The sequence below is a fragment of the Mercenaria mercenaria genome, chromosome 19, assembly GCF_021730395.1.
Source record: "Mercenaria mercenaria strain notata chromosome 19, MADL_Memer_1, whole genome shotgun sequence".
Classification (NCBI taxonomy): Eukaryota; Metazoa; Mollusca; class Bivalvia; order Venerida; family Veneridae; genus Mercenaria; species Mercenaria mercenaria.
In genome coordinates, this window is record NC_069379.1 from 4,171,655 (window position 1) to 4,237,935 (window position 66,281).

At 33.6% G+C, this 66,281-nt stretch overlaps 1 protein-coding gene across 1 annotated transcript; it reads right to left on the bottom strand.

Moving 5' to 3' along the window:
- Window positions 1-31,448: 31,448 nt before the first annotated feature.
- LOC128551188 (scavenger receptor cysteine-rich domain superfamily protein-like) lies at window positions 31,449-60,219 on the bottom strand. The gene is made up of 16 exons (XM_053531763.1): window positions 60,102-60,219; window positions 59,622-59,649; window positions 58,321-58,492; window positions 56,811-56,983; window positions 56,372-56,436; window positions 55,920-56,002; window positions 54,525-54,691; window positions 54,053-54,203; window positions 52,028-52,227; window positions 51,661-51,808; window positions 50,887-51,062; window positions 47,349-47,499; window positions 37,772-37,959; window positions 36,401-36,551; window positions 34,794-34,960; window positions 31,449-31,550 (listed from the first exon to the last, which is right to left on the bottom strand). Exons 1-16 carry the CDS (start codon window positions 60,132-60,134, stop codon window positions 31,516-31,518), a joined length of 2,088 nt encoding a protein of 695 aa, XP_053387738.1. The 5' UTR covers window positions 60,135-60,219; the 3' UTR covers window positions 31,449-31,515.
- Window positions 60,220-66,281: the final 6,062 nt, after the last annotated feature.

Genomic DNA, 66,281 nt, shown 5'->3' on the forward strand with positions numbered 1-66,281 from the left:
GAGTGTGACCCGACCTTGCAAAATCCACGAGAGCCGAATACAAAGTCCCAGATCTAGCTACTGTTATAATGACCCTTTTATTATATACCTTTACCATTTTGATTCTTGCTTTGTTCTTGAACGAAATCTTCAATGTTTATCGATATTAAATGGAACATAGTGAAGTTTTTATGTGCGCTTGTTATAGAAATGTGTGGGGTAATGCATATTAATGAAACTAGTCCGGCAGCATACAATACGGAAGGTACAATACGGAATTTAAAAGGTACAATACGGAATTTTTGTCTGTCTGTTCATATTTAATTGTGAAATACAAGCAAATTTTTTACAGAATTTATATAGGTATATAATAAATTGAATTATTAAAAACTGTATCCAGAAAGCACTTGCACTCAATATCATTTCGAAATAAAAAAGTGGAAACTCCACAGGTCAAAACTCCACAACAAAACTGAAAATGTTGCAGGCTCGGTTTGATTGAGCCTGTTCATGGACGTTAGTGGAAATGCATGCTACCGTCCACGCCTCTAGCAGCCCCGGGGTTGAACAAAATTCATGCCACACCACGAGTACCAAAACAATTTAGAGACATCTGCAGATGTGTTCATACGGCGGTGCACATGGGAAATTCAATGATCAACAGTGTGTAATTCCATGAAATGCGGCTTACGGCCCCCAGGTAAAGTAATGGGCTTGTCTATATCGAGTAATAAAACAGGCAGAACTACTAAGAAATCGCTTTAAAGAGACAAACGTTTAAAAGGTAATAATGTTTGGCGCATGAGACATTCAGAATGAAACAGAATATACAGACAGAAAAGATTAAGATATGCATATACAACCACATTATTCATTTGCAATTTTTGCAACTAAGCAGAAAATTGAAATAATAAATAGTATATGACTGAATCGTGAATTATAAGTTTAATTTGCACGGTGTTTGCATAGTCATTTTAGATTTTTCAGCTGACCTACTGCCCTCCATTGGTGATGTTATTGTTTTCGTCTGCACTGACTTGGCCAAGGCTTCAGTGGAGAACGGCCCCTCCCATCAAATTGTCAAATTATGTAGAGAATAACACAGTTTCCTGAAATAGTAACAAAGAATTGTTTAATTTTCTGCTTTATTTTTACGAGGAACATGAATTTTGCCGTGTTTTTGAAACCGCGTGCATTCCGAAACCTGGTACACTTACTCTACAGTTACAATAAGTCGCCAGTAATTTATCTGTCAGGGAGGTACGCAACGGGTGAAAAAGTTGGCTTTCGATTTCTCTTGCGTTGTTAAATTACTAAACACATTAAAATTAGAATAAATCATTTTAGTCTTTGGTGTATCTTGCATTTAATGTGTGCCTTCTGATATTCGATGTCATTTAAGACTTCTCAGCGCGCACCTGTTCCCCATCCCGCTTACTACAGAATCTAGGTAAAAATCCATGTGATACCGCTAACACGGAAACAAACTGGAATTAGAAAGCAAATCGAAGGTTGGGAACCTGCTTATCACAGAAACTGCCAAAGACACATTTAAAAAGCAGGGTATCTGATGCAAGGGGTTGATACTACATACCCAAAGCAATATAAGACGGAGTATTGCCACCCAAGCCGGAAAGTTAAAGCTGAAAAACTAAACAATAACACAAAATAAAAATCGTACTGACTGATCTGAAAACAATCGAAATCTCGAAATAAAATGAATTTGCAATAGCGTGCGAGCAGTGAAATTTCGCCTAATAAGGTGGAACACAGTTTTCAGCAATTGTTTATCTTTATTTCTTTACAAATGGTTTTCATTTTCAAAGGGAGACAACTCTTTTCGAATATTTTAAGTACAAATGGCATTCATTTATAAAAGGAGACAACTTCTTCCGAATATTTTAAGAATTCGTCGAGAAAAAGTTTTGTCCCTTTGAAAATGAATGTCATTTGGAAAGAAATAAAGATAAACAATTACTGAAAACTGTGTTCCATCTTGTTATGTGAAATTTCACCACTCGCACGCTATTGCAAATGTATCAAAACGAACATGTGTAACAGCTGTTTGAAAATGGTGAGTTTTTGAAGGCGTTTGACTGTCCGGAAGTGGTGCCCCTTTAGGTAGTCCTTTTCCGGAATTCAGTGTTTATATCAGTATACTGAACATGCTGTTCAACTGACGTGTTAAACAAATCTTTCTTTCTATGATTTGGTGTTGTTTGATTTTCGTTTCTAAAAGCGTATTTGTAAGCCTTAAACAAAAGATAAAATATTGATAAAACAAAGACAATCGCAATCCTTGCACAGATCTGACACAACAACAACTTTACCAATACAATTTCCCGCCACTACGTCACTGATAACATCATTCAATATGCTAGATATCATGTGAAAATACATGAAAGTGTGATATACATTTTACATTAAATTTAATGTGTACATTCTGAAATTCAGGACACGAGCCACAAACTGTTCAGAGCATTTTCAAATATCCATTTTACGTTTTTTTTTTTATATTTATCGGTTGATTAAAAGGAAAGTGGCAGGTAAAATATTATTTGTTTTCGAATCATGACCACATTAATGATATAAGATTGATTTTTCTATGATTATAACTCATACAAGTATTAAAACACTCCAGTTTTATTTAAAACTAGTGAAAATAACAGCCATTACATAATGTTCACACTTCTGATATTATACTTTTATTGACTCTTGAGCCATTGGATATGATGTGATATTCACCGGAAGATGTCAATATTGCCCTCTTCCAGTAAAGATCACATCATATTCAATAGCTCAAGAGTCAATAACTGTTTTGTTATATGGATTCAGGTTTATTAACACTTGAAAAATATTCCAAATTTCACAGAAAACATTATGAAACTTACATTCTGCTTTTAGAAAGTTATGTTAAATGGAGAAAACCCACTTACCATTAAACATGAAAGTTATTTTGAAAGATGATGAGCGGTTTCGGCCAATGAAATTTAGTTTACTTTTAGGACATATAGTAATCAGTATTATCTTTGAAATGAACGAACACCATTCATGACAACGTCGATGGACATATTCATTACCTACGGGTTGTGCAAAATTCATTGCTCTTGGCAGTTTTGATAGACTTTTGCTATTTTATTTATGAGAGTGAAACAGGAATTTGCTCATTCCTCGCAAAAATGTCGTATACTCGTAAACATACCGATAAAATATGTTCCATGGGCAGGTGTCAGACTTGAAATATTTAACGATTGACTTTCGAAATACTTCATTTCTCTATTCAGATACGTTTAATATTCTAATCTAATGTTTAAATGATACTGAAGTCACTGTTCACTGGATTTAAGATCTTTCCAAAAAGGATTAGAATAATATCTTTAAGGTAGCTCTGCACGTTCAGATCTTCCTGCTATATTTTTAGAAAGAAATGTTTGACAATACCATTTATCTTTCCAAGGGATGCTAACTAAAAATTTACTGACTGAATAGTGAACAATGCAGATCATGATAAGCCTGCACAGCTGGCACGGTTATTATGGTCTGCACTGGTGGAAAGGCAGAATCACTTGCCCCCAGCAGGTTAAAGGTTTAACCGGGATCTTTATACAAAAACATGAAATGTAATTCAAGTATCTATAGATCCTTTTTTACAAAATCGGTTGCTAAGCTATTTCCCGGGTGGTTTAATTTCAACGCGCATGCGATCTTTACGTGTTGCAAAAGAACGCTCAACAATTAGAAATCCTACACAAACTTATCATCATATTGCGATTTTTTGCCAGTATAAGGGTGATTTCAATCAAGTTACTAGTATTTAACTTACTGTAGGCTTTGATGTAAGGCATGTGTGTTATTAATCATATCTTACCTGAAAAGCCGGCTTTTTTACTTATACTTATACTAAGATAATGACATATACTACAAAAATGACATGTATTTAGTTAATGGCATATACAACAATAATGACATATACTTAGATTTTGAACGATACTGAGGTAATAGCATATACTTAGATAACAAAATGTACAAAGATAATGAAGAAGTAAGGTATTAACATATACTAAGGCGATGGCGTATAGAAAGATAATGACTAATACTAAAGTAATATACAGTGTCGTTTTGCTTCAGGAAATTTTGAAATCGAAACATATTTTTCCAATATAATCACTACGGAGTTCCATTAGGGCCAACATCTGATCCCTGTGAACGCAAAGCAAAAAAGTACAACAGTACGAGGCGAGGCGAAGCCTTAAGGTGGTGAAACTACGATGGTGAAGCGTAACAGTATGATGGTGAAGCGCTGGAGCTCAACGGCGAAGAGTGACAGTACGACGGACTGTCATTATCAAACTGTCGCTCTTTCGCCATCGTACTGCCGTACCTTCGCGTTTAACGTTCATGTCGAGTAGGTGTTGGCTCTAACAGAACACAGTAAATCCCACAATCAACTCAAATACCAATAATGTTGAAAAAGACTCTTTTCTTATGGTGCGATTATTGACAGGTGTAATTCAATCATAATAACTCATTGAGATCGAGTACTATAAACGTGTATTGCGACTAAAGTAAAACCAAAAGTTCGTAGCTCTAAACTAGCTTAAAGTTAATACATACATATGCGCATTCATTATCAAAATTTAAACAAAATTCCTCTACTTGTAAAACTGTTGTACTCGAAATACGGACAATTTTCCGGTATAAACTCTATCTTACGTTTTATGTAAGTCTGACGTTTTAATATGTCATAATTTTAACGTAGATCTTAGATCATTCACGAAATTTATATTGCTGGAAAAGAAATCTTTAATCTTTTAAAAATATATTAATTTCTCACGTGCCCGCTTCAAACTCAAACAGGTATATGCTGAAAACCTTGGAGATACAGTGAAAATGACGCCGACAAATGACGTCCAAATGTGCCGCTTCTGGCCAAGTTTGGCAGCGGACCAAACAAATGTGGATTGGATTAGAGCCAATCTGAAAACGGGAATAAATGAAAAATATTCTTAATCTTCCTCCCTTTTTATAGAAACATTTAAATCTATTTCAAAGGTCGCACTTCTCCTTAATTCAGTTTTTTTTTAAATTTTTTTCAATACTCTTTAACAAGCATAAAGAATGTCGTGTAATAGATTAAAACTATATATGTACTACCTTTTCAGTCTTTATATCAGATTTTGCGATAAAGATGCAGTCGCCATTACTAAGGTTCCCCCCGTGTCTTGTCGTAAATAGATCACAACTTTGCAACTTTCTCCTATAGCACAAAGCTTCACAATGCGATCGTAACCCACACCCAGTCACACAGTTGGATAGTCCTGCTCCTAAAATCCGACGAAACATATCTTTTTCCGTCCGATATGTTGACATACGCGTTACGTTAAATGAATGATTAACGTCTCTTTCTTAAGTATTAATAGCAAAATAACTTTTTTTGAAACGTTATATAAACTATCCAAAGTAAAGTCTCTTTCATTTTACCGCTGATGCAGTTCCAAGCACAGCTGGAAAAACAATCAGTTGTTTAGAAACCTGCCGTTGTATTATAGGCTTAACGACGTATCGATATTCACTACTGTTGCGCATGTCAGAAGAAAAAGAATATGGATATGACATACTCAATAACAATTTGTATGCATTTCTGTTCTGAAATAAACTTCTGTCAGTTTATAGTAGTAGTACCATTTTCAGTTATTTTTTATATATTCATTTTCTTCCTACGAAGCCAACTCAATATGGCCAACCAACGTAAAGATTGATTCGTTAAAAACACTGGAGGGGAATTTTTGTTTTAAACACATTCTCTTTCTATTGGAGCGAAATACCTATTGCATGAATAATATTGCGTACGTTTAAACCTTTGTAAAGTGGTAATAACTGCTTGTAGAAGAACATTATCACAGTTATTAATGGCCAATAACTTGATGTAAATAATCTCTCCTGGTTTGATAACGTTTCGGAGATGGGTTAATAGCAGCAAATATTTTATTTGTACAAACTATGACTATTGGGTTAGCCTGTGGATATAGAGATGTTACACAATCAAGTATAAAATGAACATTCATTTGTTATTCTCTGAAGGAAACGTTTCAAAAATCAATCATGTGACTTATGAAATTTAGGTGCAATGATTTTTTTAAACACAAAAGTTAAATCGTCGACTAGTAATTCAACCGTGATATTTTTGCAGAAATATGTCAATTTCATTATCAGTTCATGTTTTTGTTCATATCGTTCCTTATTTAGAGACCGACAATACTTTAACAGTATTATAAAGGAGAGGAAGCACTGAGCACAGAAAAGTATGGTCAGAGCAATGCATAGCAGAGTAGGCCCGCATTTAATAGAAAAGGATGATTTATCTTATATGAAGCAAAAGCCGTTATATATACCGTCTGTTTGTAATTTGCCTGCACAGACTAAATTTTTAATATGACAATTTGTAAGAAATATGCGTGTTACAGTTGGTTGCCGAACTTATGACACGGTTGAATTAACGAACATTTTCCGATTATAAATTTTCTTGAAGTTTCTTGGAAGCGCAATTGACAATTACGTTTGCAATATATTTTTGTTTCTTTTTTTTTTAATTATGAAATGATGTAAATGAAAACCAGTTTTAACGTTAATGATGCATGAAAATAGGCTATAAGTCGACGGAATCATCTCAAGAGGGCATAGTGAATTATTCTTGTGACGTATAACCGATTTGAGTGTATCAAAACTCCATTTTTCTATACGTTTTGCTTCAGGTTTTGCTATACGCTTTATTCAGTTATTTCACCCTAGCATATACTTGACCTGTCAGGTAGTGGGAGAAACTTGCCGGTCAGTTTTTTACCCCCAGCCAGTACTTGACCTGTCAGGTAGGAGGAGAAATTGACCGGTCAGTACTTTCCCCCCTAGCATATACTTGACCTATCAAGTTGGGGAAGAAATTGGCTAGTCAGTTCTTTCCCAACAGCCATTCTTGACCTGTCGGGTGGGGAGAAAAAATTGACCAGTCAGATCTTTCCTCCCTAGCCAGTAGTTGATCTGTCGGATGGGGAAATGAAATTGACCGGTCGATTTTTCCCTATGACTAGTGTCAGACGTTGTCTGTGTGGGTTCACTACTTAAGGTGACTATGTCTTAATAACTTGGAAAGGGACTTGCTACATTCGGTGGACTTGCTACGTTTCTCGGCCTTGCTGCGCTTCCTTGACTTGCTGCGCTTCTTGGACTTGCTGCGCTTCCTGGACTTGCTGCGCTTCCTAGACGTGCTGCGCTTCTTGGACTTGCTGCCGATCCTAGACTTGCTGCGCTTCCTGCACTTGCTACGATTCCTGGACTTGCTGCACTCCCTGGACTTGTTATGCTCCTTGGACTTGCTGCACTGCCTGGACTTGCTACTCGATGTGAAGACTTGCCCCACACTAGGAGACTTACTTTGCAAATAATGCAAAGCTTCTGACAATACTGAGGAGATATCTTTTTCGGGAACAACTTTGTTTTGTTTTCCCGATATTCTGTCATTGAACATCAGGTTTCTTTATTTCTCTTAAAATATATATAGCAACGGCACGAACCGGATAGAAAACAATTGACGTTACGTCACAATATAAACGACGTCAAAGTAAATTAAAACAAAAGTGTGCTTCTTTTAATGCCCAAAAATACTTATAACTTGAGTTTGGAAAATCATATCGACATGAAATAACCTGCAAATAAAAGCTGAGCCAAATTTCTATTAATTGACAAAATATAGTTTTATCTGGTTCGTGCTGCCGAAACAAAATTACAAGAAAAATACAATAAAAAAATGAGGTGAAAGTAATCTTGACACTAGTAATGCAAACACTACAATTTAAGCTATTTATAGTAACAACAAAGGGAAGTAATTCAGTAATTCGACAGAAGGGAACTGCGCATGACACTTATTCTCATGATGGTGTACAATTGTGACAAGTTACATCAAAATCACTCCATGCATATGGAAGAAATGCTTCGGACAAAGTCATTTTTTGTATCTGACATTTGGCCTCGAAGTGTGACCTTGACCATTGACCTAGGGACATGGTTCTTGTGCATGACTCTCCGTTTTGTAGTGGAGAACATTGAGCCAAGTTATATCAAATCCCTCCATTCATGAAGAAGAAATGCTCCGGAAAAAGTTTTCATTCTTGTATCCTTTGACCACTAAGTGTGAACTTGACCTTAGACCTAGGACCTGGTTCTTGCGTATGACAGTCTTTCTCATAATGTTGAACATTTGTGCCAAGTTACATCAAAATCCCTCCATGCCAGAAGAAGATATGCTCCGGATATAGTCATTCCTGAATTTGACATTTGATCTCTTAGTCTGACCTTGACCTTAGACCTAGGGACCTGGTTCTTGCGCTTGACACTCCGTCCTATAATGGTAAACAATTGTGTTAAGTTTCATTAAAATACCTCCATGTATGAAGAAGATATGCTCGGGACAAAGTCATTATTGAATTTGACCTTTGATATCTAAGTGTGACCTTGACCTTAGACCTAGGGACCCGGTTCTTGCGCATGACACTCTGTTTTATGATGGTAAAAAACTGCGCCAAGTTCAACAAATCCTTCTAGGCATGAAGAAGATATGCTCCAGAGAAAATCTGTGGATGTCGCCCACCCGCCCGCTCGACCGTATATCCGGCCGCAAGGGGCGTTCCAATAATACGTCCCGTTTTCCAAACGGGCGTATAAAATGGCCATCAATTAAAATAAAAAGAAAACAGAAATTAAAATGAGTTCATTTAAAAACATTTCTTTAATTTACACAAAATATGAAACATATTTCTTATTTTATATGGAATTTATATGAAAACCGACTATTGGAAAGAAATAAAAAGAACAGGCTATTTAAGAATAACCAGTTCAATTCATTTACAGGGAAAATAATTGAATAGCCAGGACAATTGACGAGGGGAGAAAGAATCGACTAGTAAGCTAACCCCCAACCCCCACTCCTAATAAGAATGATCAATAATAAGAAGTTGCAATTGGCAGGAAAAAAATTACTAGGATTGAAGGAGGGGGGGGGGGGGGAGAAGAACTGTCCAGTCAGTTCCTTTCCTGGGATAGTCTAGGTCAGTTTTTTTCCCGGGGAAAAACTGACTGGGAAAAAAACTGACCGTTATACCGGTTTCACCAGGTTATCAAATCGGATCCGATTAAGTCAACCACCTCGACACTGGTAGCTAATGCCTTGACCATAAATTAATTAAGAAATTAATCATACATATTGCCGAAAAACATTCTTTGTGTATGGCTGTATTGACAGGTTCAAATGCCAAAGCTTTTGTAACCAATAAAAGTTCTGTCTAACAATTATGAATATTTTAATAGTATGCCAAAACAGACATAATACAGAAATTGAATGGTCTGACATGAACTATTGTTTTATTAAACCACCTTGCCTTTGTCTATAAGCTTTGTTAATGATTTTGCAAAGAAATTATTTACCAATATGTATTATGTGACAACTGCGCAATAATGGAATTAAACACATAAAAATATATGGACTAATTACGAGTGCTAAGTCAATAATAGACTCATTTAATCCATATCACACTTACACTAATGTTTATTTTAATGCTAAAAATGTATTGTATTCATTTATGTGAAATGGTTTGATAAAATAAAAAGCTTAGTAAAACTTTCCAATCATTGATTTAAAATTGTATATCAAGACGGCGTCTTGTTCATTATATGCTTTAATTGTTACTATGTTTTAGAACTTATAGACTGTTATGTTTCTATTAGGAATGTTATCATTTTTGTTTTATGAATTTGGATATAATTATACTTAAATTCAATCATTGTATGTAATAGTTATAGTATGTGTGAGAGTGTGTTACCAGGATATATCAGAGCTAGGGGTACATCGAGGGTATTTTTCTCTGCACATATCGTCGAGGCCGGTAGGCCGAGACAGATATGTGAAGAGAAAAATAACGAGATGTACCCCTAGCTCTGATATATCCTGGTAACACACGAGCACTACATATTATAACTGTTTTATCGCATAGTTTATCATTAAAATTTATATATTATTTTCATTTAAATTTGTTTATTATTATTTTTACTATTTTGATTCCCTTTCTGCGCCTCGCTGACTGAAACACTAAAACTTCTGTTTTAGAAAATGTGTTCCCCAGATAAAAGTACCCAACAAATTTCTGCATTGGTTTTAAATCTTTGCATTTCATTGGCCAGACATATTGTAAAACTTGTTGGTTTGTTTGTAAAAAAATCAAAGAAAAAGAAACATTTGAGAAATCTCAGAATTTCATATATTTCATGTATTTTTGAATTTGGCAATAACTATCAAGTTTTTGAAATATTCTAGTTTATTTATTCTTTTACTTTATAAATGTAGGTGTTTGTGACAATTCTTTCTCTGTGAACTGTAAATTGGAGCTAAAATCATCTTTTCTTTGAAAGGAAAAAATTATACTCCCTTGATAGGACCTCAATAGAGAAAAAGTGTTCCGATATATATCGGAACAGTTTTACTGTGCTGATATATATCGGAACACTTTTTTTCTTATAAGACTCCATAGAGATTTCCGTGTTGATATATATCGCAACAGTTTTGTAAGATATCAGCACAGTTTTGTAGTAATAATGTGTGTTACTATGTATAACATGCTGCAAAGATCAAAGGAAAATTGCCGCACTATGCGATAATGTAATGTATTGCATTTTAATGTATTGTAATGCGTTACCTTTTTTCTTGGAATGTCTTCCGTAGATGTCAGTTCTAAAAAAAGTGGCATTATGTGCATCTTACTGCACATAGTGTGTTTCTGGAGAATGTTTTATACAATTTTAAAGCAATTTTCTATTACCAGACATTTAAATGCGTTAATTTAACGATAATGCCGCTTAATAAGTTAAGTTTCTGCTTTAGAAATAAGGAAATCGGACTGATAAAATAGTAGTTCTTTTCTTCAGTCTTCTAGGGACTGATTTCCCTTTTAGTTAGAGATTTCTAAAAGTGAAGGGAAAAAACTCCTACGTGCAGTCTGACTTATCTTAAAGAGATTGCCCTAATCCAGATAAGAAATGCCATATTTCGAAAGTTATTGTTTCGTACTGGTAACAGTAAGAGTCTGGTATATTGGGTTAAAAGCCATAATTTCTTCCACTGTTTCTACACACCATCTATTTAAGCTGGTTTTACTGGGGGCATAATGCCATTTTAATAGATATATGTTCTCATATCATTATATGTTAAAAATCCATCTTATTAATATTCTATGATTCGATCGCGTAGCCTAATAGCAGAACGCCGGCATCCGGTCATGGAGGCTGTTAATTCACTCCGTGGCTAGCACCAAAGACGTGGAAATGGTACTATTAATTGCATCCTGTTTAGATGCTCAGCATTGAGAGGATAAGGACAAATCATACACTTTCAATGACTCTGTTGAAGTTTTTCTACATACTTTTGGGACTAACATCATGTAAAATGTATCAGTATACACAGATCAGTTTCTTTACCTTTTAGAATGCTTTTTAATAGTTTACGTAAAAAAGCAAAATGAAATTCCAGTCTAAATATTTATTTTTTATAACGTAGCATACAACACGTTCTCACACTGGTGCCAGACCAGAAAGAAAATTCCTCTGTTACAGTACATGTTATACCCTACCCCTAGGTATTCTATAAGAACCATAGACATGAAGAGGAAAATATACTTACCCGTTTCAATCGCGCATTTCATATCTAAAACACATAGTTCGGTAAATGTGTATTATGGATATCAAACAAGTGGCAATTTATTTTCCATTGTCTACAAGTCACATTTCTTCGATACATCTTATCTTAGAAAAACAACGCGTAGTTTATAGTTATTTCAACGTTACACAAACACTTGCTTGAACATCCCTGGTGAAGTTCCGTTCTAGATAACAAAACCATTCTGATTGGCTGTTGTAAAAATGTATGTCAATCGTCATTTTACTACACGTGTTTACTAAAATGTCAAAATGCAACATAAATGTGCAAAATGAATAAATTAAACAGAACAGATGTAGACCAATGTACGATTTCAAATTAAAGATCATATACAAGATGACTTTCATTAATCATTTCGAGTTTTAGTGTAGAATTGTGATTATTGTTATTTTTTTTTTTTAATTCTGTTTTTGTTTGTTAACATTTCTAACATGTGCACACTGCCGTGACCTCTAGACCGGACGTTCATTAGGGAAGGTCAAGCAAGTTTTTTCTGTAAAGTTGTCGAAAACATGAAATATGTTGATGATCTCAGCAATATGGAATCTTGAGACAATGTGACTTGACTGGTGCACGATGGAAGATGAATAATCACCTGTTCAATATATTAGATACCCATTCACCGAACTGCGCTTTTAAGTTAAGAAATGTACGATGGAAACGGGTGAGTATATGTTTCCCTTCATGACCATGGTTCTTATAGAATTCCTAGGGGGTTGGTATATTAACATGTACAGAGGCATTTTCTTTCTGTTCTGGTGCCAGTGCGTTCACACTGCATTAAATACTGTATGAAATAATTTCGATAGCAATTTAAGCAGTCTTCATTTCTAAGTTTAAAAATCAATACTAGTAATTTACAAATACAATAGTAACGGGAAGGGCTCGTTTCAGTTTTTAAACAGTCAGTAATTTTATCTATCGATGAGTTTTTTAATTTTAGCTGTCGTTTACGATTTTACAATAGTTTCAATAAATAAAATAGTTTAAAAAATGTTTTAAACTGATAAACATTTCTAATTGCTTCTGAATAATTTATTCATTTTCTTGATCAGATATTTTTGCACGAAAGCAAATATAAAGTCCTTTCGTTTTAAATGAATACCCTGTGATGAGAATTTACTGGAAGAAAATATTGGTCATGTGACCACATTCAACATTCCTTTTCTTAATCTTATGAAACCACTCGGTCAGCTCAGGCCTAAAAATTGTTTGTTTCTGGCAACCCGACCCTACCTTGTTAAACCAGCCGACCCTAAAATGTTTTGTTTCATTTTATTCACGGCTCATTGGGTATGATTACGAACATATTTGATTAGTTAAGTGTCTTAGCTTCAAAATGATACCAAAATTATTCAAACTTACTATAACTAGCAGGTGCTCCAATTTAAGCACGTGTCGCGCTGTTGTTAGCCCCCGCCATTTTGAAAATTTTCAAGCCCAAATTCAACCCCAGTTCCAAATTCAACTTTGTGAAATAAATCCGAATTTCGATCTTCGAGCTGGCTCGAAATTCAACCCAAGCTCGAAATTCAATTTTGTGAAAAAATCTGAATTTCGATTTTCCAGCTCGAAATTCAACTTTGTGAGAGTAAAAAATGAATTTCGAATTTAGAACTGGCTCGAAATTCAACGCCAGCTCGAAATTCAACTTTGTCAAAAAAATGAATTTTGATCTTCGAGCTGGCTCAAAATTCAACCCCAGCTCGATATTTAACTTTGTGAAATAAATTTGAATTTCGAGCTTCAAACTGGCTCGAAATTCAATGCCAGCTCGAAATTCAACTTTGTAAAATAAAATCCGAATTTCGATCTTCGAGCTGGCTCGTAGATCAACCCCAGCTCGAAATTCAACTTTGTAAAACAAAATCCGAATTACGATCTTAGAGCTGGTCCGAAATTCAACCCCAGCTCGAAATCCAACTTTGTAAACCAAAATCCAAATTTCGATCTTCGAACTGGCTCGAAATTTAACGCAAGCTCGAAATTCAATTTTGTGAAATAGATCCGAATTTCTATCTTCGAGCTGGCTCGAAATTCAACCCTAGATCGAAATTCAACTTTGTGAAAAAAATTGAATTGCGATCGATCTTCGAGCTGGCTCGAAATTAAACCCCAGCTCGAAATTCAACTTTGTGAAAAAAAATGAATTTCGAACTTCGAGCTGGCTCAAAATTCAAGCAAGCTCGAAATTCAACATTGTGAAAAGATCTGAACTTCGATCTTCGAGCTGGCTCGAAATTCAATTCCAGCTCGGAATTCAACTTCATGAAAAGAAAATTATTTCGATGTCAGAACTGGTTCGAAATTCAACGCCAGCTTGAAACTCAACGCCAGCTCGAAATTCAACTTTGTGAGAAAAAAAAATGAATTTCGATCTTCGAGCTGGCTCGAAATTCAACGCCAGCTCGAAATTCAACTTTGTGAAAAATATCAAAATTTCAATCTTCGAGGCGGCTCGAAATTCAACCTCAGCTCGAAATTCAACTTTGTAAAACAAAATAAAAAGTTTTAGAATAAGGTTTACTAATTAAATATGGAACTTCTAGAAAAACTGGTAAACTTAAAATTGATGATTATACATTTAAAATATATTTTCCACGGTTTTTAATAAATCTTCTGAAATAACTATATTGCCGACGATATGCAAATTAACATCAATAGCAGAGATAGACCTTTTAATGATATAGAAGTAAGTAAAATCATATATTCTCTGCCTAGAAATAAAGAGCTAGGATGTGATTTAGAAATATATTTTTTCATAGGTGCTAGTCAATTTATAACATTATTTTTGGTTAGAAATTTCAAAAACAAAATCTACCAACTAGAAGACGGAACATATCTCAAGTCATGGACAAAGGGGATTATCAATCCAATTCACGGAAAGGGAGACAAATGTGACCCTTCAAATTATAAAAAGATATCTATCAGCTATACTACAACATGAAAGCAGGATAAGGCGATTCCTAAATTAGAATGTTTTCACTGTTTAATAAACCTTACGTTCAGATTAACACGTATTTTCATAGAATGTCTAACGTACAATAGACCTTACCTTCAAATTATCACTTATTTTCTTGGAATGTCAAATGTTCAATAAACCTTATCTTCAGATTAACACGTATTTCTTGCCACAGTGCCTTTACGGCCGCCATCAAAGACAAAGTTACGGTCTTGGTCAACTGAAATGTATCGTTTACAAGCAAAACTACCATAACTGCTACAAATTACAAATTTTATTAGTATATGACTGCTTATTTTTTGTTGTTGTAGTCTTCTTTTATGTTTGTTCTTGGTTTACACTTTGTTATGTATATGTTTTTTCCCCTGAGGCAAAACATTGTTTACTGACCTTGTTTTTAGACATCATTCTATATTTGCTATAACATTCTACTTTAATCCAGAATATTGTATTAAGTTCTGTATTAATTATTGATAAACAGTGTATGACAGTTATTTTTAGAAAAGACTGTCCTTGATTTTTCCAGAATGTTCTTTTAATTCTTGTTGTTACATAAAATTTCATGATACAATAAATAGGTTGATGTCTGACATTAGAACTTAGAACCTAAGAAGCGAGACTGTAGATATTGATAAATCTTTCCTGTATTTCTTAATAGCAAATTATTACAAGTTTGGATATTAAATATTTTGAAGGATTATTTGAAGGATTAATATTAAAAGATTCTGGATATAAGAAGTTATCTTTGAAGAGAGGAATTATAAAAAAATTTTTGAACTGTGTGAAACATCGAGGAATTTATTCTGACTGGATTTGAATTTGTACTGCACAAAATTTGCACTATTTTTATATACGATTTAAATTTACTGCGCTTTGTCAATTTTAAAGTTATTTGTAATTTTTACTTAAATTCGTAAATAAAATTTTGCTATTGTTAATAGTTGCTGGTTTGTCTTTCTGTTATTTGTTTTACCGTAACAAGAAATTGTTTCCCTCTGACGTAATAACTTCCATACATGTTACTACTAGCCATTTTACACACCTACGTGCTCCGTTAGATTCTTCTATATATGGTTCTTATTGCTCTATTAGCACTTCGTTCAATGTTAACATTTGCTGTTAAATACTTCCATACATGTTTCTTCTTGTTCTATTAAAACTTCCATACATGATAACGTTTGCTCTGTTATACATGTTAACGTTTGCTCTGTTACACAATTATCAGCCCGCTCAGCTCAGTAGGTAGAGCGTCGGTCTACAGATCGCTGGGTCGCAAGTTCGATCCTCGGGCGGGGCGTTTGTTCTCCGTGACTTTTTGATAAACGACATTGTGTCTGGAATCATTAGTACCCCACCTCTGATTCATGTGGGGGAGTTGGCAGTTATTGCGGAGAAAACGTTTGTACAGAAACCAGGCTCACTGGTTAGGTTAACTGTCCGCCTTTACATGACTGAAATACTGTGGAAAAACGGCGTTTAACCCAAAACAAACAAACAAACAAACTGTTACACACTTCTATACATGTTTCTTCTTGCCCTATTAACACTTACGTCACGAGTTGGACCATACAGTCATTTTGATATCTGTCCGATAAACATTTCTACACATAAATAATAATAAAAAAGAAATAATAACTTTGAGATACATAAAACAACTGCAATTATTTCCCGTTCAGCCTTGTTTATAAAATCGGTTTGTATGTCAAAAAGATAAATAAATGTATCCACTTTGCATGACTGTATAAGATAAAAGTAGAGAAAAAAACATGGAGTATACCCATGCGCGCTCTTGATGACCTGTAAATAGATTATTTTAAATATTTGTTCATGTGTCTCAGTGATGTACGTGGTAAGGATGCATACTAAAGATTTAAGAAAGACCGTTTCTTTAAATAATAATCAAGTTTATTTTTCATGATTGCTATTTCTTTTTTCCAGACAAATTCTGATATTTAAATAGGATAAAAAATGGTTAAATACGGGAACCTTTTGTCAAATATTTCATCAAAAAAAATCAAGAAATTTATGAAATTGCTTTTTAACCCCTGTTTGCACAATGCCAAAACTTATACATTCTAGACTGAACAGGCACAATATTCCCTTTTCTGCAAGAAAGTTACTTAGTCTATTCCACAAAATTTGAACATGATTACATTCCCAAAATAGATGTTCTATACTTTCCACCTGCATGTTACACAAATCACATAAGTTTGTTCTAGACAATTTCATTTTGTACAAGTACTTATTTGTTGGAACCATTCGCATTAAAAATTTATACTGGAGGTTTCTAATTTTTGTGTCTATCGTTGCTTTAAAATTGTGTCCATAAATTTTGTTCCATTTTATGTTATTGTTTTTAACAGCAGATCCCCATTTCTTTTCTGATTTTATTTCTGGTTTAAAATTTACGTTTAATTGTTTGGTGTATAGGAATTTGTTTGGTGCTTTTGCTGCCTGAGTTCTATTAGGCAGGTTGTCTGTACTAGTGTATATAATGCTTTTTTTTAAGTGATTCTTTTAGGTCCGACTTAATGCTGGTGATAATTTGATATTTTAGGAATTCATTATCTTCCAGACTGTATAAATATTTGAATTGTTCAAAAGAATGAAAATCTTTTTTCCTGTAATCAAATAAGTGTTCTAAATATTTTATCGCTTTTTCATACCATTCTTTGCAATAAAACGCTTTATCCTACTCCTTATGTCAGAGTTGTTCCAGATTACCTGTTTTCCACTTATGTCATTTAATTCAACCTTCTTAATGGTATGCCATGCAATAAGAACATCTTTAAGAATTGCGTTGTTTTTACATATTTTTTCAATGTCTTTATCATTTAAATTACATTCAAATACTAACTTCCCCCTGCTGTTTTGAGAATTGCTTTATAGAAAGTAGCCCAAATCACACTTTCACTGTTACACATAAATCGTTTTATTCAACATACAGATACTTAGATAATGACTTATACTAAAATAAGGACAAATACTTAGATAATGATATATATTAAGACAATGACAAATGCTACAATTTTTACTTATACTTAGATAATGACCTATACTGTGATAATTGCATATGCTAAGATTATGACTAATTAATAATACGTAACTGGTAAACTATACTGAGATTGAGACCTATACTAAAATAATGACGTTTACTAAGATAAATAACGTAAACTGGGAAAATGGTGTATACAAAGGTGATAACGTATACCAATGTGAAGGCGTATACTAATACAAATGTACAATGTCGTATACTAGGGTAATGGTGTATACTAAGATATTGGCATAAACTAAGATAATGACGTTTACTAAGACAATCGCTTTTTTATTCAAAACTCTGTAACAAGCATAAAGAGTATCATGTAATAAATAAGACTATGTAAGCACTACCTTTTCCACACTTATCACAGATTTTGCAATAAAGATGCAGTCGCCATTACTAAGGTTTCCTCCGTCTTTTGTGGTAAATAAATCACAACCTTGCAGCTTTCTCCTACAGCACATGGCTTTACAGTGCGAACGTAAGCCACATTCTTTCACACAGTCGGGTAGTCCTACTCCTAAAATTCGACGATACATATCTTTTTCCGTCCGACATGTTGACATACGCGTGACGTTAAATGAAACATTGACCCCTCCTTCTTGAGTATTAAAAGCAAAATAGCTTTTTTGAAATGTTATAAAAACTATCAAAAATACAATCTCCTTCATTTTCTCGCTGAGTCAGTGCCTAGTGCGTCTTAGTCAACAGTCAACTTTCTAGGCGCTTGCTGTTATATAAGGATTATGCCTTACGACGAAATGATAACTCACTTTTCTTGTTGCGCATGTCAACAGAAAAGAACATGGTTATGAAATGATCAATTACAATATCAAACATTTTTGTTTAAAAAGAAAAAGAACAAAGAAAACATTCTGCCAATAAATAATACTTTGTCTTCAATACGACTTCCATGTATTTCTATGAAAATTTCTTTTTTTTTCTCGCTCAGTCGACTCAATATAGACAACCAACGTATAAAGTGATTGAGATCGATAATTGTTTTAAATATATTCTACTGGAGCGAACTATTGCATAAACATTACTGCGTACGTTTAAGTCATAGGTCGGCGATAGTAATTCAACCGTAATTTTTTACTGAAAATATTTCAATTCTGCTACCAGCAAGTTCGTGCGTTTTGTTAATATCGTTCCCTATACGGAGATCGACATTAACTTTACAATACAATATAAAAACGAAAGGAGGGGAACACATTTCCCCAGTTCATATTTTCTTGAAATTACTTGGTAGCGCAATTGACAAGTTGACAATTACATTTGTAATTTATATTTAGCTTTAAGGAAATATTGTAAAAAAACCCGTGTTTTAACGTTAGCACGAAAATAGGCTATATGACCGCGAAATAATTTCACGAGAGCATACCCTAAGTGAATTATTCTTGGGAAGTATAAACGATTTGAGTGTATTAATTTAAGAAAACACAATTTGATATACATTATTTCGGTTCTAATATGCACTTAATATAAAACAGCTGAGAAAAAATGTAGCAGAACTTTTTCTTTGTAGCAACAAAAGTTTGACGTCATCGCACGTTAACGTTACGTGATTTTAGCATTAGCGTATTTTAACAGAAACAGGCATATAAGAATGCTTTTTAGTCGACATTTTCTGACTTAAATGGTTTATTGACATTGATGAATTTCGACTACTATAGTACATGTATTCCTTTTAATAAACGAACCATAAAAAAGGTATAATAAGTGTGGCGATAAGTTTGAGGTAAAGTATAAAAAAATGTTATAGCCAAACACAGGACTAAACTCCACAACCGTGAGACTGGTAGCTAATGCCTGGAACATAAATTTTATTAAGAAATTAACTATTCATAAATGATATTGCTTAAAGATAATCTTTTTTGTATGGCTGAATGGTCTGGTTTACATGTTAAAGCTTTTGAAACCAATACAATTTCTGTCTTACAAATTATGAATTTTCAAATATCAGTTAATGCTGAAACAGACATAATAGAAATTGAATGGTCTGGCTAAAATTTTTGTTATGTAACACCCTGGTTTTGTTTATAAGATTTGTTATTAATTTTGCTAGGAAATTACCTACCAAAATATATTTTCTGAGACAACCTCGCAATGATGGAATGAAACATACATATATAGCCACCAGTTCTGCAATGCCCTTCTCATACAAACAAAAAACAGTAGCCGACCCCTATTTACATAGCTCCCTATTCCAGTTCAGGAAGTATTGCTACATAATTTATATTTGTTTCACCATACAGGGGCTGTGTATTTTATAAAGCATCTTAAGTATAAGTTTTGACTTAAGTTGAAGATTTTACTTAAGTTTGTAGTGATTTTAACTTAAGTCTAAACAAAAAAACTTAAGTCCTATTCATAAAACAGCTTAAACTTAAGATACGTAAGAAATGACTTAAGTCAGAAAACAAAATGGCGTCGTGTGTACAATTAAAGTCTTGTATTTCAGATAAAAGCACTTTAAACATTATTGTGCATGTTGTATTTGTCTGAAATTAATGCTGTATTTTAAATGTTTTCGTCCGCAATAAAAGCCAAAAATTACTTATTAAGTTGTTTTATGAATAACATATACTTAAGTAAAATAATTTTTTTACCTAAGTAATACTTAAGTAAATAATCAGTTTCTTACTTATACTTAAGATGCTTTATGAATACGGCCTCAGGTCTATGTACCGAAAATTAGTTAGCTGTGTGAAATCGAATGTTTTTTGTTGCGTACTTAACGACATTCAATTTTTTTAATAAAACTTCATCTTATGACAAATTAGGATCTTTTTATTATTCTATCGTTCTTAATTGAAATTGCAATTATGTTATTTTATGTGTATAATGCTATTCTGTGATGCATTTTATACTTAGTCATGAGACTATCTTGATAGATTTGATATCCGATCAATTCATTAGTAATATTGATCTCTCACTATACATGACTTTCTGTGCCATGCCTTGAAAATATCAGGGACTACTATGAAAATAATAGGATAACTACTACCCCTGGTATTAGTTTGCATTACATGACTCAATTTGCATGTTATTGTGTTTGTAATTTGATTTTAGCACATGCATGTTATTGATAATGCGTACACTTTTACCGAAATAAATCTGTCTGGCCATCTATCTATCTATCTTTTATAACGGAGCATACTTCATATTCATTTTACCGTATTGTTACGTAATGTAATTAGTCTATAGTATTCTTCGCGTTGTGTCTCAGTGGGTAAACAAAGCTCATATGTGATTCAAGAAGAAATCAATCAATAAACACACAGTCAGATTTTATAATATATTAAATGTTCCTTTACTTAAATGTATAGAAATAAATCAGTGCGAGCCTCTTACTTTTATGTATGCACAAATTGAATAGGTTAAACAATTTGATAGAATAACGAAAAGTTCCATTCAATTTCAAACACACCCTGACGCGAATTGGTGGCTTGAAAATAAACGTATTAACTTTAAAAGTGTCAAACAAACAGTGCACAACACAATACTGTGCCAGGGGTTTTCTCAATCTGACTAAAGTACATATCCTATTACGCTACGCATAGGATCTGAGAACGACCTATTCATAGCCTCGTTCTGACGACCCTTTCGCTAGCCAATCAGAGCTTAACTTACAACAGTTTGCAAATAACCTGCAGCCTTAACTTTTGACATTTACAATTCTTATGTCGCAATGTGTCAGATTCCCGGTTAGCTCGGTCGGTAAGCCACTTGCTTTGTAAAATAAAACTGTAAGTATCATTTTTCTAAGGTGCTTCAAATAAACAGATTTATTCCGACAGAATTCTAACTCCAACATTGAAAAATTAAGGTCGAATCCTGTGGGTCTGTTTTAAACTTTGCTCACTTCATTCAAAAATAACCTTGGGGCAGAAGTAAAACCTACCTGCATTTCTTCTATAATATGTAATCTAAAGAATGAAGGCAAAATAGAGAACTTTTACCGCATGTAATTTAGTATTTTTAAAGATGTCTAACTCTGCCCCTCCTTATTCAGAGGTAAATTCAATTTGAACAGCAAGAAATCACTTACAAAATGAAAAGTTACCACTTTTGTACAATACATCCATAATAAGTCTTGAAAGAAGTAAAAACTTACTAGAAAAAAAAAAGAAAAATATGGAAAAATAATTGGTCCCAGCAGGGCTTGAACCTACGCCCCAATAAACACTGCAGTCAACGTAGGTTTATGGTAGGAATTGGATACTCTTCAAAAAGAAAGTACTCTATTACAGGTCCAATACCTTAAAATAAAAATAGCAATACTGGAAATCCAAAATATACGGAAGACGTGTGTGAATGGGTCGTTCTCAGATCTTCGTTCAAGTACTTTAGTCAGATTGGGGATTTCCTATAAGATCTAACTGCCTTTAACTGTCTAGACATAAGAAAATAGTTATTATTAGCCTTAGTATATGTTTAACCCACCCGACTATATATCTCACGATGCTGAGTGTTTACATTTTGACCGGTTAAGGTATTTTATACATAAGCTAAATTTTACAATTACACGTGAAAAATGGAATTCTTATTACATTATTACAGTATAACATACACACAATATGAAATTTGTCATAAAGTTATTTCAATAACAGGGAGACTCGCAGTGCATTAGCTTAGTGTGTTCAGCTTTTATTTCATCTCATAAAAATATGACCTGCAGTCCCCCTGCTCCTACGCCTATAAATATTGTCTTACAGAATTAACGCAATGCAATATCATATTTTTCTTTCGCTTTTACTTTCTCTTGTCAGGATCTACGTCACAACGATACATTTATAGTTACATGGTGACTTACCAGCAAATGATGGTACTGAAAGTTTCCCGGTCATTACAAGCACGGGCGGGCACATGACTATAAATAAAGTAGCAGTAATAAGAAAACATTTATTCGCATTCTGAAAAAAAAATGCAGACGCAGTTGACAATCATGATAAGAGAAAAAAATTTTCACTTGTTTAAATAACACTCGCTTGAAAGTCACAAAAACACGTTGTTTAGTGCCTCGGACATATATATGAAATATAGAATAAGACAATACATGCTAACGTACTTGTGAAACTCAGATATTTTGAGGATGTATTTAAACCATAAACGTTAAACAGTTAACAAACACGTGGGGAAAATTATTTAAACTATTTAATAACCTGTCAGTGTATTGTTAAAATGACCCTGTTATGATATCCCTCTAGAACGCAATGAAGTCATATCTCAAGAAAACGTTAAAATCTCAGAACGTAAAGTCATATCTCAAAAGAACGTTAAGTCTCTGAAAGTAGTCATATCTCAGGAGAACGTTAAGTCTCAGAAACTTAGGTCATATCTCAAGAGAACGTTAAGATATATATATCTCAAGAGAACCTAAGTCATATCTCATGAGACTGTTAAGTCATATCTCATAAAAACGTTGTCATATCTTAAGAGAATGTTAATCTTAAGTCATATACTAGTATATCTAAAGAGAACATTATGTCATATCTAAAAAGAACGTTAAGTCATATCTCAAGAGATGAATAAGTTATATTTCAAGAGAACTATAAGTCACATGTCAACCTATATTTCTCTACACTACTCAAGAGAACTTTAATTCAAATCTCAATAGATATATCTTAAGTGAACATTCATATCTCAATTTATTTCTTTCAAGGTCAAAACCCCATATTTGGAATTCACTTGTCAGTTTTAAAAGTCAATTGTTTCTTAACTGCGTGCGGAATTTAGTTAAAGTCATACCAAATAATTTATTTCATCAACCAAATTTGTTAAGACTCAGGCTATATTATAGACATTGTTCGGATAACAGGGTCATTGCTTCATCCAGTCTCTATTGACCTTTCTGCACTACCAGGTCTATGATAATTCTATTAAACTTTTTAAAAGCTATAGCCACAGATTTAGAAGTGTCGTTTTGGACTTACTTGGATGGTTGTGAATAGTAATTTAGAAACAAAAATATATTACAAAAGAGACGAGTCTCAGTTCAGATTTGAACTAGTCAGTTTCCCGAACCTGGACAGGGATGTTCCTCGAAACGACATCATGCGGTGTATATTTATTCAGCGTGGATCCTGACCGGACTGCGCAGGCTGGACTAGATCCATGCTGGTCACAAATGCACTATGTTGGTTTTTATCATAGTGCGACTCAAGATCGACGCTGTTTGCTAACGATTTCTCTGTTTGCAATCGGCTTCGAAAGAGAACAGCATGGATCCTAACCAGACTGCGCGGATGCGCAGGGTGGTCTTGTTCCATGCTGGTCGCAAATTCACTATGTTGGTTTTCTCATGGTGCGGCTACGTGTAGCGATGACTAATAAAGCGCAGGACTCCATGAAGTTTTTTCTCCTTTCTCTTGCCTTTGGTGTTTTTGCCTTAAACAAATTTGTTAGTGCTTATACCACAGACTGACCCTATAATAGATTTTTTACTTTATACAATCTGGACTTTTGTTACTAATGATTGAGTATCTCCAAACTGCGAATCAGTATATTTACACTGTCTTGTCTAACCTGTTGAAAACAAGTGCAAGGTATGCATGTCCTAAGCGCGTTTAAACCTTACATTCCTTAATATGGGTTACTGACAGGTCCTAGGCGGTATCCCTATCTGCATCAATTTTTGTTCGTTTCGTTTTATATGTTAAGTATTTCTTGCTCGTTGCTAATGTAATTTTTCCTACCCCACTTCGCGCCCCTTAAACCTTCAGCTATGAGTGAGGAAAGTTACCCACTACATACTGACTTTAGCTCCAAACTGACGCCTTGCCCAAATGTTTTGGTTTGTCCTACTTGTCTGTGTTTTACCAAGTCTATGAAATTGCGCGCGTTTGTGCACCATTTTTGCATGTTAAATATAATCAAAATCCATTCCTTATTCGTTTCACAAAAGTAATCTGATATGTAGGATGTATTGTATTTAGTAATGAAATGACGCCGCGCGTTACTTCAACTTACTTCGGCCTCTGTCAACAATTACAATCCGATTTTTAGCTCACCTGTCACAAAATCACAAGGTAAGATTTTGTGATCGCGCAGCGTCCGTCGTCCTTCCGTTCATCCGTCCGTGCGTCCGTGCGTAAACTTTTGCTTGTGACCACTCTAGAGGTCACATTTTTCATGGGGTCTTTGTGAAAATTGGTCAGAATGTTCACATTGATGATATTTAGGTCAAGTTTGAAACTGGGTTACATGCGGTTAAAAATTAGGTCAGTAGATCTAAAAATAGAAAAACCTTGTGACCTCTCTAGAGGCCATAAATTTCACAAGATCTTCATGGAAATTATTCAGAATGTTCATCTAGATGATATCTAGATCAATCTCGAAACTGGGTCATGTGTTTGCAAAAACTAGGTCAGTAGGTCAAATAATAGAAAAACCTTGTGACCTCTCTAAAGGCCATATTTTACATGGAATCTGTATAAATGTTAGTGTGAATATTCATCTAGATGATATCTATGTCAAGTTCGAAACTGGGTCACGTGCGGTCAAAAACTAGGTCAGTAGGTCTAAAAATAGAAAAACCTCGTGACCTCTCTAGAGGCCATACTTGTAAATTGATCTTCATAAAAATTGGCCAAAGTGTTCATCTTGATGGTATCTAGGTAATGTTTGAAAGTGGGTCACATGTCTTAAAAAGTAGGTCAGTAGGTCAAACTATGTAAAACCCTTGTGACCTCTCTAGAAGTTATATTTTTCATTGGATCTATATGAAAGTTGGTCAGAATGTTTATCTTAATAATATTTAGGTCAAGTTGAAACTGGGTCAACTGCGCTAAAAAACTAGGTCAGTAGGTCTTAAAATAGAGAAAACCTTGTGACCTCTCTAGAGGTCATACCCTTGAATGGATCTTCATGAAAATTGGTCAGAATGTTCACCTTGATGATATCTCGGTCACGTGCCATCAAAAACTAGGTCAGTAGGTCAAATAATAAAAAAAAAACATTGTGACCTCTCTAGAGGCAATACATTTCATGGGATCCGTATTAAAGTTGTTCTGAATATTCATCTTGTTGATATCTAGGATAAATTTGAAACTGGGTCAACTGCAGTCAAAAACTAGGTCAGTAGGTCTAAAATTACACCAATGTTTGACCTTTCTAGAGGTCATATGTTTCACTTAATCTTCGTGAAAATTGGTCAGAATTTTTATCTTGATGACATCTAGGTCAAAATCAAAACTAAGTCAAATGAGCTCAAAAACTAAGTCACTATGTTAAATAATAGAAAAAAACCGACTTCATACTCAAAACTGGGTCATGTGGGAACAAGTGAGCGATTCAGGACCATCATGGTACTCCTGTTTTTCTGACCAAACATATCGTGCTTGCAAGGTTTAGTTAATATTGGCAGTAAACAAAAAATAATATGACTCAGAATGCCGAGTTATGTTATTACTGCCTCGGACAGTACTGTGATCCAAAAAGAACTTAGACCTAAGTTTGCAAATGATATACATCCAGAAAAGAAACGGCGGAAGACTCTTTAGTATAAAGAATATCCTTGTCACAATTGTAAAACCTCCGCAATATATTTGAGCTTTTTAAAAATCATAGAATAAATGACGAAAAAAAATCAGTCCGGTTGAACTAGACCAATGTACTGTTAATGGGAAGCAAGAAGAATTTTGCTTCACTGATGGTGACGTCTAGTTCTTTTGACATGATCAAATAAATTCAGCGATACTACTAGAATTTTAGATACTGCAGGAAAACAGAGAGAACAAATGGAAATTATAGCTCTAAAATGAGAAAACTAAAGATTGCCTTACCTCTAGCACATTCTGTAATTCAGAACTTATGTATTTACAATGTACTGTTTATGATGTTGCCGCTATTACCCAAAGTTTGTTATAAAAATAAATGCTGCCACTTACCTGAGCCATTGTCCAATAACATAAGTCATCGAGATATGGGTGGTCAGATTTTTTATGTAACGATTTGTCATATATTTTCTCGATTTCGCATACCAGTATTGAAAGTGTAGCATGCACGGTCTAGCTCGGTATATGAAATATAGTATAAAGTTTCCTATGGGCTTCCTTGCCGACTGATTGAAACAAATGATTTTAAAAATGATTGATAAAATATAAAATAATTGCCTATAATAATATAACAATAATCAACCTATCTCAATTTAACTGATGATGAGCACTCAAAATTCGCGGATGGGATCTTGTAGTATGGCGATTCACAACAAACAATGCGTGAGGTGAATACCATACATAAGATTTTACCTGAATACCACTAGATGTCAAGTTCCTATCCTCGTGAAACTTAAACAAAACGCAATGTTTTGAGTAAGAACTCAGACTATAATAGGAGGTCAAGAACCTAATAGTATTTGGTAATTTATCTTATTTTTTATTTCTCAGCGATGTTATTCAGTCGGTAGCTTGGCGGATTTTGATCTCTTCATGGCGCTGCTCTGATATTTATAAACTTTTACTCAACTGTAATTATTGAGAGTGCAATGATTATGACAAAAGCATGCTCCTTAGTACAATGATCAATATTTACTACTAATGTTGTCTGTATTCATTATTACAGCTTTAAATTATCGGAAAACTTAACAGATAGATAAACCTTTCTTTTCTATGACTAAATGAAAGATTAGTGCTGATTTGATTTAGTCTATCATCTAAAATATTGGATTATGACGGATCACCGGCGGTTCGGATATGATTGGGTCTAACTAGGTACGAATCATAAGGTATGCGGGAACTAAATTATATCAAACATCCTGATAGAGTCATCTCGCCACAAAAGATAAGAAAGTAGGTGTTAGGACGCATGTGTTTGATGTAGGATCCGAGTTTTCCTTTTTGAAATCTATTTAATAATGTGATGCATATATGCTTCTGATCTTTTTCTTAGCAAAAATATTTGTATGTGTCTTTACAAAAACAGGTAACAATATATGCTTGATAACTCCATTTCTTTTAAGGAGTGGAAATCTTCTAAAGAACATCTTCAAATGTTCACCTCTTTATTTTCCTCTATGATAGCAGTTGTGTAGTACCACATATATCACCATCGGCATGAACAGAACCAACTTATATGTAATATGCAATAAAACTGTTACAATAGCAGCAATGTCATAGAACTGGAGAAAGTTATTTTGGAAATTTTGACCATACAATTTTACAATTCATTACAGGTGGCTTTGTGGAAAAATGATTTGACCACTATATGTGTTGTTTCTTATTTTACATACACCAAACGATTTAGTTAATTTTCACGCTGCAAAACACTTACGTACTTAAAGCTGACGTAATTATCAATGTTAGCCTGATATTACCACACGTTGAGCTCTAGATCTCAGCTTGGAAAACACTCTTTCGGTGACTGTCATGTGTCTTAACGAAATGACGGTGTTTGTGCTTGTTACCTAAATATCTTTAATTTCTGTATATTCACGATTCTAAATTGGTACGATATTAACAACAGAAAGATATCACTCTTCAAGTATCTAAGCAGAAACTATCAATTTAGACAGGATTTAATGAATACGCATTACTGAAAATATTTTGTCAGGATGAAATATTTGCAGTATAGGGATGTCCAGATTTAATTATGTTCATTGTTAATTTTAAGTATGTCCTACAAATCTGGCCAATGTCCAAAGTGTGTCTAATTTCAAAGCAATAAAAATGCAATCAAAAATGCGCATAAGTCTTGCGTAACATCGTATTTTGCGTTAAAAGGTTATTTTGAAAATCATAACAGGGTTTTTAAATTCAATTTCAGTTTTAGGTTTAATTTAATCAAGACATGATGCATTTAGATAGTTGTGTTCGTGGGCAAATATGGCAATGATATCTGGACAAATCTCAATTTTGCCCACATTTTCTTAAACGTCACAAACGCTTAAATAGTATTCCCTATATATTACATATAACACAAATTAAAGAGCTCCCAAACATAGCTAGACTCATATCAGAGAACAAATCCTAACCTCATTTTAAAGAGTTATGATAAACTTACAAAAAATGAAGAGACAAGTAGGGGTCATGTATCTTCTAACTTAACTTACGAGTGGCATATCAACTGAACCATCCATGATTGCTGCAGTGTTATTTGATGGGGGTGCAATTTCGAACAGACTGAAAACAGATCACTTAAGCAATAATGAGTATTCATCGAGGAACCTCAGCAATATTGTAAAGGAACTTTCCAAAATTCACAACTGGGGTAACAGCATATGGTACATCTACTTGCAGGAAATTATCAAACCTAGTTGTGACCATATTCTTCTGCTGTTCAAAAGGGAAGAAACCGCCACTTGGCTTGAAATCAGTATCGGAGCATCAAGAGCGTACGGCATATTTGATTTCCCAGGATAAAGTAATTGCCATTCAATAAGCAGTTAAGATGTCTGTTGTCCTTTTCACATCCATCCTACACTGAGAGTGTTACAGCGACATACCAAGAGGCGGACATTTAGCATAGCCATGTGTCCATTTCCTCGTTTACAACATTATTTAAACTAAAAGGGGAGGTTTAATTTAGGGCCTATCAATGACAGTACAAGATAAACTAACATAAGCAACAAGGGCTGTACATGGATAACTAATCAAGTGGAATCTACTATGACCTTTTGTAGAAATAGTGATTGGGTGTGCAATTTCCTAATAAATTCTTACTTTCAGATTTTATAGTTGCTATCTTCAAACGTTTGGTCATATTCATGAATTTATTCACCAATGTTAGTGTTAAACTTGTTGTTTTTAATATATCTTATAAATGTGAGTATGGAAAATATTTCTTGGTAGCCATCTTGAATTTTGCTGGCCATTTTGAATTTATTTATCCGTTGTCAGTTTTCAGTTTTTTGAGGAGCGTGTTTTACAAATATATTAACTAACATGAAACGTTTCACAATTTTCACCAAATATGCTCAGGTGATGCACAATTTTCATGGAAATATTGTATATTTTATGGCAGTGATCTTGATTTTGGTTGGCCATATTGAATGTTTTAAGAGTAAGAGTGTTCGAAGAGCATGCGTCACAAATATATGTACCACCATGTAGTGTGACATAATTTTCGCTTTATAAACCCATTTGGAGAGCACTACGTGTGGAAACATAATTTTATGGCGGCCATTTTGGGTTTATTCCGCCAAATTGGACTTGTTTCTCGTTGCATATATGATTGATTTGTAGCTTTATATTACGTTACACTAAAATGCTATGTGTATTATTTTCTCGCTATATATACCATGTAAGGGCATTTCTTTAGCTTGTAAAGCAGGTTGTAAGTATTTAAAATGGCAGCCGAAATTCAAGCTGGCTTACATGTAAATGAAGTTTAATACATCAATCTACAAACATGTTATAAATAAGTTTCATACTTTTCTTGCGCCTTCTCACTATTTCGGTACAGTCTAATGCTACTGTGAAAACATATACAATATTAAAATCTGTGAAAAGATCCTTTAGAAGCATAGAATGCAGACAAGAAACGTAATAGCAGCAGACTCGGTTTGACTGAGTCTGTTCATGAGAGGAATTGAAACGTAAAACACCCCTCGTTACCCTAGCACCAGCTTACCTGAGTGGATTTTTAAGCTGATTATCGGCATTGCGTTGGTGTAATTCCAACTAAAGGCCATCAGAAAATATTGGAGAGTGACTCATATCACCAAATTTTATATATGTAAAACTTTTAGATTGTTCTTACTTTACTTTGTTTAAAATGAACATACGCATTTAAATTTCTGACTAGAAAATCCTTTTAAGGTATATAAGACCGACATTTCGTACCCGAAAACGTGAACAATTACCACATGTATTCATGTAAATATAAATTTAACAAGTTATTTAAATTAACAGAACTATGCAAAAAAGTTAAAACAGTACGCACTGTGTACATGTATAGCTGGACTATATATATATATACAGTCAAACCTGTATTAAATACCACCTCTGAACAGGGACTACCTGGCACTAAAGACCACATGTTTTGTTTCCTTTTTTAAAATATATTGTATGTTTAAAATTGTGAATAAAGACCACTTATCGGCTCTCTCAAGGGTGGTCTTTGTAGTCAAGTTTGACTTATGTGTACAGCTGCTATAAACAAGATTGTTTTCGACTGTCACTACATGAGATTAAGATATAAATGTAGCTTTACAAACAAAATATTTTCAAATATTTAGTAAAGTCACATACATTTTATGAAGATATTCTACGTTGAATCTAATACCTAAAGATAAAGCATTTTAGTGAACGATGACCATTGGATATCTTTAAGAGGTATAATACTCTGACAATATACCTGAACTAGGGGTCTATTAGAAGAAAATAATAATTATATAATATAATAGAGGTAATTAGAATGGTATCGAGAAATGCAGTATGCAGCGGAAATAGTGAATGACTTTAGAAGAGCAATATTATTCCGAGGAAAGAATGGAGTGCATATTTCTCGATGCAAATGTAATAATTTCTTTATTATATAGGTACCTACACTTAAAATCATTAAATGAATGATTCAAAATTAAATTTCGTCGTTAAAAACTTGAAAGATCGAGGGCATACATGAAATTCACGTCACACACCTGATATGAAATTGAACGTCAATGATAAAAAATCATTGACGTTTCAGATTACATTATATCTAAACGGAGCTTTTAAGTAAGTATGTCAAAAGACATAATAAACGGAGCTGAAAAGTATGTAAGAGTTGAATAATTTTGATAGTTTATTCACTAATTCATTCCATATTAAAGCAATCCCTCTGCAGAAGTCCTCATACCTATCCGACCAGCTGTCCTGAAATCTCGCAGTGTGCTTGAAAAAGATTAAAACAGAATTACAGATAAACGTGTTTTGTCATGTTTCAGAATTATTTTTTTCGTCAAAATTTCTAAAAACGACGAGTTAGCTTCTGTTTAACACACCTTTTCCTTTTAGTTTTTTTAGACGTGAGCAATATCAATTATATTATTCATAATTCTAAAGGACATCACTAGTAGGAATATTATAGTACTTCATGGTACAGTGACCTACTTAATTTACTTAATGAGACTGTTAGCTTAACTTTAATTTTTATTATAAGGATGCAGGCTATTTTAAGTAATTATTTATCAAGTTGGATATTGAAACATTTTATTTAGACCAGCCTCATCTACTTTATAAATTTATATAAGCTTTAGTTCTTGTTAAATCACTAGAAACAGCTGACTCCTGGTTTTGTAGACATGCTGTTGATGTTGTTGTACTTGCAATACATTGTGGGTAGTTGCCCAGCAACTACTGCCTAATCTTTGTTTACATTGTTGTAGAAATGTCATTTAACTTTAAAGCAAATATGCTTTAAAGAAACTCCCTTCCCTTAAAAGGAAAATCGATGTTATAATCATTTATATTTTTCATTTTTCTTTCTTTTCATACTAATATTTATTATGATCTTTTATGTTTAAAAAAAATTGGCTTTTGTTTCCTTCACAGCCTCCACAACTCCACAGTATTTTGTGTGAAGCTGGGTTCACATTTATTTGTGTGAAGTTCACATACTCACACTTTTGAGTGTGCGCCTCTACGCTTATTTTTGTGAAGACTAGGAGGTATAAAACCTCCACTTTGCCTGTTTCAAGGCTCACAATTTTAAATCTCTGGCCTTGAGCGGCTGTTATACTTTGATAAATATTACACAAGGATTGTCTCACTTTGCGTGTTTTTATATCTGCTGCATTTTAACTTTTATTAAACATTTTAAACTCTTGAAACACTTTACCTCTTGTATTTATTTAAATTCTCTAAATCATTTACATTACTATGACATACAAAGAAAACAATGCTCACTTTGTTAAATTTAATGTGACAAATGGGACGGGCCAACCTCTAATGTTGGCAAAACTTGTGGCCCAACCCTTTTGCTTTTATGTAAGTTGAATTCTAATCATACTGTTATAATTGATTTGTTAAAATAAACAATCCTTTTTCATTGTATGATTTGTGTATTTGTATTTGTATTTATATCAGAAGCAATAAAATACGATTAAATCAAACTCTTAGCTGAATTTAACTGCAATTTTTTATTGGATCTATCTCAATTTTAACTGTTGCTCATTTGTGTATAAGAAGCTTACTGACAGTTTTCAAAATTTTAAAGAGTCTTGGTTTTAATTATTATCATTAATGAATGATAGTCCTGATATGAAATAATGCCATATTATCACACTATTCTTGAGAATTGAGAAATGTTTACAGATTTATTGTGTGAATTTCTGAATGATGTTTGTTGCTAAACATGAACTGTTTCTGTAGATACTTTTTATTTTATTAAACTATAATTTAACTGCTAAAGCAGTTGATAATTTCTGTAGTTGAGTAATTACACTATAATTTAACTGCTAAAGCAGTTGATAATTTCTGTAGTTGAGTACAAGATAACCTGCCAGACTTATTTACCTCCTGTTTGTTTAATATATTTATAGAAGAATAGATGTAACCCCAAGGGCTTAGTTCAGCTATAGTGTAAAACTATCAAAAGCTGCCGTTATCAGCCAGCCGTTATTAGCAAATTGCTTCCTACAGAGTTGACTTAAATATAGAAATGATTTAAGTTCGATTAAAGTTTCTCTAAAAACTACATCGACCATAGCGTAACAATAAATAGTTTTAATTGTTTAAAATGTCTTAATTAGTTTTGAATGATTATAAATAGGGTACATGTCATTATTATCAGGTGGGCCGGTGGTTAGGTGGTAACACGTGTGCCTGTCAATCCAGATATCCGGGGTTCGAATCCCGGTCCATGCACTGAAAATTTCTGGGATGCTCTTGAGTATCTCACACCTAACTAGAGGCCTGTACTGGTTCTTCCCAGGAAAGACGTCTTCGCGTGTACCCGTGATTTACATAGGGCACGTTAAAGAATCAGACTGTCTATTCACAAAGAGCTAGGCTAAGTTATCCGGACACGTCTGTATCTAAACAGATCTCTTTGTCTGTTCTGGGGGCTTTATCTGACTCTGTCGCTCTGGTCAGATTGCTCTGTTTCGGTACTAGTAGAGGATGAATTTCGCGCCCTGTGTGGCTGCGTTTGCTATATGTAAAGCGCATTTGAACGTGTTTATCATGAAAAAGGGCGCTATATAAATCTGGTATAATAATAATAATTATAACTTTTAGTCATTATGGCCAATTAATCAATTTTTAACTTTGACTTGTCGAAGGATTGTTATAAAACTTCAGAATAAATTTAATTTGTATAAAAACAATTCATTCAGAAATTTTGATACATTTGTCTATTTCATTATGGGTCAGAGTTTTAAACGAGGAAATATGTTGTTGGAAATTTAAATTGTCATTGAAATTCTATTACCACCCAAAAACGTTAAAAATATTGAATAACTTAAGTCGAAGTTTGCAAAATCCATTTGCAATTAATGAAATGCCCTGTTACGGGTGTGGTGGATCAAAGAGACGACTGCGACAATTTGAAGCCCAATAATGTACGTTGCTAGAAACTGTACAGAGTTGTTTCAAATAAAAAGTATTAACAGAACGCAGCACTTGTTTTTCATTCATCGATACCCGGTCACTTTGAAATTTACAGTCATCTATAACTAATTTTAAATGCTTCCTCTGAACAAATTGACTTAATTTTGAAAAATTATATGCAAATTTGAAATTCGGACTATAGAAACTGCCATTCTTAGAGTTCATAATTTTTATATCTAATTTGTCAACTTGAATGAGGAAATTTTATAGTCTATTTTCTAATCTGGCCTCCAAAATATATAATGTCTGTTGTCGTTGAATTTTATACATGTAAATGATTAAATTTTAATGAAATAATTGGTACGTATATGGAAGCGTTAAGAGTGCCAAATAAGTTAAACTATTCTACAATGTAAGACAACCACTTTACGAAGTCATCATTAAATTGTACAATAAAACAATGCACCGCGGATACTAAACATCGATTTCAGCAAACGCTGGTCTAGGAACATATGAAATATCAAATTCTTAAATTTATGATATCAAATAAAAAATTCAGACTTCTTCATAAAAGTGGTCACGTACGACAACAGTCGACTCCCGCATCTTTTGAATGTTGACAGCCACGTGTATCCATCTCAGGGTTACATTGCCCAATGCTTGTCTCAACACCATTGCATTTCAAGTCCTTCATATGGATAGGACCATTAACATGGCCACGGTGAGCGTCAGTGTAGGTGATTGCCCGTTCGCTTCAATATCAAAATTAACCGTAATTGATGTTGGCATAGAAACATTTATGAAGAATAATGAAACCGCGACCAAAGCGTAAATTGGCAACATAATCCATCACCCTGTCAATGTACTAATACTGTACTGGTACAATATAATTGACTTTGTAACTTTACTTTTTGATACATACATAGTACTTATCCGATTCACATTTACAGAAGATATTTTGCAATAATTGTCTTAAAAGCTAGATATTGCGGCCAATAATCAAGTTATATGTAGATATTGTAAACTAGTCAACAGGTTGTATTTTTTTCTGGCAATTGTCAGCAATCGCCAAAATCAATCTCTGTAAGTCATAAAATGAAACCAATTATCGTCAAGGGTACATGCCATGTAAGGTTAAAATAGCGGGTTTAATGGAGTTTGAAATGTTTACTTAAATATGTTTTGCATTTTACTTTGAGTAAGGTTTCGTGGCGTCCCTTTGTTTTGGCTACCGAACCCTAAGACTGTACACAATTTTTTTTTCATACATACTTGTGTGGATTCGTTTGTATGCTTGTGAGTCTAATACGCGGTGCCCTTCTCTTTTCTAGTATATTACTTGTTCGTTTTTCTATGCTTTTAGTTCGGTGTGGCTGTGTGTTTATCTTCGGTACATGAGAGTCTGCGCTATTATGGTTTACATTGTAGTGTGACTGTTATTAAGGAACGTAGCATTCCTTCTGTATATTCATCCTTGCCCTACTTTCCCTTTCAATTTCCTCACCCACCCCCATTTTACCCCTTACCATTTCCTAGCTCTTTATCAGTATTTAGCATAAATTAAAATGCACTTGTTAGATGTTAGAAGCAACCCGTCTATAATATTTTCCATTACAACTTCTTTTTGTTGTGGGTCTACTTTGTAAATGCGTGGCTCTGTGGCTGTGTTTGTGGTGCTCTATGCTTCCGAGAAATCTATCCTTACTTATTATCTTTTCTAAGTTTGTGTATCTTTATAACTGTTGAGATTTTGCCGATATTGCCAAAATGATTTTGTGTAAATAAAACGGTACATGTTACAAAATAGAGTGTTTGCAATCAATTTTGCATATACTGTAAACACTTTATTTAAGTATTGATGATTAAATGCTATCATAATAGTATTTTTAGAATAAGAATTAGAAATAACTACAATTCATTTATGGTCATACAAGGAAACATACAACAATCATTACTTGTTATATTTTGATATGACTGTTTCTATAAAAGATTTATAAAAAATTTCCGTCAATTACTCTAAGCCAGCCGGCGACCTAAATTGTTTTGCGCCTAACAAATTTGTAAAAACTACCTTCACTATTTATATTCAGCAATATTGACAAAATTGCACTAGGTTTTTTTACATGGAAATTTACTAAGGACATTGTCGGCAGAAATTGTAACAAAGAAAATCTGGTCTTTTGTATACGTACGGACGAGGGAACTTTAGCATTCTGCATATGACGACGGCATCAAGTCTGTCGAATCCATTGTCGCAGACAGTTCCCCATATACCAGATATGTTTATTTCGACTATCCCTGAGTTGTTAGAATGTCCACCAACTAATCTTATTTTCTCTGAGGCTGTTCATGTGAGCAAACAATAATATTTATGGTTTCAATAAACAGTAAGGGCTAATTCAGACACATACCTGATCTTTTTGAAATTGCCATAGGAGAAAACAATGATGATAGTTTGATACTATAAATTTCTTCAATCTAGATTAAAAGGATCTCCAACCGGTGTATTCGTCCAATATTGAATCTTCTAAAACAAACGTTGAGAGTTGTATTATCCTTACAAAATGATTTAAGTATTGGACCCGTAACAGAGTACCTCCTTTTTGAAGAGTATTCAATTCCTACCATAAACCTACTTTGACTGAATTTTCAGGGGGCGTAGGTTCAAGACCCACAGGGACTTTATTTTCTTTTTTTTCTAGTAAGGGTTTACTTCTTTCAAGACTTATATTATGGATGTTTTGTAAAAAGGTGGAAAGTTTTCATTTTATAAGCCATTACTTGCTGTTCAAAGTGAATTTACCTCTGAACAAGGAGGGGTAGAGTTAGACACATTTCAAAATACTGAGTTACATGAGGTAAAATTTCTGTATTTTGCCTTCATTCTTTAGATTACATATTGTGGAAGAAATGTAGGTAGGTTTTAATTCTGCCCCAAGGTTATTTTTGAATGAAGTTAGCAAAATTCAAAACAGACCCACAGGATTCGATCTTAATTTTTCAATGTTGGAGTTAGAATTCTGTTTCATTAAATCTGTTTACTTGAGGCCCTAGAAAAAAAATTATATTTACAGTTTTATTTTATGTTTATAATTGTTTAACAATAATGTGATGTTTCTTTTATCAAAATTAATGCTGTAATAAATTCTTTGCATATGTTTCAGAAAGTGGCCATCACACTGAAATTTGTCTCTACGTGAGCTTGATGAAATACCATATATTATAGAAAATTTACTAAAAACGGCATGGTAAAAGGTGTTTAAAATTTGCAACACAGTGCGAATCATGGTCAACTTTAAGAATATACCAAGCAAATGTCATTTTTAAACATTACTATTAGGGGTCCAATCCCCCTTATAAAATATGCAAGATCTGCAGATCCTTACAAAGCAACATAACAAAAATGAATACGATAAGACTTGTTTCCACATTTGCTTATTCTTACTTTATGAAGATATAAGTTGTATTATAATATCATAGATAGGATCAAGTTTTAAAAGAATCTTTTAATTTACAGAAATATAATAGAAAAATACCCTATAGGAAATATCATGGCATTTTACCTCCATTACAGCTGACAAAAAGATCCTTTGCATGATCACATTTATAGTAGTAGCTATCTACAACGCCTGGCATATGTCCATCACATTGCGCAATACTAGTTTCAGTTCCGTCACATTTGAGGTAAGACGCTCCTGGTGTTCCGATCCCCTGCTCAAATGTTGACACGTATCGCCAGTATGCAGAACGTCTAAAAGTTCCAAATACTTTTATTTACTTATATTTTGCCCAGGTATACCAGTCCAAGTTTTACGGTTAACAGCTTGTGTATTATTAGCAACAAAGTGATATGTACGTATCTAAATGAAAAGAAGATAATGAAAAGAGAAGTCATTTGAAGAACGTCATTTGGCTGGTGACGTCATGAATGACGGAATCACATCACGACTTTAAAGAAATTTCAAAAGTATGATACAACGAAAGACCCTCATGTTGCTAACTTCAAGGTAGGACTCATCTACAGTGATAAGACTAATTCACACACAGGCCTGATCTTTCATAATTTCAGGTAAAATGGAAAAAAAATGAGTTCGCGTGTTTTGTTTGATCTGAAATATTTGGAAGTCAAGGAAACTCTCAAAATGACAGTTTGATGGAAAATTTCAATTTTGATAACATTTTAGCGAAATATAAAAATTGTATGAATCAACGTTTGGATTCTCATGTTATAATTCCTTAGATAGTATCTAAACCTTTTACTTTATCTGGGGACCAAACGCCGCTCTTCATGGAATTACACGCCTCAACGCGTGTATCATTGAAGGTTCCATGTTCACCGCCGTTTCAATATATCTGCGGATGTCTCTAATTGTTTTTTTTTTGTACTTTTAGCATGTGTAAATGTTGAGTTCTGCTCAACCCGGGGCTAGAGGGCGTGGACGGTAGCATGCATTTCCACTACCGTTCATGAACAGGCTCAATCAAACCGAGCCTGCAACATTTTCATTTTTGTCGTGTTGAGCGACCTGTGAAGTTTTCACTTTTCTCTATTTTATTACCTCCGTCACGGAGAGCAACCAACAATTATAGATACACATACAAACATAATTACATTAAACTAGAAAAAATAACACAGCCAGCATATCACAAAGCATCAGCTTATTTTATAACCAATCAAAAGAATTCCGAAAACTTGATTATTAAACGTTAAAGATAATGTTAAGTAAATAGCATGAATACAAAGAAACACTCAAACATTGAGTAAGGTATATATGTAATTAATACAAATGATGTATTGTTGACATATCCCGACATGCATCCTTCCAAAACGAAACAAAGAATACAAAAAGAATAGCAAGCCTTATTACAATCCATCATATTAGGTAGTACTGTATGTACATCACATGTAGGTATAAATATAATACACTAAAATATACGGTAACAATATGGATAAAGTTCCAGTTGGAGTATTCAAACCAATTTATTTCAAGTACAGACTATAAAGAATAGATATAGAAGTTATAAGTACAAATGTATTTCCCCTTATCATGATAAAACAGTATCTATGTTATATAAAACACATCGTATGATGTCATATGACGGTATATCATACTGCAAATAATTACAGCATTCTCACTGAGTTATATCTATACAACCACCTGTAGGCCATCATATGCAAAAGACTTACTATAGCGACATGCTTGATCTGTTCACGAGTGATTACAGTAACTTGATAGTCCGGCAATGCTAACAAAAGATCAAAAATTTGAGAGTGGGGATCTTTTGATATCATTTCTAAGTAATTTCCTATGCCTGCAATAGACAGAACGTTCTTCCAAAATGATTTTCTCAGATGCTATTTTTCACGACAATACAAGATCGCATGCATGGCAGAATTGTCGCATTACCTGTCATACAGCGTGCAAACCGCAGTAGATTTATTATTACCTCATTGCTGACCAGCACTTTAATTTCAAGAACGAATTGTGTAGGCTTAATATCCATAGCTGACATAGTTTACCATCAGTGGACATTTTATCTAACATGTAGGCCATGGGATATATTTAAGATACGCATCATTATGGTATGAAATTAATTCCATCTGGTAAATGTGAATAAAATCTGGAAGGCAGATCCCTCGGAAGCACCGAAAACAAGGCAAACAGTGAAAATTGGTTTGATTGAGTCTGTTCATGAGCAGTACTGGAAAATGCATCACTGCCCACGCCCCCTAGCACCGGTTTAAGCAGTATTCAATCTTCAAATCTAAATGAGTTGAAATCAATGATCCCGAAGGACCATAAAATATAACAACACTGAGATGAACTCTCAGAGTGATCTTCCACTGGTATTAAGACGGAAACTTAGCTGTGTTTAAGTATGTTATTAAGGGTGTACTTTGTATTTTGAATTATGATTCATTTAGCGCATGATCCGACAGGTTTTTGATCTTTTTACAGTAATAAGTAGAAGATTTAGACTATTTATTAAAAGAGAATCTGTCAAAGCGGTATTTTGGAGAAAGCTTGTGAAACATAGCAACAATAACCAAGGGGTAGATGGAGGGGCGTTCCTTATTATTATTATTTACCAGATTTTTATAGCGCTCTTTTCATCTATAAAATAAACGTTCAAAAGCGCTGTACAAACTACATATCACAGAATGATATGGATATACAATGCAACACAAAAATATATATCAACAATAAAAGGTATTTAGCCTGAATCAGGTTTTACATTTCAACTGTACTAGACATTTTAAAGAACAATAAAGAATAGGAAATAATTTCCATTGCAAAGCTTGTTTTTTAAGTGCAAAGGGATTTTCAATAGACCTTGAAGAAAAATAGAAAGTGTGTTTTCAATGATGGTTTGAAAGCATCCAAGCTTTTAGCGTCTCTAATAGTAGCTGGAAGAGCATTCCATAACTTCGGTGCAGCTGATGAAAAACTATAACCACCGTACCTCACAGGTTTGCTTTTTGGAACAACTAGTTGTTTTGAGTTGTTCTTGGATCTCAAATTTCTTGCTGGCTGATAGAGTTCTAGCAAGTCTTTAACATAGATCGGTGATTGGTCATGTAATGATGTGTGAACTAAAATCTTAAAGTCCACTCTATGAGTAACTGGTATCAAATGCAGTTCTTTTAATACCGGCTTAATGTGATCATAACCCGATATTCTCGTTATAATTCGAGCTGCAGTGTTCTGAAGACTTTGAAGTCTATTCAGCAAGACCTTCGGAACACCATACAAGAGCGCATTGCAATAAGTGACGAGTGAATTTACTAGAGATTTTGTAGGAAAATAAGAAACATCGGATTCATTACTGCAGGGTAAATATACCTAATGTTGTGATAAATTTATCGTGTTTCATATGCCACATTAAGACCACATCCTATTAACAAACACGACTATTTTAGGCAAAGCCTTGTCACATATACCAAACCTTTATAATTGGTAATAGCAGAATTAAGAAGGAACACGTTATAATTATATAGCCAGTGTTCTGAAACACCATAAAAGTCGATGTTCCTCTCATTCAGCGTTTTATACAGAAAACTACAACTAGAAGGAAGACCTATAACATTCCAACTTAAACAATTTAACTTAATATGCATACTTGAAATATAGAGTACAAGCTGTGGTGTGCAATATCTGTAACACACGTACCGACATTAGTCTATAATTTCTATATTGAAGACAATCCCGGTCCTATATCCGAAGATGGTGAAAATAAAATTCTGCCAGCTATCAGCGCATTGGATTCGTGTACAGCTGGTCTCGATAACCGCTTAATTAGCGAATCAAAAATCTATTCGTTCTTACATGGCCGGAATGAAGGCAGAAATGGCAAGTCTTCAAAACGAAACCCGAAATTCAACAAGTGCGATTAAAAACTTGGAAATAAACCAAAATTACATTGAAACTGAAGTATGTTCCATACAGAAAGAAATAATGGAATTAAGAGATCTGAGAGAAAACATTCATCTTGACGTTGAGCACATAAGTAGTGATCTGGAACATAAGCAAGTAAAACTATAATTCCTCGAAAAGGATATCGATTTTCTTGATAGACAATGCAGAAAGGACAACATGAGAATATTTGGACTACCGGAAGAGGTAAACGAAAACAGAGAATCGTTGAAGAACAATATAGTTCAGAAAGTGCTAAAGGTAGCATGTCCAAAATATAAATGGCAATCAGACGATATTAAGTTCGCTACACGATCAGGCCACCTAGCACAGGAGTCAGGCAGACAAGAATCGTTTTGATGACGTTTAGATTTGATGACGACAAGTTAAAGGTTTATAGTGGGAGAGACGATCTAAGGAAGGCTGGAATAAAAGTAGGTGCCGATCTTTCTAGATGACAGAGAGAGCAACTAGTCTCACTGAAAGGCACAGGAAAGGGCTATTATTATAAAGGGAACCTATGTATATATGATTTCGAAGTAAAAGAAGTGAATCAAAGGAATTAAACCCACGTACATTTGCATTGGCGAACAGAAAATCGATATCGGAACATGTTTGATTAAATAAGAAACCGGAAGAGCCCGCAAACATTACCTATAAAAAACATCTTAATGTAAACGGTAACGTGAAACAGTATGAAAGCCAAACCAGGATGGAATATGGAAACAATGATGTGTCAGTGAATTTGCAGGAATCCGGCCGAGGCCCATCCAGACCAAATGAACTCAATGTAGTCTGCTGGAATATTGAAGGTTTGAAAAATAAGTGCATGGAAAATGTGTTTTTAAATGGGTTTGACATTTTTGGTTTAGCAGAAATATGGATAATTGACACAACTGATATTCCTAATTTATTTCTTTATTTTGACTATTTCTTTGTACCAGGATCTAAACGGTCTTTAAAAGGATGGGCTAATGGTGGAATTCTTGTATTTTTAAACGAAATATTTGTAATTGTATTAGTCGTGTTTTGCCGGATTGTGATTTTGCTGTATTTTTAAGATTTAAGAGCAGCTTTTTGAGTCAGGAAGTGATACTAAAATTGCATTTATTTATTTAACACCTAAAAATTCTCATTTCTATGACAACAAACCTACGAAAGGGATAAAAATGCTTGAAGAATCCTAGATGTTCTCGGTGATACTGACTTTATATTAAGGTATTAGGCCCATAATAGAGTACCTCCTTTTCAAAGAGTATTCAATTCATATCATAAACCTACTTTGACTGCAATTTTCAGTGGGGTGTAGGTTCAAGCCCCACTGGGACCAATTTTGTTTTCCTTATTTTCCTTTGTTTCTAGTAAGTTTTTACTTTTTTCAAGACTTGTTATTGATTTATTTTACAAAAGTGGAAAAAAATTCATTCGATAATTTCTTGCTGTTTAAAGTGAATTTACCTCTGAAACAGAAGGGGTAGAGTTAGACATCTTTAAAAATACTGAGTTACGTGCGGTAAAAGTTCTTTTTTTTTTTATTTCATTCTTTAGATTGCATATCGAGGAAGAAATGTAGGTAGGTTTTTTTACTTCTGCCCCAAGGTTATTTTTGAATGAAGTGAGCAAAATTCAAAACAGACCCGCAGGATTCGGCCTTACTTTTTTAATGTTGGAGTCAGAATTCTGCCTCATTAAATCCGTTTACTTGAGGCACCCTAGAAAAAATGATATTGACAGTTTCATTTTAAGTTTTAGAATTGTTTTCCAAAAGTTTGATGTTTCTTTCATAAAAAATAATAGTACATTGAATTCTCTGCGAACGTTTTTGATAAAGGCCGCCACTTTGAAATTTGTCTCTACATGAGCTTGAGGAAATACCGTAAATTACACATTTTGTTTTTAAAAAAAAAACGGCACGGTAATTTCTTAAAAAAATTTGCAACACAGTGCAAAGCACGGTCAGCTGTAAGAATATACAAAGCAAATGCCATTTTTAAACATTACTATTAGGGGCCTAATACCTTAAGAGGTGACCTTAATGCATGAACAGCTGATAGATCAGATACCATTTTGCGGAAAAGTGATGCAATTGATGTCCGTTCATATTCAGACCTTTTTGAAAAAGATGGAATGTTACCAAATAGAGTGTCAAGTGATAAGAGAGTAAATGCATTTGGAACTGACCTACTAAATTTATGCAAAAAAAAAGAATTCAGGGAATTTTGCGGATCAAAACGTGAAGAATATATTCATTGATAAACGATAGCTCTAAACTGTCACTGTATAGAAATTTCGAAAATGCCATTGCACAGGAAAAGTTTCTTGCCTGTGTTACAATCCGTAAATATAGAAATGCACTGGCTAGACTAAGAACATCATCGCATGATTTAGAAATAGAAAAGGTGAGGTACAGCAATATTGAAAGAGATCAAAGAATATGTAAATTATGTCAGTTAGAGGTTGAAACTGAATTTCACTTTGTATTAATATGTCCTGATTTGCTGCATATAAGAGAACAATATATACCAAGTAAATTCTATGTTAATACTTCTATAAACAAATTTAATATACTAATGGGTTCTCAAAATGTTACTATCTTAAGGAAGTTATCAAGATACTGTTATAATGCTTTCAATGAAAGAAGGCATTTATTAGAAAGTAGAAATATAGTTGCTGCTGTGTAATGATATTTGATCCATTTTATTGCTAACATTGTTGACTTCAAGAACTTCTATAACTTATACATTGCTTACTCAAAATGTGTATATATATCAATTTTATCATATTAATGCATTAACTAAGCTTAATTGTATTATTACCATATATTCTGCTATCATTGTCTGAATTAGAGAAGATGAAGAAGGAAGTTATAAATTGAATTGTTACACCACACATTACTGTACGTATGTATTATAACTATGTTGATATGGGCCGGTGGCCAAAATCAATAAACTACATTGCCATTGTCATACCACTGAGGCTATCGTATTTGTAATAATTGGAAAATGACTTTGGTGTCTCATGTTTTTTCTGACGTTGAATGACTGTTCTGTACATAATTTTCAGCTCTGCGTTTAAGTAGCATACCAATTGACAGCCACGCTTTGCACGATACATTGTCCTGCCAAAAATGACCTTTGTTCAACTAAGTCACAATTTTCATCTACTTCTAAATTAATTACTTTATCTGGTGACCTTTTTGACGAAAATATTCGAACCATGGAAACCTAAGGGCCTGGTTTTGAAACTAAGACTAAAATTTTGATTGGGCGATTGTGATTTTGAAACCATTTACACAATATCGTCTAGTCTTTTTTTCTTACTTTTACGCTACAGTCATCTGCATATGAATTAGTTTTCACGGCTAGCAATACGGACAGGTAGTCCGTGACGCTTGGGAGACTTCGTCGTTTCAATGTCTGAAATAATATCAGCGAAAGTCACAGATTTACTAGTGTTTGTCGAGACGTTACGCCTCCTAGGACGAAGATTTTTGTGTTTCGTTTTATGCCTATCGAATGAATCTATACGACTTCCGTTATGCATGGATTTGATCTCACCGAAGCTGTAGGAATCCTCAATACACGGGTCTGAGATAATCAGATTACTGGCGGTGAATATATATATTAAACAGTCATCAAGAAAGGTATCTACAAGACGTGCACGATTCGGTCTTATATTTTGTTACTGTTGTCAACTTGCTGTTGAAGTGTATTAATTCTTTGAATGATAACTGATATTTGTATATTAATAGATTTAAAGATGTTTTTCACAATTATTTCTAGCGGACAAAATTTTTGTAACTATGCATATTTATAAATTGATGTATGACAAGTTGAAATAAGAAATAAAAATGATAGGTACCCGTGCTTCTTTTTTCAATATTCAAAGTTTATTAAGAACACCAAATCGGTATTTTTGTCTGAAGAAACAATACATACATGTCACTCTGGTGTTACTGTTTATGCATCACAATTAATGAAACCACTATAACTATGCATAAAATGCCAACATATAGATATATTAACTCAGAAAAATTACTCTTGACAGATGTCGAAAGTATCTGAAACTAAGAAAAACACGAAGTATTTCTTAATGACATGAAAAATCTAGCGGACAAAATTTTACCAAATTTTATGTTATGTAAGCTAGAACTAAAACAAAAAATCTAAACCAAAAAAAATAATATCAACCCATGCTTGTTTTCAGGAAAAATTAAAAAAAATATTCACTCCACCCACAAAAGTATATTTTTTTTATTTTCCCACCCACCTAAAATTATGAACATTTTTTTTTCTTACAAAACAAACTGCACAATGTTATTATCAGTTTCTTAACCAATTTTCTTACTCACATGCGGAATAATGCTCCTTTAAGGTTGCATGCCTCTAGGTCAAATACTTTTTGAGATACGTGCTACACAAGTATCTACATGCCATTTTCGTATATATTTGACCTCGTCAAGGGTCATAAATCTGTTTTAACTGAGTGAAAACTCAAATAAAAGCACTGGCGCACAACTTCGCATGCTGAATTTAATTCTTGTGTTGTTTCATGACCCTTGGCGCATATACTTTCGAGGTACATGCGACACATATGTTTAGACCCTTTATGTACAATTTGACTGTCAATGGCCATAACTCTGGTCTTACTACATGAAATGCAGGACGGGGCACAAAAAGTATAACAACAATTTTAGGAAGTCACATCTGAACTTGAAGGAGATAGATCTATGTTAAGATTTTCTGGAATTTTATTTGACTTGGAGTCGGCTGCATTATTACTGGACGAAATAGTTTACTTTCAAATTGGCTGTTCACAATGTATTTGATTCGAGCACATCCTACGACTACTCCTCCAATAAAACACAATCATTTTTAAAGGTAAAATATGGATACACGACCTATATTGTCAGTACATACGATACTTTTTGCGCGAGTGCGCTGCATATCAGACAATTATGCACTTTCGGCGGCGAATCCTGAACTTTACAATAGTTATCGCTTGCTGCGCGATTGAGTTGCGCACAAAATATTGTGATGAACTCCTTTAATGTATGAGCTTACACGTGTTTGTTTAAAACATGATATATCATTAGACAATATTTGGTTACGTGAGTCTATTTCTTGCTTCATCTGCTTGAGGGAACCTGTTACAGACGTGTAATGATCCGATCTAACTTTCTCAGCTGCAATGCTAGATTTCTTAATCAGTAATATATCTTCCTGCAGATCACTTGTAGAGTCATTTAATAAAACGACATCCTGTACACAGGATAAGCCTGTATGTTTATGGCTGCCCATGTTTTAGACGGAGTAATTCGATGAGAGTTCATAACACTTGCCTGAGATTTCCTTTAAAGCTAACTGCATCATTGGTTAGAGTGGCGAACATACTATTATTTTAAGAAATAAAATACTGAATAATTTTTAGGAAGCAGTTGCAGAAAAGTTTTCTTGAGATCATAACTGGAATTTGTCATTCCTCTATCAATGTCTGCATGTTTTGAAAATATATGAGGTAGATAATAGCAAAATGTTTCTAACCATTTTTAAAATTTTACGTTTTAATTAATTTATACATTTGCGGCTAGTATAATGCAAGGACTTAAATTGTTATATATTTAAATAATTCCAGCTAGGTCACGCCGAGCGATATTGTTATCAAGTGTTGTGCTATTACCATAGTGATGATTTCAATATTTTTAACTGATTAAAAATATACTTACGGAATGTTTTCAAATCCAAGCATCCGACATACCACGATTAAATCTCGTCTAGTGAAATCTCCAGCACAAATTGTATGGTAATATCCGTTATGAAAAATCTCTACCCTCCCAGATGCATTATCTGAGCCACCTACCAGTTTTGTTGGGATATCTGTAATTTGGTTGTATGTTAACGACTTTAGTGTTATTTACTTACAATAACAGAACATCTCGTATATTCTTAGATACCTGTTTTTTTTATTTCATCGATGACTTTTGAATAAACAAAGCTTTCTAAGCCGAAAAATATCTCAGACTCAATAGTGAAAGTGGTTTTTAAATTGAGCAAATGCTGCTATAGAGCCATCAGTTTAATGAAATGAGATGTAACTTTGTCTTAAAATGCTATCTTTTAAGCTGGGGAAAATAGTAATCACTCCCTACACCATTACGCGCGAGAAAATTACATGTACTTTGAACGTGACTGATTGGTCAAAATTGTATGGTCGTCACTTATTTTTCTATTTGAAACGTTACCTTTACTGCAATATGTTTTAAAAATAACTCAAACACGTTAAATTATCTAATAAAAAGCCTGCAAATTATGTCTACATAGCTAGCTATAACACATTCTAGCTCATTCGCGTTAACTAATTATTCTTTCAACAAAATAGAGCCCTCTCATGATCTGTAACTGACTGGCATGAATAAATAAATTGTTATTGTTGGCAGTTATAGCTGTAACAGTTACTTAAGAAAGATTTATCGCAAGCAGCCATTTGAAGTTGAAAAAAAATCAATGTCTGGAAGTCACATCTGAACGAACTATATAACTGTAATATAATGGATATGAAAGACAAAGGTTTTATTCAAGAGATATCACTATTAATTTGAGTTACATAAACTTGCGGCCGGCATTATACAGCTATATATGGCTAAATCCATTATCTTCACGGAATATTGAAAAATCCGATGTCATTTCTAGTGAAACACAAATCTCAGTGACGAACGCTGACCTTTGCGTTTAGGCGTTGGCGAGTTTGAGTAAGTTCTTGCTTGAAGGAACATATTAACATCGCTTTGTACAACAATAGCTGTCCGTAAGACAGCGTGCTCCACTATTCGGGGAATTGACAGTAAAATGAATATATGTCTGAATAAGAGACCTCTACTTTAAAAGGAAGATACACCATGGGGCATAATTCCATCAAATACACAAATTTGAGTTATTAGGATTATTACAACACATGCTGCTGATGATGATAAAGCAATATTTTGAGTTTCAAGTCATTATCTTATGTAGTACCAAATTTATGTCCAGAAAACGAAGTTTGTAAGAAATTTAAGTATAAAAGTGACATAATTCGGTCAAGAATACAAATCGAGTCATGGGGATTGTTACCACACATGAAGATGATAATGATAAAGATACATTTTAAGTCTTTATCTTATATTGCATTGAAGTAGTATCCAGAAAGCGAAGATTGCAAAAAGTTTAAGTACAAAAGGGGCATAATTCTGTCAGAAACACAATTAGAGTTATGGGGTATATAGCCACACATGCAGATGATTATAAACATACATTTTTGTACACTTTTAATTTCATGTCATTATCTTTTAAAGTACCAAAGATATGTCTATAAACGAAGCTTTCGAAAAAAATTAACGTGAAAATAATTCAAAGTATAACTCCTTGGTGACCTTGACCTTAGGTATAATGGGCCCAGCCCCTACAACTGCTTTATTTGTATACTGGACAATGTTTATGTGAAGTTACAGTAAGATATAAGCAAGAGTAACAAAGATATGACAGAAAAACAAAGGTTGCCGAAAAACTTTAAACAAGCAGGGTCACGCCGACACCGAAGCCGGGGCAAGTAGTATAGCTATTGTCCGAATAGTTGAGTAAAAATGTTGTTCATGGCGCCAAACGTTCGGCCAAACGTCATGCGTATGTTAGATTTATTTTGTCAAAATATCTTGACATTTTCATACCAAATAAAGCATACAATTCTATTGAATATTAAAGGTAAAATTATGACGTAATGGACTAAGATGTTGACAGGATTGAGCCTCTCTTACGCTAAAGCAGAAGAACGACAATACAGCATAGGAAATTTCCATCCTATATGGACTTTTCTGTTTTAAGAAATAGATACGCTGGAACGTATTATTTTTAGACTATATGTTTAAGGTCAATGCTGAACGTTTTGTTTTAAGTTGAAATTTACTTACAGATTTTCGTGATAATTGAGTTTAACTATGCGCAACTTGTCTTAGACCTTTAATTGTACATGTACAGAGAGTATTTGTTTGATAAATATGATCGAAATACATTTTACGGAGTGACACAATCAAATCCGGTATTTCATCGCAGCCACGAAATTAAATTTAAAAACTTGTTTTCAGAAGATATATTGCGACCACAAATTGAAACAAACAAATTTTTGTTTTCCATATCTTGGTTTGATCATGCCAGAGCAAAGCCATGTGCACTGGAGAATATTATAATTATGAGGTAAAATGTTACATGTATGTTAAAATGTTAAATAATTATTTGAGGTTTTAAGAACTCTTTTACATTTTAAGGTATTGGACCCCTAATAGTAATGTTTAAAAAATGGCATTTGCTTAGTATATTCTTAAAGTTGACCATGTTTCATATTGTGTTGCAAATTTTAAACAATTTTTACCGTGCCGTTTTTTTTGTAAATTTTGTATAATTAATGGTATTTCCACACGCTCAAGAAGAGACAAATTCAATGTGATGGCCACTATCTAAAACGTTTGCAGAGAATTCATTATAGCATTAATTTTGATAAAAGAAACATCAAACTATTGTTAAACAGTTATAAAACACAAAATAAAACTGTAAAAATCATTTTTGTCTAGGGTAACTCAAGTAAACAGATTTAATGAGACAGAATTCTAACTCCAACATTAAAAAATTAAGGTCGAATCCTGTGGGTCTGTTTTGAATTTTGCTTACTTCATTCAAAAATAACCTTGGGGCAATAGTAAACCCTATCTGCATTTCTTCCACAATATGTTATCTAAAGAATGAAGGCAAAATAGAGAACTCTTACCGCACGTAATTCAGTATTTTTAAAGATGTCTAACTCTACCCCTCCTGGTTCAGAGGTAAATTCACACTGAACAGCAAAAAATCGCATATAGTGTGAAATGTTTTTACTTTTGCACAATTCAACCATAATAAGTCTTGAAAGAAGTAAAAACTTACTAGAAAAATGGAAAACATGAAAAAAAACTTGGTCCCAGTGGGTTTTGAACTTACGACCTCCCCCCCCCCCCCCCCCCCTCCCCCCGCCTGAAAATTGCAGTCAAGATAGGTTTATGGTAGGAATTGAATACTCTTCAGAAAGAAGATACTCTATTACGGGTCCAATACCTTAATACGAATGAGCGCATGTTTATGTTTTATAGGTATTCATATACTGCAATGCCTTGAAACAGTGAAGGTTATAAGTAATCAAACGTTATGCTTGAATACACTATTGAAAATATGGAATAAATATATAATTATTCATGTTGTACATACATCCGTCACAGCTAATGCCAACATCAGCATCATGCTTTAGAGAATCTGTCATAGGCCACCATGTTGCTGAACACTGACCAATATCGGATTCATCGCCATTACATTGCATTTCCGAAACCAGTACTCTCCCAACACCTTGACCATAGTATGCATTATCCTTGATGAAAGACTTTGAGCTAAACCAGACCATGATTGAAAGTAAAATTGGTATACACTGATTTAGGCTAAACAGTTTTTTGTTTAATTGATAATACATATAAGATTTTGTTTAGTTTTCAACACAGTTGAATACTAATTTTCATTTTTTTTTCTCAAGTTCGTGGGACTTCCGTCGTACACTACATTATGTTGATATTTATTCAAGGTCTTTGAGAGGAACGTCATTTCTTTATCAACCTGCAACTTATGTCCTTGGTGCTTGTTTTCAGTGGAATGACATATTGCAACGACTACTTAGGTTAAAGAATCGTTACTCCATGGAAACAAACGTTTCCATCGTGGCGACAAAGACGCTGTCTCCGTCCTTTAAGAATCCTGAAAATCTTTTATGATAATCCAGAAACGATTTCTTTAACTTACGTTGAAATGCTTTGATCGATGATTTGAGTTGAGTAGTTTATTTTGGAGGATCTCAATTTGCTTGTCAACACAACATGAGACGGATTTTTTTTTATAGAATGAAAAAGAAATTTTAATTGTGAAAAATTCACCGAATTATAATTAATCAGTGAAGATATTTTGAAACACATCACAATAAACAAAGATAAAGATTACCTGTAATTAAATCCAAGCATTCTGCATATGACTTTTAATTCATGAAAATCAAAGTATTTGTTTGATACTGTTCCCCACTGTCCTAAGTGAAATATCTCTACCCTTCCCGATTGTGCCGAAACTCCATCGACCAGTCGTATTTTCGTTTCTTACAAAGTTAATAATATGTAACGTTATAAATACGCATAATTTTCTTAATGTAAAATGATGTTATGGTTTGTTTGCGTCTGTCATATATTTTTTTTATGAAAGCATGCATTTCTATTTCAAATAATGCAGATTTCGCTATCAAATCAAATATAACATCAAAATCATAGAATTATTTCAGAATTTACAGAATAAGTGACTCCAATTACTTGTTACTCACTTCCTTCACAGTTCACACCAACATCGTTGGAATGTGAACAATACATGAAGTCTGATTCAAGACGAGTATCTGAAGGGCCAGCCCATTCAGTCGACGAACACTGTGTAATGTCACTTTCAGAACCGTCGCAAGCTAGACGTGATAACAGCATGTGAACCGTTCCCTCACCATAGTAAGCATTGGAATATCCGAACGCATTTCTGAAAATGTTCCTTAAATACTGAACATATAATATATACAGTCAATAAACAGGTAAAAAAGACTGTTTTGAAATATCTATTTCTTAACGAATAATGATTAATGAGCACTCCATATCAAAACAATTTCACATCTTAGATATATTTTTGTTATATTATTGCCGTCATTTTATATGAATGCAGCAACATTTAATAAGAAATGTCAAGTGTTCATCGTGGCATTTTTTTAACAAGTGAATGAAGTATTTAAGTATTTCCATACAAGGCACCTAATTTCCTTGACTGCAGTATAATATAATGAACTGATACCTACTGATGCTCTTTTTATTACTTATCAACCTCTATTACACATACAGTGACTGACAAAATAAGTATAGGATTTTTTTCTTATTTCAAAAAGCCTTTTTGTATTGATAACATTCAGGGATATGTCAAGTTTTATTTCATCTATAGGTCAGCCAATCATTGATATGGCTTTCTGTTGGTTATTAAATGTTGATCCTGCATTAACTTTTAAAGTGCACGAGCTTTATTCATAGACGAACAAAGTGCAATATTTGAGAAAATGTCTATTTTAATTTGCTACATATAGAATTCTGGTTGCTATGGAAATAAAAGCCTACTCAAGTAGTGGACTTTTATTTCTCTGAATTACTTTTTTCTATATGATAACCTTTATATAAAGTTGCATATTGTAAAGCAAAATTGGACCTAAGCTTGATATACGGGATGTCTTTAGAGTTCAGACCAAACTTTTAATATCCAATATAATAAAAAATATACAGACTAATTCTTTTCTTTAGATAAAAGGTACATTTTCATTAATAAATAATACTATTTTAGTATACACTGCTGCAATGGCAGTATTCTACGCACCTGAATAGATTTTTTTAGAATAGATAAAAGAATCATTCTGAATGAATAGATGCATTTTTTAGGTATATGTTATATAAATAAAGCTAAATATGTTAATTCAAATGCTTGTGTATTGCCTTTTATGTGTTTTCGATGTTAACCTGTTCATTTATATCAGAATCGTATATAATTTCGGAGATAAAAACATAACAATCCTTAATTTTACAGAAAACGAAGAACAGAAATAAGACATATAATTAAGCAAATACTTAAATTCGTTATAACATGCTTAAATAGAAATAGCATATTTCGCGATTCAAAAATAAATATTGTAGAAAAATAATACTAACCATAATTTATATGGCTATGAATACATTGTATAGCAAAAATAACAATTAATTTATAATAACCGAAACAATATCACGATTTTTAAAATAACAGACTTAAGTTGTTTTTAAGTTGATTTTATTAGTTCAATTATACCAAGGATATCTTATGTGTATTGAATGCAAATGTCTTGATTTTCAAAACGGATTGTAAGTAGAAACTTTCACTTATTTTATTATTAGGTCAAAACAATAACTCATTAATATTCATTACACTGTTGATCACATAGACGTTTATTGAAAAGCGTTTGTTAGTGATAAAGCGACTGTACTGAAAGAATAATTGCGCCTGAATATTCAACCTAAGATTAGTTAGTAAAACTCCTTAATTGAAGACAATGACTTTAGCGAACGGGGTTTTAAGAACAGTTTGATTTTGGGTTACCTTTAAGGATGACAACCAACTACAATGTGGTAGTTCAAATATGTCAAAAGCTGTGGTTGTATGTTCAAGCATAATACTTCCAGAGGATCTCCTTTGAATTGATATGCATGTTATGCAATTTAAATTCTCTAACACGACCGTACAGATATACTCCATATTAAATGATAAAAGAATGCATTCACACGGTAATGATGTTACTTACGGATTTTGTATACCGATCATTTTACAGATGACCTGGACATCCTGATTGGAAAATCCTCCATGAGAACAAATAGTTCCCCATTTACCGCCATGGAGTACTTCCACTCTTCCGGATGTATTTGTTACACCATCTACAAGTCTTATTTCTGTCCCTGCCAGACGATTATATTTCTAACGGTTTAAATCGGGATAAGTATGATATATAACATGAAAGCACAATATATAATTCTGACACGCCATTACTACAAATGTACTACAACGTATCCAACCTGTAACACCTTGCTAAGTATGAGGTAAAAACTGCGCTAAATAGCAGAAAATTTGATTAAAGAAAGATTTAGTAACAATATATATAAGTAGAATAATTTATACATTATCACTAAATGTTTGATGAATATCAAAACATATTCGCGACTTCTAGACATCAGTGTTTTAGTCCACCTTATTTCAGAGTGAGATATGCAGTTACTTACTACCGCAGTTTACGCCAGCATCATCCGTGTGATCACACGAGTTAGTTCCCCATTCGGCTTTACACTGTTTAATATCCCTTTCTGTGCCATCACATTCTAATTGCGTTACAATGACTCCTCCGTAGCCTTGACCATAATGATTCTTTGAAAAAGCACGCGAAATCCCACTTAAAAATAAACATAACTAAGATTTATTTCACACTGGGAAAGGCTGATAAATCATCAACACTTAAGTCTTCAATAAATTGTTCACATAAATAACAAATGTTAAAAGCAATATATATTCATCCATATTCTATACAACATTGAAAACGTTGAAAATGTGCACGCTCATACACGCGCGCCTGTGTGTACAAAAATGTAAGCAGAGAAAGTTTCTATAAACAAATCACCATACCACCACAGGATCGGACAATGTACGCCAAAGCACATAGGATATTCAACAATAATTCCGCCAACCCATATTAAGGTATTATGTGCTTTGAGAGAAATAACATTTTATCATATAGATATTATAAAAGCTCGTTAATCAGCAACTTGAAATAATACTAAATGTTGTTGTCATTCAATGGCACGTGCATGGCCTATGTAAAAAATACATTTAAACAGCAGGATAGCGAGTCAAAAAAACTTCGGTAAAGGTCTAACTGTAAAATCAACTAAAGTGTGTTCACAGGTGGTCTCTAGCAAGAAGCACGCGTTAGAAATTGTTGTCTTTATGTGCTTATGGTCTTTATTCACAGATTTAAAGAAAATGGAAATGTTTAGAATAAAATATTTCGGAGTCGTGTACAAAACTTGTTTTTCTTTGGCATGAATACTTGTGACCTTGAAATACAAATAATGTGATTTTAAATGAAATGATCTTGATAATTTTCCTTCGAATTAAAACATGTACACACACACGCGCGCGCACACACACATACACGTTATTTATGCAGGGAACGTCTTTATTTCATAGGTTTGCTTATATCATTTTTTTTCTTTTCTTTTGTTTTTTTCAAAGACCATACTACAACTGTATGAGGACATCTCACTATTCTGTCCTTACAAAAATGCTAAATTACGTATAGAAATTTTTATTCTAGGTTGTGTTTCAGTAAATGAACGCAACAATTTCATCGCTTCTTACCACACAATATCTTTTCATCAAATTGAATAATAGTTTTCTTCTTGATGCACGCTGCAATGAATGCATTTGATAGTATTTTCCTTTAAAATGTGTATCCTTCTATGTTATTAATATTTAAGGAATAACATTACATTGAAAAAAAGGTATTTAATAAAAAACCGATAATAACCTCTGACAAGTGTAACAATATTAAGGAAGTTAAGTAATAAATATTATAAAATGTACGTGGTATATCCTGTTTTGATAAGATAATAAAACTAAACCTGTCAGAAAATCCGAGCATTCGACAAATCACACTGGCGTCATTGTCATCGAAATCGTTATCACAGACAGTATACCATTTATTCTATAAATAAAGAAATACATTGAAATTATCAGCGTGGTTACTGATTAAAACAGCTTCCTACATGATCTCAAAAGCTAACTGTCAACTTCTTTATAAGAAGTTGTGTCGAATAAAACACTATTTTCTAAGACTATATCATCTTGGAATATCAAATCAACTATAGTAAATTTCAAAATTTGATAAAATGCAAAATATTATATACTTTCAACAATGTTCTGTTCTGTCATCAATTGAAAAAGGGACTTGATTTAATACAAATGCAGTGGTATATAAAATCAGATACGATAATGTTCTGAATTTAATTGCATTGTGAGGCGACAAATAATCAGGGAAAGATTTGTTCTTTAAATGCATTTTAAATAAGTATACCGAAATAAAAAGTTCTACTCTTCCAGACTGAGGTGAATCACCATCAACTAGGCGAATCGGAGTAGCTACAATACAAATAGATTTATTAGTGATTCTAAATACAATCTCTTACCATAAGCAGAGATTCGTGTTCAATACCGACCCCTTAAATGTTTTGAATATTTTAATGACTAGTTACTAAGGCCCATGATTTTTGTTTTTGTTTTTGTTTTTGAAATCTAGTCAATACCATTAACCTACTGCAGTTCCCTAATAGAAGTATTAACGTTACAAGTGTTTAATTCTATCTATAAAATCAATAACTGCAAGTATTTTATTAAAATTACATTTGTATTAGATAATGAAATAAATGTGGAAAAACATTCTATATAGTTAAACTTTTCAGATTAACTTAGATGAGTATATTGATGATGCTACAACATGTGAATTTATCTTATACCTTCACAACCCATTTCAGTGTCACTCGAATGTCTCCAGTCTGTATGTACCTGCCAGCTGTTTGGCTGACTACAGTTCACTAGAGAAGATTCAGTACCAAGGCAATTGAAATCGGTGGAAATAATAGGACCAGAGCCAGCTCCAAACACGTTTTTGAATACACTGACCAGCCCGCTGAATTATTTAAGAAAAAAAATAATGAAAGATCTTCTAAGTAATGGAACTTTACAAAACGAACGGGCAAATAGCCCAGGTTTAGTTTAACATTAAGTTTTATTTGTATTGATATGATTTAATATACCTTTTACACTAACGCTTTTCACGAATGTGCAACAAGTGACTCAAGTATAAGGACAAGAAATATATACATTTCTAACATCCTTGTGTTGGCACTACGAATCTTTGTTTTGCTTACTCTCAGTATATTGTTTTAACTATTTAGTTTACATACTTGTTTTCGTTTTGAACATCTGTTCTATCTAGTAATTATTATACTACATCAGGTGCATCTTCATTTTAATATATGCACTGGATAAAAACAGCATGTGAATGATAGTACTGTTTATACAGAACCTTTTATTTCATAACAGCTTGTGATTTTGATTTTAGGTTTTTCGAATGAGATACAACACATTATAACGGAAAATATTAATTGTCACCATAACAAATAATTCTTAAAGGCACTGGCCACAAGATCGTACGACAACAGAACAGAAAGAGAAAACCTTTTTAATACCAGGAAACTAATGCTATATTTCTTGATAAATATTTTAAACTTAATCACTGACAAAATATGTTACGGTACGGAAACATATGCGACTAAAGAAATAAATCTTATATATCTTATTTTCTGATTTGTCGTTGAATAAAAGCACTGTTTGGAGTTCAGATGCGAATGAATTATAAGGAAATGACAGATCTTATACGCATCTGAACGAAAAACGATGACTTTATTCGAGAGCAAATTATTATTTCGATTCCAACATGAAACTTAGGATTTTCAAGCAATCCTTAACGATATCTTTTACATATATGCCTGTTTATGTTTGTAAATTTGCAAGAACGCCGTTAATATGCGTTATGCCGTTTAACGCTATGACGTTACAATTGTGACGTCAAAAATATGTTTGATAAGAAAATGAATCGGTTCGTGTATGATTTTTTTACGCAAAAAATTGAAAAGCGTTTGTAATGCTTTTTTCGAGGTAATCTACCTTAGATACGAGAACTTTGTTAAAAAAACGGACATAGGAAACAATGTACATTTTAATTGGTATACTAGGTCTAACAGCCTTCCGTGATGAAATAGTAAAAACAGCGAGAAAGTTCTATTTTTAGGGCCGCCTAGGTTCGATTCCCGTCCTGGCATCTTTTTCTTCTCTTTTTTTTTTTTGTTTTACTTATTCTTTTAGCATTGTTTAGATATATGTTAAAGAACAAAAACTCATAATTTTAAGGAAAGATCGTTTTGAGCAGAAATCTGGAGATCAGAGACTTCAAGAGAGACAAACCGATTCTGATATCCAAGCATGGTGCAGACAACTTCAGCATCATTTTGATCAAAACTCCGACTATAAACAGTTGACCACTGTCCATTGAAAAATACTTCTAGACGACCTGTTCCGTTTGAAGTACCACCGGCAAGGCGAACCTTGACCCCGATATCATCTGTACTTGTGAGGACTGTAAACATTACAGGTTATAAATAAAGTAATCTTTGATTTTCGATAAGTACTGTACATAGAGAAACAAAATGAATTTAGAAATCAACGTTATGATGTAATGTGGACTAAACGTTTATACATCAATATTAATTGCACATATTCACCAGGAACAATGGCGCATAAATCTGGGAACGAACCAGTGCTTATAGAGATAAACAAGTAGTTTCTGTGGAAAACAATTCATTACATTACCTTAATGTACGGAAATGTAAATTATATCATGACTGTATCAAAAGATTTTAAGCCTTACGAAGCATGAAAAATTCAAATTACCGGTAAGGGCGTTGTAAAGCCAAGCCAACGTTCGTTCTAACAATTACTTGCCAGCTTACTGTTCCGTTTATTATGATATAAATTAACCTTTGGTTTCAAACTTTAAAATACTTTTTGTATATTTCATAGTGTAAAGTTTTCAATTATGAAAGCAACGTTGTTTTTTTTTTTTTTGGTAAAACGTAGATCCATTCATTTGTAAGCGTATATTTCACTAATAAAAGTAAATGCATATGTTAAGACGGACTAGAATGCCAAGAAATATTAAGCTTTTCAATTAGTGGAAGATTTAAAAATTGAAATGTGGCCAAATTTCTGCAATTCAGCTTCAATGTGGCAGCTTCTCTAAAAAAACAGCTACAACTTTCTGAGGCCAAGTGGAGGCCCCTATTTAGCATCTAAGGACCGCTTCTAGTCAGCATTATACATCTGTATGAATGGGCGAAGAGGGACGTGATAAACCACACAGAAGATATCACGGTTAGGACAGAAAGCAAGTTACAAGTCGGAACACCGTCTTTGAACGGGTCAGGAACGGTCAGAGATCAATTTAAAGGAAACCAAATAAGTAAATGTGCATGTGCCCATACATCTGGTTGTATAAAACAAATGTCATATATGATATGATACTTTTTTGAGTATGGCACTGAATTACGGTGTTGCAATTAATGCATAAGGAACTGAACTTTCAAGGGCTTATTCAGGCAAGACGCATATGCGCTAAATACGAATGAAAATCCAGTGATTAATAAAAGCAAAACAGTTCGAAAGATTACCCCGGAGTTTTTCTAAAAAGTGACGATAGTAATTTTTACCTGCGTCCAAACAGTACAGCACACAAATCTAAAAGTAGTATTTAGTACATGTTAAACATAGGGTATGTTCTTTGAAATTAAAGAGGTCGTAAGAAAAAAAATTGATAACCTAGGTGTTATAACCACAAACGCCATTCTAAGCATAAATTTTAAGTATACTGTGGTACGTTTTAGTGTGATTTAACAATGAAAATTATGAGCAAACCATCCTAAAATAAATATAACACATTCAAAACAATAAAATATTGCTGTAAACAGCCTTTTAACATTTCAAAGCCATTATGTGTTTTCTATATGCTGACACCGGAAACACAGCCATTTAACTCGATCAATTTGAAGCAAAAATATTTACACTTAATCCTTCATAGTTTTAGTGAACGAAATTGAACAAAAAATGCATAAAGTTTAGTTGTCAGCTGCTTTATATTACAAACAACCAGAAATTTACATATTTAATCACAAATTGAAATAAAGACTTACAGGAAATGCATAAAATTTCACAAAAGACATCATTTCATCTCTGCGGCGCAAATGTTCTGACCTTCAAATAAGGACAAACGTATGATAAGGCTGAGAGATAACAAGCACATTGACGTTGTTAAAACCTTGTTTCCATTTATTGGACATAATGGCTTAAAAATTGTGCAGGCAGTTGACCATTTAACCTAAACCATTATCAGTAAAATTTTCGCTTCAAAAGTTTGATATTTCTTTCAGACCAGGAAGGGAAAATAACAGATCTTGTAAAGTAAGGGAAATCTCCACAAGTATTGTTCTGTTTTATTTCAATCATACAATGCTTTAAGATTGCAAAGAGAAGATCAAGTGACATTTTCCTCAGTTATTAAGATTTCCTTTTGTTTTCTCCAATTTCTCGATAGGAAATATCTTAAGTGTTATACATAAAGTACCTCAGTCTAAGACACTCCTTAAGTCGGCCATTTTTTTTTCATTTTTTCTTAAATTGCTGATTTTATTTTCTTACAAATTAAGGTACTTATACAGTTACCTTAATATTAACATGTGTAAAGGATCAACAAGGAAAAGAACAATGGCGGATTAGCAGTCGACACTTTTAATTTCGATATAGAGGCAAGATATTGTGGCCTTTGACCTTTTGCACTTTGATTTGCAAATATCACAACAGTTCTAATCGTACCGGACAGCATACATGTAAACTTTCGGGTGAATTTTCAACGAAAATCAAGCTAAATACCCTAAAAGATGCTACTAGAAAGTATCTATGGATGATAAGGATGGAGGGATGTGTACGTTTCGGTATTGTACATTAACAACTCCGAATGTCTTTGTCTGCATGTAGCTAGATCTAAAGTCACATCCATTTCCGAGCACTTTGAATGTCACTGGGTGAGGAAAATGTGCAGCCATACATCTTGCACACAATTTTAATGCAACTGAGCTACTCGGCTGCTTACAGTGTGAATATTATAAAAACAGAGCTACCGGGCTGCACACATATATCAGGAGCCTCCTTGGCCACATGGTTAATTTCGCTGACTTCAAATCACTTGCTTGACATCAATGTGGCTACAGCAGTTATATGATTTGGGTTTTTTACCAACCTTTTGTAAATGTAAGTACAATCTCTAAATTTTAAGATTTTTGCAGTGTAAAAAATTAAAAACTATGAAATCTGTTAAATTTACTCAAAACCACACGCTTAACCTTATCAAGATTTAAAGACAGCATGCTTAAATGATAGTGATTTGTTATTTTCTCTGTCAATACTGATGACTTTATGTAGCAGTCCCTATTCGACGGGTTTGGAAAGTAACATTTTAAATCAAAGTTTTCTCCCTTTGTCAGATTTCTAGTGTTTTGTGTGCATACATGTGCATTGACACTTGGTCAGAATTGTCCCTCTAAAATGCTTTTATTTCAATGGATTAGGCTTTGATATGATACCTGGTCATTGTTTGGATAGTCATGTAACTGAAAACATGTAGTTTTTATTATTGTTATTTTTAAACAGCCAAATCAATATTGGATTAAATACATATTTTTTGATTTCGTAATTATCAATCAAAGCTCAGTAATGATTTTGTGCTTTTTGGCTCATCCTGTTCAGACAGTTTGTTTTGAGTAAAGTATATGATTCATCAATGGCAGCCTTTCTTATATTGCTATGGCATTCTCGTTTTGCTTAATAAATCAATTACAGACCTCTTACCAGATCACAGAGTAAGAGTGGTGTGCTGTGCTGAGATGCTGTTTTGAACAGGTGCATTTTGCTCCACAACCTAGTAAGCATAATTTGTATTTGTAATCTGTAATTAAATGAGTAACTATACATGTACGTTTACACACTACCTATGTATTTTAGCTGTAACATGCCACAACACACACATGTATATGTTTGAGCATGAATTGTCATTATTTGATTAAGAGGTATGCTTTATATGAATTGTACAGCTTTTTATCAAAAAAATATGTGTCTTACATGATTGTTAGTATTTATAGTAAGAATTGTTCATATTATGTATTTTCAGGATGCGTTTACTATACACTGTGGAAATACTAGTATCAAAATAGTAAAACTTCAGCCGATATTGCTCGTTGACCTTCACAAAGGAATGAGAAAACCCCAACCCCATAAACACTATTGGTTTTTATTGCTAATCATTACGGCAACCCAGTGCAAACTAATAGATTGATACATTATCTTTTGGAAAATGTGAAAAAAATATAGTGATCCAAACTGTCTGAAATTCTCCTGTTAGTATTACCTTTCCATGCAAGAAGTGAAACACTGCGGCTTAAAGTGTGAATGTCTGTACAAACGATGAAATCAAAGACCTGTTGAAGCCCCGATTAGGGTAGCAACAACGTTCTATATTTAGACACTGGAAAATATGTACAAAACTGTGCGTATTCTGAATGTTCTGCTTATGCCAAATTAGCAAATACGTAGTTTGCCTATTGTTAAAAATGACATTTTTACAATCTAGAAAAGAAGTCTTTAAAAAAGTGCTATTTTTATTTTTGGTGTATTCTGACCCCAAAATGTTATAAGCAAATAATGGTACAGGAAGCACAGAAACGTGTTCTTTATCTTGGTCAGTCAGTATATATACACAAATGTTAACTGTATCTGTCAGCTTTCAACTATGTTTTTATGTCCCTTTCAACAATTAAATATATCTGAGGTCATGCAGAATTGGCCTAAACTATCGTTTACTGTACGTAGATAGAAGTATTTAAAGAATGGATATAATCTGTATCTGTGAATTTCCATAGGCAATTCAATGTTTATTTAGCAAAGAATTTTAATAAAGGGAGATATTGACAAATTCATAAATGCCAAGTTTCATCATAGGAGTGTGAAATAACATTCTATTACATTTTTATATTTAAAAAATAATCTCCTATATACATTTATATATATCCTCGGGTCATTTAATGATAGACAAACTGTTGTCCCAAGGAGTCGCATTTTTTTTCTCAAAATTGTCAAGTACACATCTCAAGTTTTGATTGCATGAGCTTTATAATAAATATGACTCTTACGAACATGTTCAGCGTTTTTAGATTATTATTGAGATTTTCAAGAAAATTGATTCATTTTGCAGAATCACTGTGCCGGTGCTACAGCGTACTTGCGGACTGAGAAGAAATTACCCCCCTTGGCAAGACATATGCACAAAAATTGATATGATTACGCAGAAGATGTTTGAAATGTTGCATGTACCCGAATAAACAAACCACAATTAAACAAGTGAAAAAGAATTCTCCTGATAATAGGGACTTGGTGTGTTTTTTTTGTTTCTTTTTGTTTGTGTGCGTGTTTTCTTTTCGAGGTGGGGGGGGGGGGGAAGGCTTTTGTCACACATAAATGAATATTTTATCACTCAAAATCCTCGCATGTTTTTGTAGAACAGCATAATACTAATAGGAGGTAGTGAGGTCAGTTTTTTGTGCATTTTCCAAAATTATGTCCGCCCGCTCAGCTAAGTAGGTCTGTGGATCGCGGGGTCGTGTGTTTGATCCCTCGCTACGATTTGATAAAAGACATTGTCTTTAAAAACATTCGTCCTCCGTCTATATTGTTTGAGGGAAATTAGCAGTTACTTGCGGAGAACAGGTTTTTAGTGGAATGCAGGAACACTGGTTAGATTAACTGCCACCGTTACATGACTGAAATACTATTGAAAGCGGAGTTAAACCCAAAACAAACAAACAAACAAACAAGCTTATGTATGTTGCAATGCAGAGGGTATGGTTGTTGCTACATAGGTCGTAGTGCCAAGTCTAGGTGCGCCGGCAAGTTTGGCTTCGCTTCACAAAAGTAAAAATAATCTTTTTCGGCTTTCACATGTCAAACTGCTGGCTTGATTTCGACGAAACATCACAGGAGTGATCAGTACCAAAATAGAAAAAAGTGGAAACTTCACAGGTCGCCCAACACGACAAAAACGAAAATGTTGCAGGCTCGGTTTGATTGAGCCTGTTCATGGACGGTAGTGGAAATGCAAGCTACCGTCCACGCCCTCTAGCCCCGGGTTGAGCAGAACTCAGCATTTACGAGCCTAGTTGTGCATATCGCCGATACGTTCCACTTCGCTGCAGACACCTTCTAGTTATATATAAATGGCTCAAATACTCTGATATTGATGTACGCACGCATTTCAGTTTAGTGTAAAATGTACTGATTAACATAAGTTTAACAGTGTACATTCAATGCGTGTGGGACCTAAGTCGTCAACATTGGCCCAATTCGTTTGACATTTGAGGCGTACGCCGTTTTGCCTCGGGCAACCGGTTAGGCGTTCGTTTGGTTTCCCGCAACTTCCGGGGTCTATCCGGCGTACGCCGATGTGCGCCGGTCTAGCGAGATAGGCAAAGCGGCAAATCATATATATTCGCGATTAAACATTGGTAAAACACTGAAAAATTGGTTTGATAATAGTTAAGGTAGAAACATACTACAAGAAGTATTTTGCTAACTTTATTGACAAGGTCTCAATAGAAAGTCATAATAAACTGGAAAATCTTTTTTATTACCAGCTCACGTGGCCGGCGTACGCCGAAGCGTTCGTTTATTATTAAACCGGCAAAAATAACTATCTGGGCGCTCACGGGACCGGCATGTCCCGGGTTGAGTGAAACGAACTGGCCCATTATTCCGCCCTATTGGGCGAACGCATATATAGAGTGCACTATATACTGATAAGAGGAAATGGTAAGGTTTAACAAATGTTCAGTAGTGTACATTCAATGTAGTGCGGGAGATCAAGTGCTGACCGTCCTCAATACGGTTATGTTTTAGCATGTAGAGAAATTCTCCCATTCTTCAAACAAAAATATAATGTTCGAAATATTTTGTATAATGTCATGAAATTTTAAATGTGTTTGAATTGTAGAAAAGTCAATAATATTCTTTAATCGATATTGTGATCGCAAAATAACTTGACTTAATTTATAGCTAGAAATTTAACCAATATCAGGTTAGTATTTGAACTTTTAAATGTGGTTTTAGCATCTGATAGTGGAAATATAATGAATCTTTTTAAGGCCGCACCAAATTGATTACTTGGTCAACGGATTCATTGCTCCGTTTTAAACCAGAATCAAAAAAAGATTCTTTTTCAAAATCAGCTTCCGCTCGCTTCAGTTTTTGCAGACTGATTTCAAAATTTCAGAGCGGGCCTTTTTTCACTGTTTAGGTGCCTTTTTTACTGTTAAGCGACAGGAATTCATAAAATTGAATACTTTTTAATAATAATTGTCCATTAAAACACCACGAGAACATGTTTCAGGCTCTGTATTGTACCAGTATATAAAATTGACAGCCGACATGACAGATTAGTGAATAAATCTTGGAAAGGTCATTCAAAAGGTCTTCATTTAAAATTGTTCATCTTATAATAATTGGTGATAAGAACAAGTTTAGCTGCGATCCTTAAAATTATACACATATATCAGCAATAACTGGGTAGCTATTAAATGATGAACAGGTGGTATTATAATACAATTTAGACTGCACATCCAGTGTTTATTATTATTATTAGTAGTATTATTATACCAGATTTGTTGAGCGCCCTTTTCATATGAAATATACATTCAAGGGCGCTTTACAATTAAACATGTGACAAATCACAGACATGTAGGAAAATCACAAAACATGACATATGCAATCATCAAACTGAAAACTGAAACTGAATAATTTGAACGCCTATTTTTATAAATGATATATTCAATGGCGTTGTACATAATAATGATAATAATAGTTATTATAACAATATAAATAATGACAATGATAATAATTACAACCTTATTGTAACAAACAGTCACGGCCGCATCCCTCCCCTTCAGGTCATTTTACCCCTATTGCCAATACCAGTGCTTAAAGCATCTGGTACGCCCAGACGAGCTGCATATAGAGGTTCAAACCCCTCGGTTTATGGCGCCATCATATACTGTATTAGAAAGAAATACCACACACCACCCTACCAATAGAGCCTTACCAACAAGTGCGTTTATTAAACAAACCTTGGAAATATAAATGTTGAAATGTAAAACATTTTACAAAAATTTAAGAACTATCACCTGCTGTTTTCGCATGATAAACAGTTATCAAAAAATTAAAACAATGCCGCGAAATCTCTAAAATGCAGTGTCTTAAGATATTTATTTGAATTT

What these genes read in the sequence shown, in the direction of transcription:
- LOC128551188 (XM_053531763.1), bottom strand. Translation starts at nt 60,134, where the DNA reads ATGATGTCTTTTGTGAAATTTTATGCATTTCCT. An exon ending in ATGCTTGGATTTAATTACAG is followed by an intron (nt 51,063 to 51,660) that starts GTAATCTTTATC and finishes GGTCTGGTTTAG; the next exon opens with CTCAAAGTCTTTCATCAAGG. An exon ending in TGCGGGAGTCGACTGTTGTC is followed by an intron (nt 31,551 to 34,793) that starts GTACGTGACCAC and finishes ATCTTTTTCAAG; the next exon opens with CACACTGCGAGATTTCAGGA.